Here is a 70,918-nt window from a genome sequence, read left to right on the forward strand (position 1 = left end):
AGGTCAATTGCATTTCTTCTAGTTGGTTGTGGAGACTCCTGGTTGTTGCAGTAGTTTAATTTGGCCCACTGCCTATCTGAGATTGGCTAAGTGGCTGCTCCCGTTCTGGTCCGGTTTAGTCTGCCAGGCCTGGTGGAGGAGGGCAGTTCAAAGCAACGGCCTCTTGTAAGCTTTGTTTGGACATCTCTGCTTGGCTGTCCCTCGGGAACATCGAACACAACTACCCCTCAGATTCCTTATTTCACAGAAGACCTTTCACCTTTGACCTCTACTGGAAGCTGAGGGCTCAACCCCAGCGAGCTTGCCCCCCACAGCGGTGCACTCTCTAATCTTGTACCAATGCCTTTCATCCTAGCTCCTTAGTGTCTTAGAATTTCTTAGCATCCTCAGTTGAGGTGGAACCACATCCTGCCTGCAGGAAGCAGCCTCTTGCTCCACCTTACCTTTTCCTATGTCTTTCTCCAATCACAGCTGAATGATCTTTCTAATGCACAAATATGATCCCCTAAACATTTTCCTTGTATCCTACCACTCCTGGATAAAGTTCAAATTCCTGGCCCTTATCAGAGTTAGAGACCCTTAGCATGGACTTATTAGATTTCCAGCCTCGTCTCTGGTCACCCGCTCACCTTTATCTTCTTTTCTCCACCTGTATCCAACCTTTCTAATTGCTGCCCTTCCTGCCTGTAACTCTTCTGTTTCTGACCTGAGGTCTCCTCTCAGATCCCCACCTCATGGCTCACCTGGTACATCTCTTCAGAACTGTACTCGATTTCAACTTCACTGATTGGTGGTTATGTGTTAAGTGACTCAGTGGTGTCTTCCTTGGTCTTTACTCCATGGGAGGAGGCCTTCATTACTCTCAATAAATACTCAAGAAGACACAGAGGCACAGAGACCCATGTATCAGCCAGAGCCATTGCTTTATATATGACTTTGCTTCTTTTCTTCTTTCTTTCTTTTTCTTTCTTTCTGTCTTTCTCTCTCTCTTTCTCCCTTCCTCTTTCTTTTTCTCACTCTCATTTCTTTTCTTTTCTACTTTCTTTCTTCCTCTTTCTTTCTCTTATTTCATCTTTCTTTTCTTCTTTCTTCCTTTCTTCCTCTTTCTTTCTCTCATTTCTTCTTTTTTCTTTTCTTCTTCCTTCCTCTTTCTTTCTCTCATTTCTTCTTTCTTTCTTTCTCTCTCATTTCTTTTTTCTTTTCTCCTCCTCCTCCTCCTCCTCCTTCTTCTTTTATTATTATTTTTTTTTTTTGAGACAGTGTGTCTCAGTGTAATCACTAGAACAGGCTGGTCTTGAACTCACAGATATTTGCCTGCCACTGCCTCCCAAGTGCTTGGACTAAAGGTGTACACCTGAGTTTGATTGTTTTTATCCTGCCTTATAACTACCTTCCATGCTTGTTTTCCTTCTTTCCTTTTCTTGGGGGGAATTAAGGGGGATAGTAAAAAATCTATAGCACGGCTCAGCAGGTAAAAATGCTTTCCACCAAGCCTGATAACCTGGGACTCACGTGGTAGAAGGAGAGAGAACTGGCTTCTGTAAGTTGGCCTCTGACCTCCACATGCATACCATGACTTGTATATGTCCTCAGCCTCCCAGCCCCCAAATAAGTAAATTGACAGCAACATCAACAACAATCAGTGTGATTATTTAAATTGCAGTAAACATAATCACATTACTTGGCAACTGTCACCATCTGGACTCTTCACACTCCTCTGGGCCATGTCACCCTCCCAAATGGAAGCTCTGTAAGCATTAAACACCCACTGTGCACTTCCCTCTCCCCGAAGCTTCTGGTGGCCCCAGTCTACTCAGTGAATTTGGTTATTTTTTGATCTGCCTTTCTCACAGACAGAATCAAATAGAGAGAGTCTGTCCTTCTGTGATTGGCTTGCAAGAATTAGTGTGTGTGTGTGTGTGTGTGTGTGTGTGTGTGTGCAAGTGTGTGAGTGTGTGTGTAAGCTAGAGGTCAACATTGGGTGTTTCCCTCAGACACTCTCCACCCTTGTTTTTTTTAGATAGAGATTCTCCATAAACCCGGAACTCACAGCTGAGTTATTCCAGCTGGCCAGTGAACCTGGGCTCTGACTGCGTCTGCCCAGAGCTGCAATCAGAGGCACACGCTGGGGGTCCTCAGATTGTATACAGGGTCTGAGGACTGGAGCTCAGTCTTCATGTGGGCATGACAGGCTCTTGCCACCTGAACCACCCCTCCAGACCGCTGATCCCTCCAGACCGCTGTGTGACTCTTTATGTTGTTGTTGTTTTTTGTTTTTTTGAGGAACTGCCAAACTGCTTTCCATAGTGATAAACTAATTTTACATTCCTATCTGACATGGACAAGAATTCCAATTTCTTCACCTTTTTGTTAATGGTAATTTTTTTGTTTTTAAAATAACAGCCATCTAAATGGGAATGGTCTTTATTTGAGGCTCTGGTTTGCATATCTCTGATGATTTCCTATGCTTGTGAGCTAGTTTGTATATTATTTGGAGAGGAGAACTGTCTATTTTAGTCCTGGGACCATTTACAAGTCACTTTTGTTGTGCATTATAAGAGGATTATTTTTGGTATATTTTGGATTATTTGTGGTTTATAATTTATTTAGTATGGCTTGTACATATTTCTCATGGTCTTTTAATAAAGCAAAGTCTGTTCTTTTGAACAGGGTCTCACTGTGCAGACTTTGTCGGCCTGGACTAACCCACTATACAGATCAGGCTGGCCTCAGACCCACAGAGGTCTTCCTGCCTCTGTCCCTGGATTACAGGTTTGTGCTGCTGTGCCCAGTTTAAGACAGTCTTTTTTTTAGGTCCATGGGGTCCCTTGTGGGCTGTTCCTCTTTTGTCCTCTGTCCTAGCCACTGCTCTTCTCTGCCTTAGCTTCAGTGGCCTCTGTACTCTTTAAACACTCTGAGCATCCTCCAATCTTCTGTGTTCATGGGTTCTTCTTCCCAGAATACTTCCTCCTCATCTTCTTCAGACCTTTCTCAAGTCTTACTACATTCAACGGGTCTTCCAGGATTACTCCAGGTTCCTTAGCTTTCTGCTATGTTTCTTGTACCAAGGACACTGCCTGACCTGCCATAGTGGCCAAAGAGTGATCATTGAGTGAATGGGACAGGGACAGGCTTGCAGTTCACAGCTGGGTTGACCTGACAGCAAACTCCATGGCTCCAATTAACTACACTGGGCGCTTCCTCTCCTGGGAAAGCTTCGTCTCTGAGGCTTAGGGGTGTCTCTTCTGCAGTTTTGTCACAACTCATTAGTCTCGTTGTGTTATAATCACCTATTTATCTGACTGTGTTTTCCAACAGGTATCAACTGGAAGGCAAGTCCAACTTTGTGTATAATGCCTAGTGCGCACTGCCTGGCAACAGAGAATAGTGGGAACCTGAAAGAACAAATCTCTCTTAGCCTAGTCTATATAAAATGGAGAGAATCTGCTCATCTCACAGTTTAGAACACAAGATACAGGGTTTGTAAAATGCTTCCCACTAGGTGCCGGTGCATAGTAGGTACTTTCTAACTGGCAGTTTTCATTTGGGAGTGATATTTTTTATCAGCTTTTTATTAAGTGTAAGACAATGAATCTAAAACATTTGCTCAATGCTGAAAACAAAAAAAACAGTGAATAAATAAGATTGGCCATCAACATTTTATTATGGGAAATATTTTCAAACCTGCATTAAAACAAAAAGAATTTTGCAGTGAACATTTTGCTATGCTTTCTTTACTATAAATTTATTTACCCGTCCGTCTCATTTTTTTTAATGCATTTTAAAACTAACTGGGAAATAAACATGCTTTTCCCCTAGACAATGGAGAATTAACAGAAACTTGGTATTTGTTTATAATCCTATTTTTTAAAACATAGCCTTACCATGTAGCCCTGGCTGGCCTGAAACTTACTATGTAGACCAGACAGACCTTTCAACTTGCAGAGACCGTCCTGCCTCTGCCTCCTGAGTACTGGAAGTAAAGGTGTGTGCCCTCATACTCAGCCATGATCTGTTTCTGAATGTTAGAGCAAAAACTTACAGCCAACCAAAATGTATAGTTTTTAAAGAAAGAGTTCTGACCAGTGTCTAATGCTATAAACTACTCTGGTTTTGATAAGAAGTGCCCCCTTCCCCAGAGGCATATGTGTTGAAGGCATGGTCCTCTTCTGGCAGTACTGCAGGAGATGATAGGTTCATGAAGCCTCTGGTCTACTCGGTGCAGACCAGACTCAGTGGTTAATCCAAGTATGCATTCATAACTGGGCACTACTGTTAGGAAATGACAGAGAGCAGAAAGTGGCATTTAGTTAGAGGAAAAAGGGTGTGCTCTGGGAGGGCAGACAGCTTCCTCAGTTATGAGCTGAGCAGCTTTCCAGGCCTGTTCTCCATTCATAATGTATCTGCCTGATAACTATCCTAGATGCAAAGAACCTATGTGACTATGGGCCACTTCAAAAGTAGTTATCTGTCTGTCTGTCTGTCTGCCTGTCTTTCCCTGTGGAGTTAGAGGACAGCTTTTGGGAGTCAGCTCTTGCCGTCTACCTGTCTTTTGAGGTAAGATCTGTCCTGTTTCTGCTGCTATAAAGCACACTCCAGACTACATGGCCCGTGAGCGTCTGACCCTGTCTTTGCCTTTGACGTCACTGCTGGTCAGCTGGGATTACAGATTTGCAGCGTGGCATTCTGCTTTTTATGTGGTTCTGGGGCTTGAACTTAGGTCTACAGGCTTGTATGGCAAGTGTTTTTACTATCCTGATGTTTTCTAAAAGTTCTAAAAGTTTCTAAAAGTTTCAGTTACTAGTTTAGTAACTGAAACACTTATCAACATCAAGAAGACTAATATTGCTCTAGAAAGTTCTCATGCCATCCCAGCCTCTCCAATCAGTGTGTGCCTTGCATTCCTCTAAGAACAAACATTTAACACATGATTTTTTTCCCACCATAAAGGCTCTCTTTTTTCTTTTAAGTATTTGATTTAACCTTGAACTTGCTATGTACCCCAGGTTGGCCTTGAACTTTCTACACTCCAAGCAGGCCTCCAACTTGTGATTCTCCTGCCTCTGTTTTCCACAATGCTGTAATTACAAGCCTGTATCACCAACTCTGACTTTCACCAAAGGTCTAGGAGTTCCTCAGCATCTTTCCTAAGCAAAACCACAAATGGCTAGAGTTTTCTGTACATTTTCTGTGTCCACTGAGCATAGAACATATATCACTTTATTCTTTGACCTGCCTACTTGGTCACATATTATCTTTTTCCATTTTATGCCTGAGGCAAATGAGGATCAGGGAAATAAGTAACTGCTTGAAGTCATACAGCGAACAAATGACTGATCTTCTATCTGAACCGATATAGGTCAGACTCCAGTTTTCATGCTCATGTCTCCTACAGTTCAGCGTGTGTGTGGTGTGATGTGTGTGTGTGTGAGAGAGAGGTGGGGGCAGAGAGAAATATATATATATATATATATATATATATATATATAAATATAAATATATAAATATATATATATATAAATATATAAATATAAATATATATATATATATATATATATATATATATATATATATATATATATATATATAGAGAGAGAGAGAGAGAGAGAGAGAGAGAGAGAGAAGTAGCTCTTGCTTTCTTTGGAAAATGAGTATATTTCCCAAGAATAAAAGCTGGTCACAGTAACCAATTTTAAGATTCCATGCTATCTTCAAAGGTGACCTGTCTCTCCACACTGTTCATCCACCTAGGATCTTTCAGGAGTAAGTGAAAGGTTAAATCTCCAAGTCTCTTCCTTGAGCTGAATAATCAGGAAACGGTGTCTCTACTCTGTAATTAAAAGAGGAGCCCGAGGCTTTACCGGAGAGACTGTAAACCATGTGCTACAAGAACGTAGACAGAGTTCCCTCCTGCCTTCCATGAACATGAAGCCCAGCTGCAGACTCAGACTTCATTTGGATTTTGTCTAGCATACCCAAGGCAAGGAAGAGGACAAAAGGGAACACACCTATTCTTTGGAGGCACAGAGGCCACCTCTCGGCTAGAATTCTGCCATCTCCAGCTCTCTTCCTTATCTTGTACATGCTCTCTAAAACAGAGGAGTTTTGAAAAGGGTGCTGCAGTTATCAGCTGTTGGTCAGGGAAGCCTGGGAGTCCCTCAGTCTTTTGAAAGTAGGTATTTTCATTTTGTTTTCTGGGCCAGAGTTCATGACAAAGCGGAGAGACCAAATGTTGGCTGGCATCTCGGTTTCCTTTTCCTCACCCACCTCAGCCCATTCTTCTTCCTTTCTCACTCCCTCTGAGCTGAGATTAGAAACAGGGTATCAAGCATTGAGACATGCACTCTACCACTGAGCTGTAGCCTAAGCCCGAGTTTTATCTTATTTTAAAAGATTTTAAAAATTTTTGTAAAATTATGACATACAGGTCTACATATGTCTGTGTGTGGCTCTGTGCATGTGAGTGCAGAGCCTGGAGAAGCTAGAAGAAGATGCTGGATTCTCTGCAGCTGGAATGGCAGTGAGTTGTGAGCTATTCAATGAGGGTGCTAGGAACTGAACTCTGGTCCTCTGTATGAGCAGCAAGTGCTCCTAACCACTAAGCCATCTCTCCAGCACCTGGTATTCTTATTTTTAAGGTTCTGAGAAATAGCAAAGTGAGTCCACCCTACTTCTTCACACACACACACACACACACACACACACACACACACACACACACACTACTGGTTTAGTGTGAAGGATTCTATAAAGGTTGCAGATCAAGAGATGCATATGGCAAGGTGAATAGAAGGTCCAGGGAACTTCCATATCCTGTCTGGCTGTGCTACTAAGTAGCGTGTTAGCCACTTTCAGTTGGGACCATTGTGGGGACCAAGTCCACACCCCTTAAATGGCCAGTGAGGGTGCTGCCCAAGCGTGTCTAGCTCTTCATCTGGTCTGGGGCTCCTCCCAGTATTCGAGGCTTGAGAGGTGGTAGCCCCTGGTGCCTGAGTTGCTGCAACCCATCCATCTGTCCCTATAGGAAAGCCCTGTTTCTTCTTCTTCCTTCCAGGATTCCTCCCTCTCTTTTAAGGACCAAATTCAAAAGTCACAAATGTAATTGCTTACCCAGACACTTCTCTGAATACATTTTTTCCTCTTAGGAAGACTCTGACAGAATGTTTTGAGTAAACAAACACTTCATTTGAACAACCCTAAAAACTAAATTACACGTTTTTTTCCTTGCTGACTTCATCTAATAGCAGGTGTTTTTGTTTGGGCTTTTTCTTTTCTTTTTGCTTATGATGCTGGGAAATTAAGTTTTTCCAGTAGTCGGTGCAGCATCATTAGGCCTTCTGAACCTCCAGTGAGCTTACTGCCTGCCAAGGTCTAAATATCCTGCAGCGACTATGAAGGCAGTTGGAACAGATGTTCCAGCTTCCTCTAAGACTGAGGTGATGTTATGAACTTTAATGACAATCAGAACTCTTCTCTGGAAAGTTTAAGGAAAAATCAGGGTCTTTGAACACTTCCTTTTAATTGTCAGAACTTTTTCCCTCCTTCCTTCCTTCCTTCTTTCCTTCCTTCCTCTTTGTTTCATTTGCTTAGACACAAACTATACTCCGTAGGCTGTCTTCAGTTGTTTTCTGGTTTTGATTGAAGTCCCCCACACTGGCATCTTTGGAATACCTAGGGGCAATGGTCTTTTTATTTGTCATTTTCTCTTAACAGGTTCAACCTCTAGCCTCCGTCCTCACCCAGGGTGGGAACCTTGAGAAACTTGGAGCCTCTTTGGTTAACTGGAAGGAACTGGGTGTTGCCGAGCACAAAGCCAAAAAACTTTGACCTGGGCTGAGGAATAGGATCCGGGCAGCTGTGCCCCTCAGCACAGGGCAGGCTGCCAGCTCTCAGGGCATCTGGTGACTGCAGAGGAATTCCTCTGCTTGGAATACAGGCTTTCTATTCTGTTCAGTGCCTCCTGCCCTGATTCCTCACCTGCTGTGTTTCAAAGTGTTCTTCAGTTAACTCCACCTCTCACTGAATATTACAGTTTGCTGTCAACTTAGCCCCTCCCCCCCTTTATGGAACTGCATTTCTCTGCAAAGTTGAAAGCCAACCAGGATGAAATTTTCTTTAACATTTTCCCCCTTGGGTTCCTGGAGCCAAACCCCTTTCTAACCTACATACAGGGAAGGCTACATCTGCCCACCATGTAAATGTCACTCAGCAATCCAGAATTTTCCGTTTGGGCTGCTCAGAATGACCTAGACTCTAGGTCCCAGAGGCTGGTGAAGGAGCCAGGTACTCACCACAGTAACTCTGGTGCCAGCATGCAGCCGACCTCCCTCTGGGGCAGCCCCTGCACTCCCCAGCTTAATGAGTAGGTTTGGAAAGTGTCTGCCTGGGTTTGTGCCTCCTCTCCTCCATGCACTTTTCTTCTTCCCTCATGTCAATAATTTACCCCTCTTTGGGTGGAATGCTTTTATTTTATCGCCCACTCGTTAGGACCCTGGGCCTCCGGTATGTGCTTTGTCCTTGAAATGCTAGACCCCCAGCCTGATGTTTCTTTATTTTTCTACTCAACCTGGCCCTTGCTTCCCTTTCTAGCACCAGTTTATACCGAGGTTCAGATCCAAGACTATGGTATGGATTACTGAAGAGTTTCTAGATAGCTAATCCAGGGATAAGGGCAATTCAGTTGTGTTCAGGGACCCATTCCCCACCTGGCTCACTTCTTTAAAGCTTTAAATTATATTTTAACCAGTCTCTGTCTCTCTCTTCCTCTTTTTCTCCCCCGAACCCCCGGCTCTGTCTCTTTCTGTCTCTGTCTGTCTCTGTCTCTCCTCCTTCCCTCCCTCTCTGCCTCCTTCTGTTGTGTGTATGCTGTGGGCATGCGCACTGCGGGCATGTGCACCATAGCTCTTGTGTGGAGGTCAAAGGACAGCTTTCAGGGTTTGATTCTCTCCTTCCAGAGACAGGACTCAGGTGGCCCCCGGCTTGTTGGCTTGGTGCCAATACTTTTGGCGCAGTGTCCGTCCACTTTTTAACTGCACCGGGTCTTGGTCGCTATCAGCTAAACCTCTGTTTGTCAGTTTGCTGTTGTGTCTCTTACCAGATGAAACCCTTTATCTCTACGTTTTAGACCTCTCAGATAGGTGGCTGTGTCAAAATGGCCGTTGAAATCTGGGGCACAGGAAAGGTTTTCTTTCCTTGAGAATCCACTGTCCGATCACCCATTATCAGATTTTGTTTTGTGGGCAGAGAACTCATGCAAGTCAGGAAGAGTCCCATAAGGGCTGTGGGTGTAGCTCAGTGCCAGAACACTTGCTTAGTAAGTACAAGGTCATGGGTTCATGAGTATTGCCAAAGTTGGGCAATAATACCTCGACTTCAACGTCCAACCTGGGCTTCATAGTGAGACTGTCTCAAACAATAAAATAGAGCACAAAAGATTATGGGCAGTTGCTTCCATCCTAAGATGTTACTCTCCACATTCTTAAAGTGGTACCCCTTTCCGGAGGATTGTGGAGGGAAGACGATGCCCAGAAAAGTTCTTTTGTAAACTGCCCTGAGCTGGGAGAGAGGATCAGGGGAGCTGTCCTGAGCTGGGAAAGGATCCAACGCGAAACTTGGTTTCTTTCTGCTGAATCTCAGGAGAGCCTGCCCGCACCAGGGGTGGGACTCGGTTCCCAGAGGGTCTTAAGGAACTTCCAGAAGTAATGGGTGCAGAGTCAGGCCCTAGGCTAATGCGGTCCCAAGGGCAGGAATCACGGCATGCTACTTTCAACATTCACTTCCTAGGCAAGGCTGTTTTAAAAGGGTGTGTGTGGGCCAAGCCCAGAGCTGCCTGGGACATTTCAAGCTGACACTACTTCCTTTGGCCGCTTCTGAGGCCATCCAGAGGCCAGGGCTCGGTTGGATGAACGGAAAAGTAAAAAAGAGGACGGCAGAGTCTGAGAGACCTTTGCGCAGAGGGCTGGAGTGGAGGAAGGCGGGAGGAGAGTCGGGAGGAGGGCGCTGGGTGCGGAGGCCCCACCTTTCATTCCAGAGCTGTACCGGCCTGGCCTGGGATGAGTCACGACTGGCTGGCTCTGCTGTGCACCTTCCCATAGGTGAGAGACTCGGACCTCTCTGGGGAAAAACTGCGGCGCCTGCTCGTCCTAGCCTTGGCCTTGGCTGGGTGCTGGAGTCCTGGGTCTGCCGGGTCTGGCCTCTGGGGCCACGGCTGGCTTTCCCTGATGTATGGCAAGAGCCCCGCTCGAGTGCTTCTACTTCTCCTGAGTTTACAGCTCACAGGTAAGAACTGGCGGGCTTCTAGGATTTTCTACTCTGTAAAGACAGAGCTTGTGGCTTGAAGCCGGCTCAAGGGCTCAGTTGGGAGATCGAACCCCAGTTGCAGTTCGTTCTAGTTGAGAGTTCTCCGAAACTTCGATTCGGTGGGTTGCTTTGGAGCAGTACTTTGGGCAAACAGGTTTAGGTGTGTTTGGCCGCTGGTGATTCAGGCACAGAGAGGGCTTTCTGATCTCAGGTTACACACCATCTTTGTGTGGCTGTTCTCAACCTCCGGCCGCTGGCTAGATTTGGCCCTTGGATTTCCGTGGGAGGATTTTTGCCTGCTACTCCCCGCAGCACCAGAGCAAAGCTAGATTATCAGAGCAGGAGTCCCGCTGTGGTTTTGAAGCTGTCCCAGTGCAGGCACCAGAATTGTAAATAAGCCACGTGGTGTTTTCTAGGGGTGCAGGCAAGCGCAATTGCTGGGGTGGACTGACCTGCAAGCTAGCAGTCCCAAGTCTACATTACTTGCTTGGAGGTTTTTTGTTTTGTTTTGTTTTTTTGTTTGTTTTTATTGTTGTTGTTGTTGTTTTTAAACACATACTGTGTTGATTGGTCGTAATACACCGTGTCTAGATCAACGTTTAGATTTTTGTTTCTGCTTTCCGTCTTCTTTGCTGATGTTTGTAGTTTCTGGTTATAGTTCTGAAATTGGTACAGGAAGGCTGTGGAGAAAGTGAGAGCACCAGGTAGTTTTACTTCTAATTGGCCCTCGGGATGGGAGGGTCAAAGTTGTGCTGCAGGTAGGAGTATGCAGACTCCTGATAAAGTGAATTTGAAGGCTGGCTTATTTGGAAAGTGTCAGCAGTTTTTTTTTCTCCCCCCTCAATGATACACCACTGTTAACCTCTTCCTTCCCTTCATTGCAGCCTTTTGTCCTACAGCAGCTGTGGAAATTTACACCTCCGGAGCCCTGGAGGCAGTCAACGGGACAGATATTCGGTTAAAATGCACTTTCTCCAGCTTTGCCCCTGTGGGAGATGCTCTAACTGTGACGTGGAATTTCAGACCTCGAGATGGGGGTCGGGAGCAGTTTGTAAGTAGATTCTTGTCACCTTCTAGAGGACTCTTGACTAGGACGCTTTGTAGCAGTCTCCCCCCCAACCCCCCCTCCCACCCCCATGCTTGCCACATGCAGGGGGTTAAGTTGGGGACTAGTTCTTGGGACAGAGAATAATAGACCTGAGAAAAAGGAAGCCGGATCATGTTCCAAGAGGGCTGGACCACTGAGTAGAGTGACATGCTTCTCTTTTACCCCTCCTCCCCCTCAGCCTCCTGGCCCTCACAGAGAAGGAATGATCACCCCTTCTCCTTTACAGGTATTCTACTACCACATGGATCCCTTCAGACCCATGAGTGGACGGTTCAAAGACCGGGTGGTCTGGGATGGAAACCCCGAGCGGTATGATGTCTCCATCTTGCTCTGGAAGCTGCAGTTTGATGACAATGGAACATACACCTGCCAGGTGAAGAATCCACCTGATGTTGATGGGCTGGTTGGGACGATCCGGCTCAGCGTTGTGCACACTGGTAGGTTTTGGGAACTGAAAGCTGACCACACCCCCCCCTCCCTGCCAAAGACCATCTTTTATGAAGCTGGAGGGGAGAGGAGAGAGTTTAGGTCTTCAGAGCTGGGAACTTCAGAGACTGATGAATCCTGGGGTACAAAAAAAAAAAAAAAAAAAAAAAAAAAAAAAAGACTTTCTTTGGTTATGGAAAGAAACAAAATAATACAAAGAGATCTGAGGAATCTGGGACAAGAGTGGCCTTAAGGTTACAGATAGTTGTGATCAACCATGTGGGTCCTGGGAATCGACCCGAGGTCCTCTGAAAAAGCATCCAGAGCTGTTAACGGCTGAATCATCTCTCTGGCTTCATCTTATGTATTCTGTTCGCATCTCATGGGTCTGCTATATATTTAGTGTCTCCCATTTTACTAATGAGGAAACTGAGGCCCACCACGTGTAAGGCACTTCCCCAGTTCATGTAAATGAAGTCACATGAGACTCCCATCCAGCCATCTCAGACTCTCACACTGTTCTCCAAGTAGTATAGTGAGTGGTTTGCTGTATTACAAGGACACCTGATGCCAGCTGACGAAGAACTGGGACTACAACACTTCTGAGTTGGAGAACTGCAGTTGAGCCCTGGCTATTTGTGTATCAATTATACATAAAATTTGCTTTTGTCATCTGTACAGTGAGAATAATATAACAAGGATTTCTGTGAAGACAAATGATGCAATGAATTTGTGAAAGTCTTCCAAATTCTGAGTTGTGCTAAAAATTATAGTAGTAACATGTACACCTATTATAGGCAGGCACAGTTTTATTTTTTATAAGCACTCAAGAAATGGATAGTGTTATGTCTTAACATAAGAAACTGAGATTCAATAAATAAATTAAACAAATAAATAACCCAGGTCACATAGCTAATAAGATAGAGCTAGCTCTCTCTGGTGTGTGTGTGTGTGTGTGTGTATGTACTCCAGGCTGGTCTCAAACTTGATATCCTCCTGCCTCAGCTTCTTAAGAGCTGAGGTAGTATGCATCCCTAAGATACCACATATCTTGGTCTGTTATGTGGTGTGATTGTCTCCTATCACCCCTTCCTAGTTCAGTTAAAACCATTTTTCTAGGCTGTCCTCCCAAAAGAGAGCTACATGGTGTACACAAGTCCTCTGAGTACTGAAAAAAGTAATATATCTTTAGGACTCAGGGTTTTTGTTTTTGTTTTTTCTGATAGCTAGGCAAAAAAACCCCTCAAAACCCCAAACAAAAACAAACAAACACAATAGCACACACACACACACACACACACACACACACACACACACACACACACAATGTAGCAGTCATTTAACATATTAGTTTTTGAGAGCCGACAGGAAGCTGTGGCCCTGTTGATGTATTTTAAGAAATGGAGGCCCACCTAAAGAGACTGCCCATTCTCCATTATGTGTTTTGGTGTTGTGCCTGCGTGTATATCTGGAGCCTGGTGCATGCGGAGGCCAGAGGGTAGCACTGGATCCCAGGAGCTTCATCCTTTTGGATAGATTCCAGGTTGGAAAGTCCTGGGATAAATATCCTGTTGATGTCTCTTCTGGATGTTAGGGCTTATTGCTTTATTTCCTGCCTTCCTTTTCATTCCCATTGTAACGACAGGAACACAGTAAAGGCTTTGAAACCTGGGCGAATAGCTGACTGAATGAGGGGGTGAGTGGGGTTATCCAGGAATGAGTTGGGCATAGGTCTGACTAGATTAGCAAAAACTTGAATTACTGGACAGTTCAAGTGACTCAACGGTTCTCAGTACTTGGTGTCATCATCATCACATGGAAAACATGTCCAAACATGGATTGCTGGATTTATCCCCAGTGCTTCTAGTCCAGCCCGTTTGGGGTGGGGCCTGAGAAGTTCACTTCAAAGCTTCCCAGAGGAGCTGTCATTGCTTCTAGACTCTAGAGAAGCCCTGATGGAGTCTGTGTAGGTTTCCCATTGCAGCCAGAGGCTATATGGCCTTCATAAAAGTAAGAGAGAGAGGAAGATTCTGGTTAGCAATGAGATGCATTGTCACTGTCTTTAGATTTCCCCTAATTAACTGCCACCTTGTCTTTCTTTCAGTGCCCTTCTCTGAGATCTACTTCCTGGCCGTGGCCATTGGCTCTGCTTGTGCACTGATGATCATCATAGTTATTGTGGTGGTCCTCTTCCAGCACTTCCGGAAAAAGCGATGGGCCGAAAGGGCTGATAAAGCTGAGGGGACAAAATCGTAAGGCTGAGAGAGCGCTGGTGGGAACCCCTGCTCACACTCTTAGGGTGGGTGGTGCTGGGGGCCAGATTACTGTTGAGCAGTTGATTTTCTTTTTGACCAAATGTATGAGAGGTTTCCGGTTCATAGGACAGGTAAGTTAGGGCATGGATAGTGACTTTACAAAAGGCTTCTTAACGGGGCTGGAGAAATGGCTCAGTGGTTAAAAGCACAGCATGTTCTCACAGAGGATCCGCCTTCACCTGCATCTGGTGGTTCACAACCGCCTGTGATTCCAGCTCTAGGGGGATGTAACACTTCTGGCCTCTGTGACCTTACGTGCACAAACTTCGGACAGACACATACACACATTTGAAAATAAACTAACAACAGCAATGTAATTCAAAAGATTTCGTAATTTTACAAAAGGTCTCACCATAGAATTTCATTAGTGGGATTTGGGCGCTATTTATAAAATGTGCATATATGAAGCTTAAAAAGTATCCTCTGTCAAGTGAAACACACGTGTAAAGAGTCATAGGGTGAGGTGCTCAGCTGTCCCTGTGACTCACACACTGGAAAGTTTGCTCTGCTAACAGTAAGTGCTCAGCAAACATTTTAAAATTGAGATAAAATTTATAAGCTACGAAATTTACTCATTTGGGCCAAAGAGATGGCTTAGCATTTAAGAGCACTGGCAGCTTTTGTAGAGAACCTGGGTTTGGTTCCCAGCATCCATATGGTGACTCATGACTGCTCTTTACCTAATTTAAGACATGACTGTCCCAGTGACCCTGGTGCTCACTGATTGGCTAGACTGGCTGCCTACCAAGCTTCTGGGATCCTTCTGTTTCTGCCTCTCATCACTAGGACTAAAGGGGTTCACTACTACCACTCTTGGACTGTTTGCATGGTGCCAGGAGATCTGAACTTAGAGCTTTGCACAAGCAAACAATTTACACACTGAACTCTCTCATCCTCCGTCATCTGTTTTTATGTCTGTATGATATTCCAGTATATGGACACACCGTATACTGTTTGTCTGTTCAGAAGATGGAGACAGTTTTTTTTTCCTTTTGGCTATTATACCTAATATCAATAACCACAAACATATGTTTTTGTATACCCATACTTTCAACTCTCCCAAAAATGAAAGAAGAAACATTGTCAAGTCATTGGTAACTGTTGGCTTTTTGGAGGAATTGACAAAGTGTTTTTTATGGGCATGGTACAAACTTTTAATTCCAGCACTTGGGAGGCAGAGGCAGGTGGATCTCTGTGATCCTTGTGACTCACGCCAGCAAGGTTTATACATAGAAATCCTGTCTTGAAAACAAACAAACAACGCAGCAAACTCTACGTTCTCACTTTTGATTATTGCCCTCTAGTGGGCATGAGAAGGTATGTCCGTGAGATTTTTGATTTACATCTGTGTGATGACTAATAGGCTTCATCCTCATCCCAGGTGATTAGCCACGGTTTATAGAGCTTCTCTGGAGATGTATCTATTCAGATAGTCCGCCCACCCTGCAACTGAAGTCGATGTCTTCTTGTTAAGCTGTAACGGTTAGATGTCTGGCCCCTTTCAGCTACATTACCTGCAATTGTGTGCACTTCCTGGGTTCTCTTTGCCCTTTCTTGAACATTATCCCTTAAGACACAGGAGTTTTCCATCTTGATGAAGTCCAGCTCTTCTAAGTGTTTTGTGGTTTTAGTTACATTCATTACATTCTTACAGTCATGTCTTTGGTGTATTTTCGGGTAGGTTTTATCTATAAATAATAGTCTCAAGTCATTCTTTTGCATGTAGATTTATAAGTACCCCCCAGCCACTCATTTATTTTAATTAAAAAATACTTACTGAAATAAATGTAATTGACTGTGACCCACCGACAGCATCCTGATTTGAAGAGTACAGTTGATAGGATTTCTAGGTCAACCAAAAACAAAACAAAACAAAACAAAACAAAACAAAAACAAAAAAAAACAAAAACAAAAAACCTTTTCTATTTATTTATTTATTTATTTATTTATTTATTTATTTATTTATTTATTTATTTATTGCAGAGGGGTAGACATTAGAAGTCAGACACCATGGTAAAGCATACCTGTGCACTTTAAATGCCCATAGTACTATATTAGACCCCAGGGGAGTTATCTTGCATTCTGAAGTGTCTGACTCTGGACTCGTAGATCACGTGGGGGGCATCGGCATTATCTTTTACATGACATTGACAGTTTAGTTCTCTGTAACTTGAATGGATGCCCAGGTGTATGTAATTCTGTACCAAAGCATGAGCCAGGGCACCGTACCTCTTGCTGCTATGGGACCTACCACTTTTGCTTCCTCTCTGATCACCTAACATATGACTTCTGCTCCTTTGTTACAGAAAAGAAGAGGAGAAACTCAATCAAGGGACCAAGGTGTCTGTTTATGTGGAAGATACAGACTAACAGTAGGAGGTAAGGGTCACATGTGGGTGACTTCTTTCTTCAGTTTGCACAGCTGTTAGCCCATCTTCAACAGAGATCTCTCGGGTCACTGTACAATAGCCGAGGAGCCTTCCTACTCAGAAGCAGAGATTCTTGGCCAGGCAGATTAGTCTCCTATTAGCCCCCTTTCAGAGTATTTGTATATATGATTAAGGAGCCAGACTACTTCCTTTAAGGCTGAAAAGATTCTACTCTTTGATTCCAAGGGCTCACTACCAATAATGAACTTCCAGTATGTGAATAAATTATGTGTATGTATGTGTGTGTGTGTGTGTGTGTGTGTGTGTGTGTGTGTATGATAGGACAGTCTCTCACTGGCATGGACTTGCTTTTTAAGCTAGGCTGTGTAACCATCGAAGCTCCTCCTGCACTCTGCCTCCCCAGTGCCTGGATTCTAAGCATGTGTTTCCATGCCCAGTTGTTTACATGGTTCTGACATTTGAACTCAGACATTTATTCTTACCTGACAAACACTCTACCAACTGAGCTATTTTATCTTCCCAGTTCAAAAAATCATTTTAGATGAAAAGATTAATCTCTGATGGTTTGGTTTTATTATGAGTCATTTATGGCATGACGGTAAGTGGATTAAGGATCAGAGACGTGGCTCACTGGTTCAGAGCACTTCCTGATCTCACAGGGGCCCTGAGTTCAGTTCTTAGCACTCATGTAGTGGCTTGCAACCATCCATACCAGGTCCAGGAGATCCAACAACCTCTTCTGAGCTCTTTGGGCACAGCATACCCGTGGTGCACATACAAATGGGCAGGCAAAACACTCATAAAGTAAAATAAATCAGGAAAAAGAATAAGGGAGAAAAATTAACCAACTACTATCTAGTATAGTTTGTGGTTTATGACAGAAGATACAAATTTAAACAAATTACAAAAAAAAAAAATTGGAGTTTGGGCTGGACATTGCTGCATGCTTTTAATCTCAGCACTTGCAAGGCAGAGGCTCGTTCTTGGAGTTCGAGGCCAGCATAGTCTACAAAGCAAGTTCCAGGACAGGGACAGCCAGGCTACACAGAGAAACCTTGTGTCAAAAAATAAAACAACCCCCCCCCAAAACAACCAACCAAATTATATATATATATATATAATATAAATTTTTGTAATTTGTTTAAATTTGTATTCCCTGTCAGAAACCACAGACTATATTCTGTCTCAAAAAAAAAAAAAAAAAAAAAAAAAAAAAAAAAAAAAAAAACAAAACAAAACAAAACAAAATTCCATTAGGAGTGGATGATGGATGTTGTGTGTACATGCTGGGCACAGCCAGGTATTCTTCTTGGACTCTTCTCAAGGATATTGACCTTTCAAACTCTTGAATTCCAGAAGCTGAGGATTTTCGAGGGCAGCATCAGCACCCCTTGACATCAATGGAAACGTTTCCAGCAATGGCCTGTCCTACAGGATCTACAACATAAACCTGCCTAGATGCGCAACACCCCTGGCTGGCAGCTTAGGGTTCTGCTTGAGTCACCAGACTCAGACTTACCTTCATTACTAGGATTCTGTCTAATTCCAGAGTGCAACTGTGTGTTAGCCTTTGTAAACAGAGAGGTTACCTATTTGTCCTTCCACATTCTTATGATGTTTGACTCCTAGACTCCTGTGAATACTGGCATCAGAGGGATAAGAAGCCAGCTAGCTTGTCTGCTAGGACATACCTTCTCACATTTTAGTTTCTTTAGAACAGCACACAGGTATGCTAAGGGGTCTGGAGAGATGGCTCAATTATCTTCTTGCAGAAGATCCGAGTTCAGTGCCCAGAACCCATTTGGTGGCTCACAACTCTCGGTATCCAGTTCTAGAGGATGTGACACTCTCTTCTGGTGTCTGTAGGCATTGCGCGTACTAGGTATATGCAGGTACACCCCACTCCCCCATAAAACGAGAATAAATCATAAAAAGACTAGCTAAATCTTCCAGCCATTTTTTTTTTTTTTATTAAAACCAAACCCCAAATTTACACTGGAAGTTTGATTTTCATGGCTGTCTTTAAATGGAAATATCCTGTTTTACTGATTTTTTTTTCTCCCCGCCCCCCACCACCGATTTTTTTCAGTATTCTAGATATATTGTTTTGTCAATTATTCCAAGGTTTATAGGTGACAGCCCAAGTCTAAGCACAGTAACTGCAAAAGGTCACAAGAGCACCAAGACACCAGCAAGTGCTACCCAGGATGAATCACTCAGCACCACTTTTGTATTTATTTATTTATTTTTAGACAGGTTCTCACTATGAAGTGCTGGCTGGTCTAGAGCTAACCATGCAGAGTTGGCCTCAAAACTTGAGACCCCCTGCCTTAGCTCTTACGTGCTTTGATTAAGGGTGTAACCACCACATCTAGCCCAACTGTAGGTCTGTAATGAGCACAGACAGATTGCTTGCTATGTGCTCCCTTTCAACTCCACCTCAGAAGACTGTTCATTTGCAGACTGGAACCATTAAGCAGTTTATCAGAAGACTTTGTGATATACTACAACTTAAAAAAAAAAAATAGACTTGTGAAGAAAGCCAACCCAAAGCAAATGAACATTTTTTTACAGTCTTATGTGTGAGAACAGGAAGAGATTATTTAAAGTTCTTTTAATTTAATTCACCTTATCTTAAGGAGAATTTGCCATGGACGAAAGAAATACCAAACTACTTAATGGAATGAACCATTTTTTTCCCTTTATTGAGTATAAAGCAAACCTTTCAAGTGGCCTATGCAAAGAGGAGGGATGGCCTTATTCTTTGTGTCTAGTTATAGTCTGTGTACACCAGCACTGTTTGGAGAGCAGAGAACATCTAAAAGTTCAGGTCCTGGGGTGAATCTTTGTGATGTGACGGCTTAGTCTTCACTGACTGGGCTGCACAGATTATTTCTTAACTGGAATTTCCAAAAGCTTGTATTTCTACATATTGGATCTTGATATTTTACCCAGTCTTTAAAAACAAACTGGCATAATTTACATATAAATTTTTCATCTTAAAGTTCATTCTATGCCTTCTGTTCTGCTTTTTATAATGCCTAAAAAAGGGTTTGTTTTTATTTCTCTCCCTCCTCCTTCTCATCTGACTATATTGTTCTGGATGTCCTGGAACTCATTTTGTAGACCAGCTGGCCTTGAACTCAGAGATCCCATTGCCTATGCCTCACTAGTGCTAGGAATAAGGGCATGCTCTACCATACCCTCACCTACAGTTTTGATACCTAGTTTTGAAGGTACAAGTTATATCTGTATTTTCTCTTGTGAATATAGCAACTGGATATTTCTTCACGTTCATGTTTCATACTTGTAACGAAGTAGTTAAAAGAACCCACAGGGAATGTCTCCAGGGAACTTGCAGCTTGTGTCTTGTTTGATACTCACGGGGTATCACATTCTTGTTTAGTGTCTTCTTCCTAGAGTACCTTTGTACTGTAACTTATTTTTTATTATGCCTGAACCACTGTGTAAATAAATCCTTAGTAATAAAGAATTATGAATTTTATTATTTGCTTACACACAAATCTGCAAAATTCACAATAGCAGTTAATGGAAAACAAGGGAAGATGTTTATCTTTGCTCAAATTTTCATAGTAGACACAGTAGTCAGACGCACAGAACAGTCATTAATTGATTAAATTAATTTCTAGTGGCTTTATAGTATTTCTATAGACTTTACACATTATTTTGGAGCATTGGGAAATGAGCAAAATGATAGCACACATTTGAAAGACAAATTTCTTGAACCTAACCTGAGTATTATTACTGAAGTCCAGGTTGTTCTTAGCCCTTCTGCCTCAGTCTTGCAGATCTTGGACCTACAGGCTTTTGCCATCTTGCCTGGCTTAGTTTGGGTACATTGGAAACAAGGATATTTGTTTTGTCTACTCTTATTCTTTTTATAGAGAAAACTACTGGCTTTCAAGTCTAGTAAAGTATGCCAGTTGAAAATGTCAGCCATGAAATATTTCCAAAAGCTGAGGCTCTTTATTCCCCCTTCTACTTTAACTAACCATGGCGGGAGAATTGGGTGACTACATCAGGGTCCTTTTCCACCTTTTTTCCCCCCAGAGCATGTTAAACTATCACATTTCACATCATGTACCGTGATAGATAATGATATCCTTACTTTTACAATGAATAAATACAGAAACCCAAGTTCCCCTTCACCTTGAATACACGCTGTAATGATTTCATCGTCACTGTCACTGCAGTTATTTAATAAGCATCCAATTCCGGATGATGTAATGGCTATATTAAAAGGAACACAAATGACAAGGCTTTATGTTCGTATTTACCACTGAACCCAATAAAGATATATTTATTCAGATTCTATATGGCCCCCTAAGTTTCCCTGAACTTCAAATGTACGAGAAGCTATTGTAAGGGTTCAACTTGGTTACTCTAGAGATAACTTCTGGGTTACAGTCGGAGAATCGAGCCTGGTTCCGCGGAATTCCATAAAAATAAAACCTTTTCCGAAGCCTGTAGCCAATTCGAAGCAGGGGAGCGCAATCAAATCCTTCTCGAAAGTCAATGAACCGCTGATCAGGGGAACATGGTACGATTCTAGTAACAATCCATGTCCCTGATTGAGGTTGAGTCCCGGATGGCTATTTCAAAGGTGACTCCCGCAATGACGTCACTTCCGCTACCACCTGCGTGGTCCCCGGGAGCCGTAAAGAGGGTGTGTAAGTGTCGGAAGAGCTGTCGGGATGCAGCTGGCAAGAGGAGCAGTAGGAGGCCGTGGCTGCGCTCTCTTTCCACTGCTGAGCATCCTAGTCGTCCAGGGTGAGTACGCCAGCTGGCTGGGCTCCACTTCCGGCCGGAGGAGGGGGAGGTCAGGAAAGATGGTCGCTTTTCCGGTTCCGGGTTGGGGGCTCTTAGGAAACCCCCCGTTCGGCTTCTGCGAAAGACGGAAGGAAGGGAAGGAGGGGGTGTGGGGTGATGCTCTTTCCCGGCTAGCACCTCCCACTGCGGAGAGTTGGTTCCCCTCTGTTCTCAGAGCCCGACCACCTTGTGTGACTTGACACTATGATGATGCCTCGATGAAACCACAGCGATAGGCTTTGCAGAGCTCACCGTTCTTGTGAGATTTTCAGTGGTTGTCCGCCAGGGTTCTGTATTGCTGTTTCCAGGTCGGAAATGGACAATTCTGGTTGTTCCAGTTATTTTGAGAGACACAATCAGGGCTGGAAAAGAAAGAAAGAAAGAAAGAAACAAAGTAAGAAAAAAGAAAAAGGAAGGAAGAAGAAAAAAAGAAAAAAGAAAAGGAAAACCATGACTTGGTGATTTTATTTCAGGGGCTTTGAAATAAAACATTTTAGACAAGGGTTATAGAGTGTTTTTTCTTATAGCAGGCATATTGTTGAAGAAAAGGCACCTTAGCACTTTATAAACATTCTGAAGTATCAGAAAAGTCACCACCAGAATTTTGAAACTTTACTCTTTTAACTATTGTCAGTATAGTGTTGATATAATGACACTATTGGAAGGTTTGGATAATTTTACTTTCATGATATTCCAATTTCTAAATTTCAATCCAAACTAATTAGTTTTACTTTGAGGTACAAATATTGTCTGATATGTGTGTGTGTGTGTGTGTGTGTGTGTGTGTGTGTGTGTGTGTCTTTCAAAGAAATAGAATACTAGTATAGCTAGTATTAGAATGGATTGTTGTAACATTTCTGAGGAAAGAATGGATGTTTCTGAAAGGGGTCTTTAATATTGAGTAACTATGAACACATTAAGTGGCTGAGTTTCATCAGGTAAGGTGAGGTTTTTATTTATCTGGTGACTAATCTGCATGTTGCCAGCACACTCCCTGATCCCACCCAGCTGCCTGTGTCATCATACGTGTCCAATTTTCCCTCTGAGTCCTCTTTACAGCAGAGCCAGGCCTACTGCCACTTCATATAAATTCACGGTACACAGCAGAAGTGTGTGTGAGAGAGAAAGTGAGAGAGGGATCCAAATATTGTCCCAATGAGAAATTCTAGAAATTGTGTCTTTTTGTAGCATCATTTCGAACGTAAGAGCAGCTGTCAAATCTAGTAAAACAGATGGTTCAAACAAATTAATTTTGGGGGACTGCTGAGGTGGACCAGTAAGTAAAGGTGCCTGCTCTGCGAGCCTGTAGACCTGGCTCCATCTCTGGAATTTACGTACATGTAGAAGGAGAGAACCAATTCAACAAAGTTGCCTCTGATCTCTACAAGTGTGCACACATTCTATTAGTAGTTTTAAAATTATTGATCACTGTGTATTCATCCATTCAAGATATAAATAGATTTACATTCCTCACCCACTCCTCTAGGTTTTCTTGAAGAGATTTTAACTTTTTCTTTAAAACAAACAAATAAACTAGCCAGGGTCTGGAAAGTTGGTTCAGTTCACTTGTTGCTCTTCTATAGGACTCTGGTTTGAGTCTCAGAATTCACATCATGGCTTACTATGATTTGTAACTCCAGTCCCAGGGAACCAAATATCCTCTTTGGCCTTCAGGGACACCAAGACACGAAGGCGAAACACCCAGACATGTAAAATAAAAAATAAAGGTATGTAGTTCACATGCTTATTCATTCATTAAATATACAGTTCAGTAATTTTTGGTATGCATGCTTGTGTAATCATCATTACAAACACCTTTGGAACATTTTTATCACCCAAAAGAGAAATCCCATATTCATTCCAACCTTCCCACAGGCCCTGGAAACCACTAGACTTTCCCTTTAAGCCTTTGTCTATTCTGGGCACTTAATACAAAGTGAACCAGGTGTGCCCCTTTGTGAGTAGCTTTTTTCACTTGGCATGTTTGAGGTGCTTCGTTTGGCTGTTTGTTTTGTTTCTTTTGAATTGTAGGTGATAAGCTCTGCTTTCCCACTAGTTTACTTGCCACCCCTCTTCAGAGACTGAAAACTCTTACATTGTTATCTTGTTTGAATTGGCCTTAAGTTTTAAGTCTGATTCTGCTTATTTCAGTTGGCTAAGTCTATAGAAATAATAGGCTGGAGGTCTGGGGATGTAGCTCAGGGAGTAATGGGGCATGCTTGTAATCCTAGCACTGGGGATGTGGAGGAGGGAGGACCAGAAGTTCAGGGTCATCCTCAGCTACATAATGAATATGAATCAAACCCGAGAAACAGGAGATCCTGTCTGAAAAACCAAGAGATGGAGGAAAGGGAGGAGGGGAAGTGATAATGACAGAGCCAAGTATCATGCTTGCATATCGTCTTTATATACATTGTAGATGGGGAGATTTGCATTTTGGAAAATGAGTTGTTTAAAGTTAGGGCCTTTGATTTTTGTCTTGTTTAATTTCTTTCAGCTCTAAAATTATTTTTATTAGAATGTGATTTTTATTCTTCATTAACTGGTTTTGTTAATTTTCATGATAGTTTTATAGTTGACTGTTTTCACTTGGCCAGAATAAATATCAAGCCAGAGCATGGTGGTCCCATCATTTGAAATGCTGAGGCAGGAGGATGGAGGCTGGACTAGCCTTGGCTACATAACATGAGCCTGTCTCAAGAAACAAAATATAATAATAAAACAAATATTAAATGTATGAAAGGATATTGTGCTAAAATGGAGGAAAATTTGAATGGATTTAATATAGGATTAGAGAGATTTTTAAGAAGGGATTTGAGAGAAAGAAATCTGGAGAGGGAAGAGAAGGGGTGGAGATAGGAAGAGAGAGGGAGAAGAGACAGACTCTGTGAAGAGCTGGCTGGAGAAACTACAGAGGTTCTGATTTCTTTTTAAAGATTTACTTATTTATTATACATAAGTACACTATAGCTATCTTCAGACACACTAGAAGAGGGCATCGGATCCCATTACAGATGGCTGTGAGCCACCATGTGGTTGCTGGGAACTGAACTCGGGACCTCTGGAAGAACAGACAGTGGTCTTAACCACTGAGCCATCTCTCCAGCCTGAGGTTCTGATTTCTAATTCTATCCCAGAGCCTGTCTTAGCTCTAAAGCAGGTATTGGCAGCTGTTTCTGGTAACGAAATGAGCATAAGTGTTTAGGGTGCTCTGGCACCTGGTCTCTGCCAGGTGTTCCAAAGAAGCCATAAACAAAGCAGTGTGGGCCATTCCAATACAATTCCTTTTATATAAAGAGACTGAAGTGTTTTAGCTATTTCCTGCAGGATCACGGGAGAGACCGATTGGTTTAGACAATTGGGTTACCTGCAAATCGGAGAGCAGGGTGATGGCTAATTATTATGAGTTTGCTCCTTTCTCATGAAAGGCATTTGCTTCTACTTGAGTCATGCATGGGTCGTAGGCTGTTCTTGACATTATCCCTTAGGTATCAAAGACATGTTAACTTACCAAGAGCCAGACTCATGCCTGGTTTCCCCTCTTTCAGTGAGTGGCTTTTCTAAGTAGAAACTGAGAGTCATTCTTGACACCTTCCTCCCTCCAGCATTAATTTCTTGTGGGAACTGTCCGTGCATTTGTGTGATATGTTTTTCCTCCTTCAGTATACCACCCCAGTCTAGAGGTGACTATTCAGAATTGATCTTTTCCTGAATGGGTAGAGACAGAAGCATTGAGGGAGGCACTGAAAATTCCATAAAGAAGGTGATAGGGAGTAATAGTGTAGTTCTTACACTAGTAACCATGGCGACCCTCCCAGTTTCTCTGTGCCTGCCTGCCTCCCTCCCTCTGGAGTTTTGCTCTGGTGATGCTTGCATTTCACGGAGGAAATGGAATTTATAACTCAGGTGTGGTCATGGCACATGGGTTTGGGTAGAACTGTATTATGGGAATTTCAGAGGAAGAGCAGAGACCTTCAGGGAATTTGGGGAAGCCATCACAAAGCCGGTGGTATGTGAGGGGTGGTGATGGTGTTTGAATGTTGGGGTGTAGTGGGTAGCAACTCCAGCAGAATAGTAGGAATGGGGAGATCTAAGATCTAAGATTCTAAGAGAAGCTTAGAGGCATGAAAGAAGACAGTATCTTTGGAAAATGACTAAACAGTTTAGGCACAGTGCAAGGGGTAAGATGTAGTTGGCAGGTGGTTGAGAAAGACTGTTCCTGTTTAGATTTTAATCCACAGCCCAATGGGGGAGTTAGCAAGTTTTTTAGCATGTGTATTGTCCATTTTAATAATAATAGTTAATATTTATTAAAAATTTTTATCTTAAGAACTCTACTAAGCATTCTATGTGTATTTATTTATTTGTTTGCTTATGTATTGTGGTGCTAGGGAGAGAACACAGGGCCTTACACATTCCACCACGGAGCTGTGTCCAGGCTCATGTATGTTTTAAGTATATTGGATGCTCACAGTGATCCTGGGAGGGTTAATCTTTCCATTCGCCAGATACAGCAATTGAAGCAGGTTAGGGAACTGTGACCCAGCCTTTATCAGAAGTCACACTTGCTAGCTCTTGGTGCTGTTCTGGCTAGGTTCAAATCTACTCCTTTAAGCTCTCTGTTGTATTTATATTTTAGGCTAAAACTATAGGATGAGGGGCATGTATAGTTCATAGGTTCATTCTACCATTCAGGTTTTAGACCCAACTCTCTAGGATAGAATATGGTTTTTCTTCTTGTTGATGGGTCAGGAGTTGGAGCTTGAGAACGGGGTTTCTTCTGACATAGAAATAAGCATTTAGAGGCATATTATACGAAGGGGAAAATTTAGAATGGGAGTCAGAAAGGGTGCTGTGTGAGGAACTAGATGGCTGTCATTTTTGAGATGGGCCGGAGTCTTATTAAAGGCCTTATTAGTGAGCTCGGTCTTGGTCTCCTCCTTTCAGGAGGAATGTGACCAGACTAGATTGTCCAGAGAGGAGTGAGAAAATGATTCAAAGCTGCCAGAGGTTCAGGCACTAGGACAATGACTCAGAAACGCCAGCAGTAGGAAAGGTCAAAACCCTGTAGGAGAAACAGGAGGCGATCTCAGCAGGCGTGGGGCGTTGCTGGAGGTAGGTGGACTTTCTGGGTGCTGTATCTGTTTTAACTCATTTATCCCTCACTGACTTGGAGGTAAGCTCCATTTCTGCCAGGAGGCGTGAACTAAAGGAGTAGGTGACTTGTTGGGTTGCTCAGAGCCAGCCATTGGTCTGGGGTTTGAACGTGGAGCTTCTGATTTTTGTTCAGTCCTTACACTGTCCTGTCTGTGATAGAAGTACCACTGGATGGAATTGCTCTTTTCTGAAATCATGCTGAGGTCCTCGCCCTTGGCTTCCAGAAGAACCTTGGCTTAGTGAGTCAGAGAAGGAAGCAGGAAAAAGAAAGGATAGTGTTTTAAATTCCTAAAACATGGCTCTGTAGTGGGTAGTATATTTTTATCCACCAATTCCCCAACATCACAGGAGATCTGTTGGAAGAAAGTGCCAGGTCTGTCTGTCTGTCTGTCTGTCTGTCTGTCTTGTGAAGAGATGGAATGTCAAAGTTGGAATGAATGGTTTTGGAAAGATCACACTCTGTAGGCTTTTAAAATAATATCTACTTTTCCAGTGTAGAACGCATCCGATTATATTTTTTTCCTCTCCATAACTTACTTTTTTAAAAAGTGTTAAGTATAGAACCTAGGGCCTTCCAAGTTAAGGTGCTCTGCCATTGAACTACACCTCCTGCCAGCCCTTCATAACTTACTTTTAATAGATGTGTGATTCATTAACTAGCTTTCGGAGAGGGAGCATAGCTGGGTGTGGTACAGGCCGGTAATCTCAGGACTTAGAAGGCTGAGTCAGGAGGACTGGGTGACATAGCAAGGCTTTGTCTCAAGAAGGAGGAGGAGGAGGAGAGAAGGGAGAAGAGGAGGAGAAGGAGGAAGGAGAGGAGGAAGAGAAGGAAGAAGAGGAGGAGAAAGAGGAGGAAGAGGAAGAGGTGTTAGAGAGAAGAATCAACAGTTTGGAGCACTTACCATTTCTCTGAAGGATAGGAGTTCGGTTCCCAGTACCCACATCTCACAACTCACAAGCACTTGTAATTAGCTCCAGGGGATAATGCATCTTGCTTCCATTCCAGCACTCGTGTGGATATACCCATGTGAGGATAGGCACACATACGCATGCTTAAAAATGATAAAAATACATTCTTTTTTTAAAAAGAAGAGGAGGAGGAGGAGGAGGAGGGAGAAGAGGATGAGTAGGAAAGACTAGCTAGAATCTTTTTGGGCAGTTTTAACAATCACTTTCCCATTTGTATTTTCTATCCTTACTTTGCTACTGGTTGAGACACTAGTGGCTTTATGCTGGGACCATACTGTGTTTGGTTGAGACTCTTAGACTTCATAGAAGCTGCTGTATTCCTAGAGCATGTGTGGTGGGGTATTGAGGAGGGCACAGGATGGGGAGGGGGTAGGTTACCTTTTAGTTACTATGGGCAACCCTTCTTTGTATTTAACTACAAGCCCATGATTGGGAAAAGGCTAGCACAGTTAGGTTTTTAACTTTCGCCCAACTGTTTACTATGATTTAAGGTTACAAAGTGTTTAAGATGTTATTCAAGATTATTAGATCTTAGCTCCTTCTTTCTTGTGAGTTTGGCTGAAAATACATTGATGGCTCTGGCCTTTTTGGGAGGTCACTAAAAATGATGCAAAGCACCTATCATGTTCACCCACTTTTGCGTAATCCAACCAAGTGAATGCATTGTATGTGTTTGGGCTTGCTCTCATTAGGTGCGCGTATCGCCCTCTCCTTGGAGATACGTGCAGATGCTCATGTCCGAGGATATGTTGGAGAGAAGATCAAGTTGAAATGCACCTTCAAGTCATCTTCAGAAGTTACTGACAAGCTGACCATAGACTGGACATACCGCCCCCCCAGCAGTAGTCGCACGGAATCTGTAAGTGTGGACTTTCCAGAAAGTTCCTTTGAGTGCCTGGCATGGTGACACGTGCCTGTAATTTCAGCACTGGTGAGGCAGGAAAATGGGGAAATCAAAGCCATCCCTCAGCAACATAGCAGGCTTGAAGCCAGCTTGATCTACATTTAAAGAAAGAAAGGGAATAAAGGCACCTGCTGCGCATGTCTGATGACCTGAGTTTGATTCCTGAGACCCATGGAGGAAGTCAAAAATTGTCTTCTGACCTCCACATAGACCCCATATACTAGTGCTCCTACACACTCACCCCTCCAGAAACACATTCACAGGCACACACACACACACACACACACACACACACGGGTGTGCACACACTTACCTGAAATACAGTTAAACTTATAAAAAAGAAATAAAAGAAACTTTTAGATTGTTGGAGTGAGCCACGCTTGTTCCTCATATGATATTTGATTAATTGCATAGAACCTTTCACTCTGACATGTAGGACTCTTATGCATTACCTTCAAGGAAAAAAATGGTCAGAAACCAAGAGGAAATGTGGTTTAGTTTTGTTGCCTGGTCGTTTCCTTCTGTGTGGTGTTACAGCTTCGCCTTGTACTAAAAAGGACATCTCCAAGGTGTGGGCTGGAGAAATTCCCCTCTCACACCACAGACATCCTTTCTCTGAGAGCTGCTCCTGCTGTCTCAGTGGGTGTGTCTGTCTGAGAATCCATACTACAGATTTATCTTGGCTTTTCCTCTGGTCATGTAAACGTCTGCAGTGATTCATGTAGCTGCCACTGAAGGAAGTGGTGGCACCTAGTGACAGATGTCATTGGTGACAGATGGCTTTGCAACATTAGAAGCAATATACTTTAATCACACATATAAAACATATTTATGGTTCAAATTCTATTCTGGGTGTTTAATTAGAGATTACAATGCTGTAAAAACCCTTTCTCTTTATAGTTCCTTCGGTCGCCCTGGCTTAGGATGGATGCTATTTAAGAATGTATTTGAACTGGGGCTGAAGAAATGGCTCAGCAGTTAGGAGCGCTGACTGCTTTTCCAGAGAACCTGGGTTCAATTCTCAGCATCCACACAATGGCTCACAATATTCTATAACTCCAGTTCCAAGGAGATCAGACACCCTGTTCTGACCTCCAAAGGTATACCATGCACTATACACAGACAGACATTATAGGCAAAACACTCACACATATAAAACAAAATAGTTTTTAAAAAATTGAATCTTCCTTCCTTTCTTCCTTTCAGTATCTATTTACTTATTTGTATATGCATGCCACTTCAAGTGCACAGATTCGAGAGGACATCTTGCAGAATTCACCATCTCTTCTCCACCACACAGATCCTGGTGATGAACTCAGGACATCAGGCTTGGTGGCAAGGTGCCTTAACTCACTGGGCCAATGTCACTGTCCCTAGACTGGATTTTAGAAAGTGTTCTTTTTTTCTGTTTCCCCTCTTTGGAAGAAAAAAATTACCTTTCATCTTAGTGATTGTGTTTTGAATTGTATACTCGGAGCCAGGCGGGTAACCATAGCAAAGGAAATAGGACTGCAGTCAAGGCTCCTGTTGCTTTGATTTAAAATAGTTTGCTTTATTCTGAGTTGTCAGGAAGCTATGGCTGACCTTATTTGGCTCTGCTTCCTTGTCCAAAAGTAGGGCAGAGAGAGCAACAGGAGCTTCTTGGGTCAGAAACCTTATATGTAGGCAGTACTTCTGCCGGAGTGCTGTTCTGTGAGGCTGGTTGGGAGGCTGCGAGCTCATCTGAATTAGAATTAGGGGCACTTAAGAGTCTTGTAACTCAAGGGTGTGGTGGTGTGGTTTTTCAGGCTTGTCAAGGAGTAAGACTCGAGGCTCACTAATTTAACATGTAATTCATAAGTTACACCAACCTGGAAGGTCAGCAAGGAATTTTTAAGCTTTTTTTTTTTTATCTTGTTGGTCAATGAGAGGTCTTTGTTTTTTAGACACAAGATTTTTCTCTGTGCCTTAGTCTGTTCTTGAGCTTAGTGTTTAATCTAGGGTGGGCTCACATTTACAGCACCCCCGCTACCTCAGCCTCCTAAGTACCTAAGAGCTGAGGCACTCAGCATCATGTTGGTTTGTTAAGTCTCCTCTCTCTCCTCCTTTGGAGCACTTGTCACATATTCATTAGTTCTTGCTATCTTATCAAATGTAAGCTCCAGGAGAAGAGCTTTCTTTTCTGGTAATCTATGTGGTGATATATCATTACAGTTTCGTTTTCATTTCCTTTATAATGAGAGACACTGAGTTTTCCACACATCCATTGATGTATGGCACCACTAAACTTCCCATGGCGCATTAGACAGTCTCACAGGCTTAACTGTTAACAGTACAGAAATAGGGAAACAGTGCCCTAAGGTTACACCCAATGTCTGTTTATCATAGTTTGCAAATGACTTTTACGTGTTTACTCACTTGGCCCTTACACTACCACACCAAACCATGTGAGGCAGCTGTAACTATTCTGAATGTATAGGAAGAAAAACATATAAACCTGAAGCAAGTTACCAAAAGGCACACAGTTAGCAAGTGACAAAAAGGGAGATTCCCCCCCCCCCACCCAAATCACTGGCAGATGTAACACAATCCAACCTCTCCCAGGTGTAACACAATCCAACCTCTCTCGAGTTATCTCTGGAGACAGTTAACCTAAGCCTCATGCCAAACACCTGATAAGTATGCAATGAATATCTGCTGTATTAAGACAATCCTGCTTTGAACTTGGTGATTGGACACTTGGTCCCAAAAGCACATATTTACACTGAAGGTGTAACAGACACGTATGACAAACAACATGACTCTTATGCAAGACTTATGCTTTCCTCTTTCTTTGTTTACTTGGTTCCTTCCTGCTTAGGACACCAGGCATCTACAACCACTGAATTGCCCAATTTTGAACAGTTATTCCTCAGAGAAGATGCTGTATCACTCACTGGTTAATTTCATCAAAAACTCACCCCACAAATACCTAGCACACAGTGGCCATGACACATTGGGTGGCTCACAGTGGCCTGTAACTCCAGCTCCAGGGGATCTGATTACCTCTCTGGCCTCTGTGGGCACCTATACTCATGTGTGCACACCCATACACACATAATAAAAAAATAATAAACTATAAAAAGACAAATTATAATAAGTACTGGCACAGGTTGGAGAAAAGGGAAATTTACTAATGTAAACAATGCAGCTATGTTAGCAAATGACATGGCAGTTCCTCAAAACCAAACATCACTGGGAGAGGGGGTTTACTGATAGAGCTTAGCGTACACGAGGCCCAGGGCTTAGCTCTCGGCATCAGGCAGGAAAGTCACATTGTGCTCCATAGAGACACAGTAGAAATAAAATGAAAACTCACTGGGGGAAAGAGAATCTGTCCATATTGTGAAATGTTTTGTGGAGAGTAAAGATGTCCCTGCCCGAGAGTTATTATTAGGAAGAATTTAAAAGAAAGTTAGTTAGTTTCTAGTTGTCTGTTGTCTGTCTGTCTGTCTGCCTACCTGCCTCTCTCTCCCTCTCTCTTTCTCCTCCCCCCCCCGTATATGTGTGTGTGTGTGTGTGTTGGATAGTGTTGGGTAGTATTAAGGTGAGTGTGTATGTGTGTGTGTGTTGGATAGTGTTGGGTAGTATTAAGGTGAGTGTGTGTGTGTGTGTGTGTGTGTGTGTGTGTGTGTGTGTGTAGGTGCCCTTAGAGGCCAGAAGTGTGGAATCTCCTAGAGCTGAAGCTGCAGGTGACTGAATTCCTGATGTAGGTGCTGGGAACCAACCCGAGGTCCTCTGGAAGGGAAGTGCTATCTTCACTGAGCCATCTCTCCAGCTACAGAACAGACTTAAGGGTTGAGATCCCAGATTTGCCTGTCAATCCTTTTTTGGATCAGTTTGATTAACCTGCCTTTCTAAGGTAGAAGTGAGAAAAGCATTAAAATCAAATGACAACGAGACTATTAGGGGAAGAGAAGCCCTTTTATGCAGTTCTTTTTATTGTTGGATCTTCTTGGCTCTTTATTTCATTGCATTTCCCAAGTTAACCCTGTCTCTCACCGTGTTGCTTTCTTAGATCTTTCATTATCAGTCTTTCCAGTACCCGACCACAGCAGGCACATTCCGAGACCGGATCTCCTGGGCCGGAAATGTCTACAAAGGGGACGCATCTATCAGCATCAGCAACCCCACTCTGAAGGACAACGGGACGTTCAGCTGTGCCGTGAAGAACCCTCCAGACGTGTACCACAATATCCCCCTAACAGAGCTCACGGTCACAGAAAGGGGTAAGCTACTTATCACCAGTCTCCTCCCATGCTGTGACTCCGCTGGCCCTTTCTGGAACTTGCTGGTTGACGGAGAGGACTGCTGTGTCAAAGTTGTCTTCGTATGCCTATTAAGATTAATTTTTAAAACATTAAAAAAATTTTATTTTGTATGGGTGTTGCTATGTGAGCATTCATGCTACAATGTGTATGTGTGTGTGTGTGTGTGTGTGTGTGTGTGTGTGTGTATGTGTATGTCTGTGTGTAGGTCAGAAGATAGCTTGTAGGAGTTGGTGGGAAAAGCCTTGAGCTATCTCACCAGCCATTAGGTTGTACTTTTTGAAAACTGAATATTCCCTTTCATTGTTGTCATAGCTTCTGCATTGCCTTTTTCAATTGTCTTCAAGTAGTCCAGTGTCTTGTGGAATGTTGGGCAATCCTCCACATTAATGAAGGGTGATGATGTGTTTAATGTCATAAGTTATGTGGGTGTTCCAGAGCAGGGTGTTCCCTCCACAGATGGGCAGCTCTACATTTCTTTTACTTACAAAGAACAACAGTTTCCTTCTGTGGAGATAAAGCTGTGAATGGCTTTTTTCAGTGTATCTCATTGGTTATTTGAGTTTGAAACTGAATTTGAACCAAAGACACAGAGATACATTTTGAGTCTTTGTAATTTCCCTGCCATTTCTTGGGGCTTCCCTCCCTCCTCTACTTCCCCTTGCTGCCTTCTCTGCCCTCTTTCTCGCCTTCCCCTCTCTCCCTTCCTCCTTACCGTTTTCTTTGTCATCATGGTCATCTGCTTTGACAGTAACCTATATCACATTTACATAATCATACTGCTGGCAGGAATAGATTTCATTTTTCTAGAAGGCAGCTTAGTAATAGAAGTTATAGTTCTTAAAATTATATTTCTTTTGCTCTTACAATTCTATCTTAAAATTTTTATCTTAAGAAGACAAAGCTAAGCACCAGGATGACCATCCTAATCTAACTTGTAGAGTCAAAGTTGAGTGTTCAAAGTTAGAGAATTGATTTGCAAATTGATACAGTATAGCAGAGTAGTATATACTGTATTTGTGAAGCTATTTATTTATTTATTCATTCATTCATTGGTCAGTGTCTCACTACGAAGCTCTGGCTGTCCTAGAACTTACTTTGTAGATCACTAGGCTGGCCTTCGACAGATGGAGATCCACCTGCCTCTGCCTCCTAGTCTGGGATTAACAGTGTTCGCTTGGTAGAGGAACCTTTATAATCAGGACCTTTTTAATCACAAAAACCCATTTATCATATGTTAAGCTAAAATCATGTGAATAATAGGACTCCTGCTTTTACAAACATGCATCCTGCCCCCATGTGTACTTTCAGACTCTTGGAAAAAGAACAGATTGGTAGCAATGTGATACTTGTAGGCAATGGAATTATGTGTGCATGTTCGTGTTTCTTATATTTTATATTTTTGACGATGCATTCGTTCCTTCTGTAATTGGAAGCGCCTGAAGCCCCAGCCCTCCCTTGTGTTTTCGGCAGGGTTCGGCACCATGCTGTCCTCTGTGGCCCTTCTCTCCATCCTAGTCTTCATCCCCTCGGCCGTGGTGGTTGTTCTGCTGCTGGTGCGAATGGGGAGGAAGGCAACAGGGGTGAAGAAGAGGAGCAGGTCTGGCTATAAGAAGTCATCCATTGAAGTTTCCGATGAGTAAGTCCCACCAGCGTCCCCAGCATCAAGTCGGTTCCTTTTCACAGCCCATTCTGTGGATATGGTCATCCCATATCCACACACATATTCTCCCCTGCTGAGATCTCCTCCCAAATGTAGTCATTCCATGAGGGGTGTCAGAGAAAGATTATAGTGACATTTGTGGGTGTTGTCATGAAAAGCAGGATGGACAGAACACTTAGGCCACACATGGCTTCACACCGTGCAGTGCTGGGGCTCTGCGTGTGTATTCGAGCACATATTTTGTTCTCTCAAAACTAAAATAAAACTTCAAGTCATATTTTTCTCTTTCACTTTTTTTTTTTCTGGCACTGAGCTAATGTCTCCTAACAGAATATTCATAAGCAATGAAGGAAGCTTTGAGGATACCCTGAAGGGCCAAGGAAATTTAGATAAGTATGTGTTGTTCTTGGTCAGCAGATGCTCTGAGAGGGTTAAATAAATGTGGTTATTGTTTTAGTCAGTGTTCTACAGCTGTGAAGAGACACTATGACCAAGGAACTCTAATAAGAGGATTATTTAATTAGGAACTGGATTACAATTTCAGGGGCTTAGTCCACTGTCATTGTGGTTGGGAATATGGCAGTAGGCATGAGGGAGTTGAGAGCTACTTCCTAATCTTTAGGGGGGGCAGCATGGGCTTTTGAAGTGTTAAAGCCCACCCCACTGACATACTTTCTCCAAGGAGGCCATATTTCCTAATCCTTTTAGTCAAAGAGTTATTCCCTGGTGGCAAAGCATTTAAATTTCTGAGCCTATAGAGGCCATTTTTATTCAACCACCACAGTTACCAAAAGCATTTCTCAATCACCATTTCGCCAATGAGCAGGCACCATCCAGGAGTTTCCCAGGAAGAGATTTTCTTTTTTGTTTGTTTGTTCGTCTTTGAGACAGAGTTTCTTCTCTGTGTAGTCTTGGCTGTCCTGGAACTCGCTCTGTAGACTAGGCTGGCTTTGAACTCAGCTGCCTGCCTTTTCCTCCCAAGTGCTGTGATTAAAGGTGTGCACCACACTTCTTTTTTTTTAAGGGATTTATTTATTTATTATGTATACAGTGTTCTGCCTGCATGTATGCCTGCAGTCCAGAAGAGGAGACCAGACTACATTACAGATGGTTGTGAGTCACCATGTGGTTGCTAGGAATTGAACTCAGGACCTCTGAGAAAACATCCTATGCTCTTAACCTCTGATCCATCTCTCCAGCCCAAGATTTACTTTTTAAAAAGAACTAAAGCCCTGTAGCTGACTCAATGATGCACACCTTTAGTCCCAGCATTCAGGAGGCAGAGGCAGGTGGATTGGTGTGAGTTCAAGATCAGCCTGATTTACATGATGAGTTCCAGGCAAGCCAGGGATACATAGTGAAAGCCTGAATCAGCAAAAGAACAAAACAGTCAGAATACTTATATGACTTTTCCTTTGTCTGTGAAAGGCCTTTGACCATTAGGTAAGGGAGTTTTACCGTGGGAGGTTCCAAAGTTTTCTTTCTGTCTCTACACTCTGAGGTCTGATCCCAAGTCATATTTCCATCATGTGCTCTCATTCTCTCTGTAGTCCAACTATAGTCAGCTTGTGTTTTTTTCTCCTTGGTATACTATAGTCATTCATGTGTGTGTGTGTGCATGCATCTCTGTCTATTTACCTACCCATCCATTTGTACGCCCATTTTTTTCTCCCCCACCCCAACATTCCTAGAATCACCGACTTCCCTCTCTTCTCGTCTGGAAGCTTTCTTACCCTCTAGGACTGAGCTGAAATGTTCAACTCATTGAGTCCTGAGCAGAGGACTGGTCCCTCCCTGAGCTTTGCTGCATGGCAGTTCCACCCCAACCTTGGAACACTATCGTATTGTACTGTAGTACATTAGCTCTTACAGCTCTCGCCGCATGGGATTGGGAGCATCATCCCCAGACCAGGTTCTGTTACCCCTCTTCCCACCGAGCATGGCGCCTCCATTGTGGCTGCTGTTCAGTACTTTTCTGCATGACAGTGACCAGCTGCTATTTAACTAGCCCTTGCTGGGTGCCCTGATCCGTGTTTCATGCCCATTTATGTATGACATGTTCCTAAGGGCTCCGTTTAAGGGTTGGCGGTAACACCAGACTCATGTGATTCCAATACTTGGAGCTTGGAGTGGTCCCCTGTGATAGCAGTGACAGTTGAGTTTGCTTTGTGTTCTTTCCACAGCACTGACCAGGAGGACAGCAATGACTGTGTGGCAAGGCTTTGTGTCCGCTGTGCGGAGTGTCTGGTAAGTGTCCTGTTTCTTCTGTTTGGTATTTCGGTCCCAGGGGTCAAACTTATGTCATAAGGACTGGAAACAAGCTCCTTTACCCACTGAGCCATCTCACTGGCCCATGATTTTATTTTTTATCTCATGGGTATAGAACTGTCTTCTTAAGTTATGAAGGGGGCCATGTAAGCTGCTGATTGACAAAAAACTTATTTTTTTTTTTTGGATATTTCTGGACTCAGATAACCAGATATTTCTGGACTCAGAAATGTGAATTTAAGTTCTCTGATGAGCCCTGGTAATTTAAAAAAATAATTTATTCATTCATTTTATGTACATTGGTGATTTTACTGCTTGTATGTTTGTGTGAGGGTGTCAGACCCCTGGAACAGGAGTTATAGACTGCAGAAAGTTGTGAGCTGCCATGTAGGTGCTGGGAATTGAACCCAACTCCTGTTAACTACTAAGCCCTGGGAGTCAAACCCAGGTCCTCTGGAAGGGCAAAGAATGCTCTTAATTATGGAGCCCTCTCTCCAGCCCCAGAGCAAGATTTAAGAATAAAATCAGGAGTTGAGTTTGAACGTACTAGGTTTGAAATATGCAGTGGGCAATTATGTTTTCTGAATAGAGGTCTAGTCTGCAGATTTAACATAGGAGCCATTAGGATATTCAGGAAATAGATGGAAGCCTATATATGTAGGAGAGGTCAAAGGACCAAGCTTGGACATCTCCAAGGTTTCTAGATTAGAGAGACAAAGAGGAATTAGCAAGAGGATAAAAACTTTGAAGTTGGAGGAGAATCAGGAAAGTCTGTTATCTTGGGGGATGAGGAAGAAATTCTTCAACGATTTGGAAGTTCACCGTCGATGGTTTGGTGACATGGAAGCTACTGTCCACCACTGGTTCCACTGGTATATCCAGGGTGAAAAGGACTGGGGAAGGGACAAGAACCATCACAAAGGTATGGTGGTGGAAGTGGGTACAGACAGCTCTTCTAAGACCTGAGGCAGAGGAGTGGGCTGTGGGTAGAGAGGAGTGCTGTCTTCAGAGTTATTTCCTGGGATGAGTAAGCTATGGCACATTTCTGTGCTGTTGTGGATGAGCCAATGGAGAAGGAAAAATTGATGTTGCAGGAGAGAGAGAAGGTAGGATTACCAGGATGACACTGGAAGGCGTCACAGGAGGACATAGTAGCTGTAGATAAAGGAATAAGAACAATAGAGAAAAGCTGGGCATGGTAGGGCACACCTTTAGACCCAGCTACACAAAGAAATCTTTACTCAAAAAACAGACAGACGGACAAACAAACACACAGGACAGTAGAGGGGCCGAACAGATGGGGCCATATGCATGTGGGTGAATCTCATGGTGGAGTCAAGGATGTTCTTCGACGACTGCCTTCCTTCTCAATGGCAGGAGAAAGCAGGGCCATGATCTAAAAATGATGGGAGGAGGAAGGATCAGAGGACAGTGGAAAGCATTTAGGTATGAAACAGTAGGCAAGCATCTTTTCTTGCATGCCAAGGTTCTCAAAGAGCCACTGGGGCTTCAAAGCAGAAATCAGCTCAGTAGACACATTGCATTGAGGTCCTGTGATGGTCCATGGGACATAGGTGTGCTATCTGGGATATCCCACCATGGTTACCCCAAGCCCAGTTCCATATGGTGACCTATACACATGGTCTTTGTGTAGATCTGACTGTGACATTGTAAAGCATACACATCTGCTATTCTTTCCCTTGTAGGATTCAGACTATGAAGAGGCATACTGACGAAGTGTGTGCGATGCATGAAGTGTTACCTAACAACAGGAAATCTCCCACTGGCCAGGAGTGCCTCTGGTGGAGACAAGCAGGGACAGAAGATTCTGAAGGTCATCAGTGAAGACCTTAAGGACCATTTATTTATTGAAGAAATGTTTATTTTGTATTTATAAACTGTTCAGAAACTGCCAGAAGAGACTCATGACTTCCCTTCTTAACACACTCCAATTGAACAAAGAAATTCTTGAACAGAAACACTGTGCTTGGTTTACCTACACTCTTGAATGTAGTTCCTGGTTTCTTCCAGTTGCCTGAAGGAGACCAAATGTCTGTTACTCTGCTGATGCCAAAATTGTACTTTTTAATAGTGTGAAGCTTGTAGCTTCCTGATGACGTGCCAACGAACGACACTCCCATTTGGGATGGATAGCCCTTGTTTCTTCTCCATGGATGTTCTCCGGATGCACTACTTGGTTTAACAGTTATCAGCTGTTTTTAGGTGACATGGAGTATTTGACCCCGATTCTTTGGCTCAGTAGGTTTACAAGTTGTAGGCTTGCTTTGACTGGGTCTTTTGTATTAAAGTATTGTCAATTTACAGTTAAGGGAACCGTTTTTAATGTAGAAGGATCTTTCTCCTTTGTCTTGCTAGTTATACTTTGGGCCAAAGAATCTTTGTTATTTTGTGTTCCTGCAGCTGAGTAATTGTGGCTTCCTTCTTGGGGTTTTGTTTTTTTTTTTTTAAGTCAGAGGCAAGAAATGCCTCTTAAGAAGGTTTTTAGTGGTGACTTAGGAAATATTTTTTGTAGTCCTTTGCTTTGAGTTTTTTCATTTTTCTTGTGTTATTTAGAACTTTGTCTGGTTCTAAATTGCATCAGAAGTGGGTATTGTATCTGCAAACTGGTTGTTCAGTCCTGGAGATGAGGAAGTGAGGTTGTGCAGGACATCAGCCCTTTCTTCACTTGGTGCCTTGTAACCCACACCTCTAGGCTCCTGTAGCAACTTATTTGTTATTTTAATTTATACTGGGTTTTCTGTAAACCACTAAGATGTGCCTGACTTCTCTGAAGTTGCATGTGTGCAAACAGCCTTCTCCAGAGAGAGTCACTAATGACCCCTCCCCCAGCCCTGGTTGGTTCAACATGGAGGTCTTCATGGTTCTTCCCAGTGTAGCTTGGGAGACTTCCATATTACAGTGTTATATACTATGTATCTTATAAAAGTCATTCTATTTATCATGAAGATCTTGCGTTTGAAACTGGGATCATTAACTCTGCTTAAAAGACATGTTAATCTAGCCTGCTAATTGATGATATTTACCTCTGGTCATGGAAGCCCTTAGAAGACGCAGGGTGGGGGTGGGGGCTGGCATTTTACATTTCTGGTCATTAGATTCCATGGTTCTTTGGACTACTTGTTAAAGATGTAGTTGTCTGTGGCCAACCCAGTGAGATTCTTTCTGATGGTTCAATGGAGAAAAGAAAACATTCAGGCACCAAGATGAACAATTTGGGCACTTGCAGATCTGAAGAGAGTGATCTAGTTGGGAGGGGGCATGCCATGGGCCTCACTGTTTTGACAGAGGCATTACAAGAACTCATTTAAGTCATCATTCTGTGAACATGAGGGAACAATTTTGCTGCCTTAGGATTTTCTTGCACGTGTATTGTGAGGTTTTATCTCGCTCAGACATGGGTGAGGTCAGTCACCCTATGACTGATGGACACTGGGTATACTGTTGTGCAGCCTGCTTTGAAATGGCTCTTTCTCTTGTAAATGACAGAACAATCAAGTCCTTCATTGTAAGGGAGTAAGTTAGTGGTTTTATTTGCTCCGTGGGTTTGTGGTCATATCCCAAGCTTAGGCTGCCCTGAGTTTTCTTTGCTGGGGTTTGGGCTATAGCTTCTTGACCCTAAGGAAAACAAGGTTGTCTGTGGAGCCTTCCTACTTCAACAGTGAGCGTGCGATAGAGGGTTTGTCTGACTTACTGTTTTAATATCTTCTGGGGTGACATTCTCATACTTTATTTTCCTTCTTTTGCTTCTCTGTGGGCTCAAGCCACCTGACATTATCTGGAAAGCCTTGTCTGGAAAGATGGTTTAAGTCTTTCACTAGGGTTATATCACCGTCTGAGTTTTATGCAGTGGGCTCTTAAAACTATTACAAAATGTGAATTTATAAAGTACTTTGTTTTCCCTCTGTGGCCTGTTACTTCAGGCCACTCGAGGCCGTCTTAGCAGTCTGCAGCTCCTGAGTCAGCACTGGAACTTCAGAAGGAAAAGTTGCTTAACCCTTCCACCAACTCCTTCCGTGCATGCACACATGCGTGCGTGCATGTGTACAGTTTACAACACAAGAAAACCAGGAGGCCAGATCCTGATCCAGAAAGTTCTGTTGTGTTGCTGGGCCCTCATTCTGAAGAAGGACTCCAAGAAGATCCATGGACTGGACCAAAGCTCTTATTTAATTGTACAGCTCAAAGCTTTGTTGCCAGAAGTGCCCACACCGGTGTTGGCCTCCTCGCCTCTGTCTCTCACTGACTTTTAAAATCAAGTTAAGATTTTTATTTGCAGGAGGGTATGAGCTGTAAGGCTACAGACATTGTGACTCATGGAATTTTTACTCCGCTGTAGTTAATAAACTTCTTTGCACCTTGTGGCTACCCTTTTAGTGTCAATCTATATTAAAGTGAGAAGTGCCTTGTGAAGTGGGGGGTTGTGGTTTTCAGTGTTGAGAAAACCGTCTGAGCTCTATACCAGCAGGATCCTGCATAGATCCAGTGGTGTGCTGGAACCAGCTCACAGAGCAGAGGCTGATGATTGCATGTCTAGAAATGTTGTGAACCCAAGTGGCAAACTGGTGGCATGAAACCCACCGCACTGGGAATATTTGCTGGGAATATGTGCAGTGTAGTCCATGGGGTGAGAAGGCATTCAACAGTTTTCAGGACAGGACAGATTTCAAAAGATGAGCATACCCAGGCTTTGTTCTACTGGGTCAATCCAGTAGAGAGCAAGAGGTGAATGTGTATGTATAAGAACTTTTAATTTGAAGTGGTAATTCAAACAGAGGTATCTGGCAGTCAGGATATCCCGAGTTCCCCAAACTCAAAGGGTTTGCTAGGAGAACACCTTGCTCCCTGTATGATGGTGACCCTCACAGTCTGAGGAAACCTATACAGCAACAAGGTGAGCTGGAGCACTAGGCAGGAGAAGCTCTGGAAGTTGATTGATTAGCTAGGCTATATCCATATGGCCAGAGAAGGAAACAAAGAAATCTGCTCTATTTTTATTTTTCTTAAATTAATTGTGCTTTATTTACATAAAGCTTATCTCTCAGCAAATGCCTCCTGTGTTGTCCAGGCTGGCTCCTCCTGCCCAAGCCTTCTGGGTGCTGAGATGTTGGGCATACACCCCCAGACGTGGCACATTTGAGATTCTACTTGCAGAGTTTGTAATACAGAAGGGGAGGTGAGTTCTGCAGGGATCTGGAATGTGAGGCTCACTTCAGTGAGCTGCAAGTCTTCCCTTCTAGGATAAAATATATACATCCTGCAAAGGGAACAGCTGTGTCAACCCCTCCATGGCTCCAGGACATCACAGAGAATGTAAGAGCCAGAAGATAAGCATGCCATGCTTCTGAATATGACATGACCATGGTAATGTCCACACAGCAGCTATGGCTACCTGAAAAAGACCTATATATGCACACATGCAGGCACACAGGGACACACACACAGCACACATGAACAATGCACATAGGCACACACTGGCATACACTCATACAAAATATACAGGTGCGCATACATAGATGCACACACACATACCACATACACAGGCACACAGACAGACAGGCACAGATACACACACACACACACACACACACACACACATATATACATACACACAGGTATTATCCCATGTACACACATCCATGTAGATGCATATCATACAAGAACATGAACATATGCATACAAGCATCCCTCCACATACACACATCACACATACATGTGCGCACACAGGCCATGTGTTTACACACCTCACACAGTACACGTGTACACATGCATGCATACACATATTCAGGTACATATGCATGTGCACACATGCACACTCCCTATGCACACATGTGCACCACACACACACACACACACACACACACACAAGAATAGGACTAGTTGGGAAGAGGATCAACTGGAGTGAGCTGGGAATAAAGAGGGTGATGAGGGTGAAATTGGCCATCACAATATATTGAATACCATTTGTAAAATTTTTAATTAAATTTTTAATTAAAAATTATAAAAATATAAATGGAAATTGAGCAGTGAGCCAGATGACTGAATGGAGAACCTTGATTGGGAGGTTCCTGTTTCTGTTTCCGCAGCCACCCCACCGCAGAAGGCATGCACATCTGTTTTTCTCTGAGCCTGATCTACTGGGCTCACAGAAGTCTCTCAGTCAGTGTAGGTGATACCGTGTCGGGGGATCGTGGTGCAGCGTTTTTCCTGGGCACAGTCATCTTGGGTAAGCAGTGATTTTGTGTGCTGTGAGCCATTGTTTGAGCTGTTCTGAGAAGATGGGTAGTTTTCATTCAGAGGAAGGGTGGTTAGGTTAAATGGCCCTGATGTAGGCTGAGGAGGCTCTGCATGGAATTCCCGGTCTCTGCAGGAGGGCTGCCATGAGGCAGACAAGTGGGCGCAGCTTTAGTTTCTGTCCTGTACTTCGTGTCAAGGTTCTCAGAGGACGAGAAGTAAGCCTTGCTTGTGATAAACACAGACGAGGTTGCTCAGAAGCTTTAGCTTTCCCGTCTCTGATGGCTTGAGGCAGGACGGTGACTGTTTTTGAGCTCATGGCAGGACTCCTACCTCACTGTTTTCGCCATGTTCTGGATGAGTCACCAAGGCAGCACTTCAAGTTCCCAAGAGAGTATTTACTGTCTTTACTCATCCCACCCTGACATTGTCCAACCTCCAGGCCAGATGGTGACTAGGTACATGCTGGTCTGCAGGGAAGGGGGGATGGTTTCCAAGGTCCCATCTGAGTAGTGTGTAACCTAGGCTGTGCTTCAGAAGCCACAAAGCACCCTTCTGCCCAATCTGTATTACATGGTCTCAGAAGGAAAGTCAAGAGCACATTTCAGAGGTTTGTACCTCAGAGTGGTCTTCGGGGCTTGTATACTTACAAATTTCTGAGAGCTCAAAGGTACACAGGATGTGCAGGGAAGTTGAGGGGACTTAGCATGCCACACAGCTGTCTGTTTTTGTAGTCTTTGTTCTTACCAGGGGCAAACTGGCTAGGAGACAGCACCCTGCTCTTCTATTGTCTTATCTGAGGGCCATTTTCGCATTCTGTGTGTTATTCTCATTGTTACAAATCTCTTTTCTGAAGCTTTTCTCCCCGGGCCATAATTATACCCAGGAGAAAAGTTCCCATTCATTGGTAATTGTAGGAAAGAGTTCCTGGTGACTGCACATATTCTAGAACTGATAGGAGATATTTGCCAGGAGTTACTGTGAAGGAGCCTTGAGCTTGGGTCGGATGCTCAGTCAGCTAGGGAAATGACTCGAAGTGTGGCATCACCTGAAGGTTGTCTGCTGGGCCAAGTCAGTATCCAGAAAGGGAGCAGGGTAGAGAGGAGAGGTTATCAGACCCATCATCAAGGCAAGTCTGTTGGAATTTTAAAAGCCAAGATTTCATTTGTTTGTGTTTAGAATTCAGAATATTGGGGATCAATATATGTTTCAAGATTTGAGTGTGTGTGTGTGTGTGTGTGTGTGTTGATTTACTAAGTAACATTTTAGTTGACAATGCACAGACAGAAGTTCTATAAGATTATATAACCTAGCAGCATTGTAGCCATCTTAGTTTGTGTAGGTGCACTCTGGGACGGCCACAGAATGGAGTTTCCTGATGACATATTCATCCTCACTAAGTGATGTGTGATTGCGTGTGTGTGCAATTTCTGAATATTTGCTACCTACCCAGGAAATTGAAATGTAACTAGAGGTTTCTTAATAAATTTCCAATGTGTCATAATGAGCTTATTTGAGAAGCTGTAAAGGAGGATTTCCTGACCCCCTGACTCCAACACCATGCAAGCACCAGAGCTGTAGTGATACATGGACACCTTCTTAGCCACTTGGAACTTATCATCTTGGAGAGTGAGGGGAAGAGCAAATGTTTAACCAGATGAGCACCCCAACAAATAGATGATTACACGCTGTGGCAGATCCCAGAAAGATAAATAGCACCATGAAGGTGTGTGGCTAAGTGGTCTGTCCTAGGATGGCTGGCTGGGAAGAGTTGTCCCTGAAATGATGTGTAATTTGATAGCTGAAAGAGGAACCAATAAGAGTTCAGGGCATGAAGGTATTCGAAGAGGTTTGGAAGAACATTCAGTCAGGGGGAGCATATTAATCTTGCTTCTCCAAATGAAGCCTGGGGAGTCTACACACTAAAGCATCAGCTTTGATGGATGTGGAGGGACGTGTGATGTGATGACAACAGGCTGGGCTTGAAAGAGCCAGATTTCCAGCTCTCCTGGGCTTCAACTTAGACTGTGCCAATCCGCCATGTGTTCTTAGGCAAATCGCACCACCCACCTGTACCTCAGTTTCCCCATCTCCGAAAAGTCCCACAGTTGTGGTGAAGATTGAGTGAGCTAGTGTGTGGACTGCTCAGACAGTCCTTGGCACTACAGCTCTCTCTGTATTTCATATCGACTCTTGTTAGCGGATTAGTGTAGTTGCCTATCAACTAGAGAGGAAAAAATAAAGTCTGAGCCTATACTGTTAAAGTTGAGTTCCAGGAGGTTGAGCCTGGAAAATAACTTGTTTAAAAATAAAAATAAAAAAAGGACAACCTTCAAATTCATGCTCTTTCTGCCAAAAATCATTGCTTTTCTCTCCTGTTCACACAGAACTTTATCAGTGCATTTGAGTATTTAGGGCTGAAAGTGTATGCCTTTTTATTTACCACACTTTACATTTCTTAGAACTGGTTTGAAGAAAAGAAGGCTGGGTGTGGTCGAGTGAGTGAGTCCTTTACAAGCTTCTGGGTTTTTTTTTTTTTTTTTTTTTTTTTTTTTTTTGGTGTGTGTGTGTGTGTGTGTGTGTGTAGAACAGTGTCAAGGGGTTGTGGGATGCCTTGAAGCTGATTTCGAGGTAATGGTCACATTGTTGGTGACAAACATTTATCTGGCATGCTCCCAGCAATTTGTAGATCCCTTAGCACAGTGGTGGAGCACAAATACAAACAAGACACCCACGGTCCTGTCCTTGAGAGCGTACAGACTTTAACTGACGTTGGGTTGGTGTCAGACATGCAAATTAGCCATTGCTCTTCTGAGCATGTGGTGCTCTCTTGAGGGATTCCTTTGAGGGCTGGGAGCTGTTTGCCGAGCAGAGGGCTCAGTCGATCCCTGGGAAGGTGATGGGTATCTTGGATGTCTGAATAGGGTATACGAGAGTTAAGACATGCCACAAGGGAAGCCTGTGATGGCCACCAGCTGTATCTGTGTGTGTGGGGGGGTGGTCGGCACGGAACACATCTGTGTTTTCGGTAAAGGGACTTATATTTGACTCCTGGCATAGCTGGAGCAATGCAATTAATGTCTACTCAGTGGTAGTCAGAGCTTCTAGTTCATTCTGATAGTTTGCTGGCAGCTCTAATGTCACAGGCTGCTCTCTGTCTGGCTCTTGGGTTCTAGAAAAATGGGATCTTGTCTAGTGATTCTTCCTGTTTTCTCAAAGCACTGTTATCTATATGACCAAATCTGATCCTTAAACCTTGTTATCCTGTGCTGTAGGCAAGGACGATAAGGAAGAGTGAGTCAGGGACCGCCTGGGAAGGAGTCTCCTTGGGCAGGTTTCATTTTCCAAGTGAATTTTTTGGATTGGAATACAGGTAAGGCATCTTTTTGACAGCCAATTGAAATACGTGCTTTTCTGTTTTATTTTTAGAATCATGTGTATATGTATAGGCTTATGTGGGGTGTATGCACACTAATACGGGTGCCTGTGGAGGTCAGCAGTGTCAGATGTCACTGGACGAGACTTATAAGTTGTCGTGAGCCGGTAGGCATGAGGCTGAGAGGCAAACTCAGTCTCTGCAAGAACATATATGCACCTAACCACAGAGCCAGGGAACATGCCAACCCCAGGCAACTGCTCTTTGGGAAGGAAAAGGCCAGTGCTAGATAGATGTCCTAGCAGAGCCAGCTGGCACCCCCTGCTATTTATACAACAAGGGACCATTCTTAGCAGTTCTGAGCAGAATACTACTGGCCAGGTGGTTAGGATTTGGGGGTCAGAGCTGAGATGGTTATGGCTGTAGGTCTGACCCCCCCCCCCAAGATGTATTGAGTTGTAACCTCTTAGTGTTAAGGTTCTTCAGTTTGGCTAAGAACATTTTGGGGGAACTTTGTATAGAACAGTGAGTCATTTTCAAAGAACTGGTAGATGTCATGAAATTAATAGCACAGACATTAGAGCAAAGACATTAGAAACAGCTTTTTACATGTACAGCGCAATTCTTGGTTCTACCCACACCGTCCTGCCCTACAAAGGTTGGGGAGGGGGAGTCTTTTTATGTGGTATCTTTGTATTTTGAATTTGATAACTAATACTCTTAAGGCTTAAACTTTCCGCTCTGTGAACTGAGGCTATGACTCCATTAGTGGATCGATTGCTTAGCATGTGTCATGCCCTAGGTTTAAACTCTCCCACCACAGTGAGAACCAACCATTGATCACTAGCCAACTTCCATCCTTTGCCTATTTCTTCTCCCACATGGACCGAACAGTCTTTGCATGTCTCAAGCTGTGATTCCAATTCAGCTGGAGGGACAGGTAGAAAGTTGAGGCTACGGATCCCATAGTGTTTGTTGTATGTCTGAAGCATCCAGGAACATCTAGGGTTGATGCATTTGCCTTTTTTTTTTTTTTTGGTTTGGAAAAGCAACTTTCATCTGACTATCCCCTCCGGCCAACCTGAAGCTGACCCCACATGTCTCTGCGAGCATCGCGTGGTTTTGTTTTGCCATAGCATCTTCTCAGCATCTGTCTTGTTTATGCATAATCTTGCTTTTCTCTCCCCCACCCTTCCCCATAGGTAACCCATAACTGTGTGGGGGCTTCACCTCTCACCGACAGTCTGTGCCAGTGCTCCAGACAGAACCTGGCCCACATTGGCACTCACCGTTAGCTTGTTCAGTTAACAGTGCTCTCTGGATATAATGTTCTGATTATTCCTTTTTTAATTTTAGGAGTGAAAACTTGAAAGCGTCATGCTTTGCCTCCTGAAACTGATTGTGATTCCAGTGATCCTGGGTAAGTGCAAGCAAGAGACGAACAGAGATGTTTGGATTTTCCTTTGTCTCATATCTGCATTTTTGACGTTTATCGATTTATTTTGTGTTGTGGGGAGGAGCATGTGGATGTCAGGGATGTGCGGGAGCTGGTCCTTTCCTTCTCCCGTGTGCTTTCCTGGAATTGAGCTCATATCTTCAGGCTTGGTGACAAGCACCTTCTCCCACTGAGCCAACTCTCTAGCCCCGGTCTCAGACAGTTTAAAAGATTAATCTTGTGTATGCTTAATTCCCTTTGACTTGTGACGAACGGAGACCCCCGAGCTGGAACGTCTTGGTTCTGGTGAAGCCACTGTTTTGGAAGCAGGTGGTTGAGTCTTCTTGCCTTTGTCTGTTTTTGTTGGGCACAGAATGTCGTTGGCTCCTTTCTGGGTGTTCTAGAGTTTCCCTATGACATCCCTACACTGGACACTGGTACCTGTCAATTACGGCTGGTTTCGGATGTGGAAGGGAAATTACTAAAGAGGAGTGGAGGGGCCTTTTATTCGTGTGGTTTCTAAACACAGGGAGCTCTTCCCCAATTTGCAGTTGTTTTCCTTGCCTGGATCGCTCTGTTTCACCCAATTTTTGCCCCCCCCCCCCCCCGCCCCTAGCACCTCACTCCAAAAAGCTTGCTCAAGCCTTCCAGATTCTTTAAACTTCCCGAGTTCTACTTCCTCCTGGGAACCTGCTTTGGCTCAGTAGACTGAGTGTGAATTTCCTGCCCAGTCCTGGCCCAGTTGTTCAAGGCAGTTTCTGTGGCTCACTTCCACCTCTTTCTTTTCTCTTTCTCTTTTCGGCCTGTTTCTTGTTTCTTATTCCACAGAAATGGAACCATGGGAAGAAGAAATTAGTTTAGCGCTTTGTTTTCTTTTTTATAAATTTAGTTTGTAGCCAGGGTCTTTCTGTGTGGAGGACGATGAGGGTGGGATCAGCCCTAGGTGTGGCTGAGGAGGTATTTATTGTAGCTATGAGGGAGAGCACTGACAGAGGCCAGGAAGTGTCCAAACTGAACATGGCCAGCAGATTAGACCAGGCCATGAGAAAGGAGAGAAGGGCAAGAGAGAGAGACGGAGAGACAAAAAGAGCAGAGCTGAGAGGCTGAGAAATAGAAGAGAGGTTAAAGAACGTGTGTGGCCAAAATGGCTGGGCTATATAGGAATCAGAAGCTGGTGGAAGGGAAGGGAAGCTTAGATACTGGAGAGGTTTAGGGTAGGGTATATGAGGAACGCTAAGAGGAGCCAGGACTCTGTAACACGTTTCCCATGCTGAGAGCAGGTGTGTGTATGTGTGTGTGTCTGTATGTGTGTGTGTATGTGTCTGTGTGTGTATGTCTGTGTGTCTGTGTGTGTGAGAGTGTGTGTCTCTGTGTGTGTGAGTGTGTGTGTCTCTGTGTGTGAGTGTGTGTGTGTCTATGTATGTCTCTGTGTGTGTCTCTGTGTGTGAGTGTGTGTGTCTGTGTGTGCACAGCATGAGTTTTGGTATGTTAAATAAGCACCACAGTTAACTATTGTCCAGGATTTCTTTGGGATCTGATACTGCCTAGACCAGGCTGGTTTTGAATTCAGCATCTTCTTTTCTCTGCCTCCAGTGTTGGAATCACAGACATGCATCATCATGTCCAACTCTTAATTATCATTTATTATTTTACTTATTTATGTGGGGGCACAAGTATAGAGGTCAGAGAACAACTTGCAGGAACTGGTTCTTGGACCATGTGGGTCTTGGGGATTGTACTGAGGTCACAAGGCTTGGCGGCATCTTGCTGGCTTTCTTTGTTAGACAGTGAACCTTGTCTCAGCAAGATAAACAAAAGAGCTACCTTTGCTCAATTTCAGGTGACATCAAACACACACATACAGACACACACAGAGAGACCCCCCCCCCCATTCTTCCTCATAGGAAAATTCCAAATAGCTTCTGGAGCTCATTTGAGTTGTTTCAAAAACGCCATCCAAAGGGTGAGTTGGTATGTTCTCTTCCATCCTCCCTACTGTGTGAGCCTGCTGTTGGGCAGGAAGCTCTCTCTCTTCTCTCAGGAGAGAGAGATGAAAAGACTTGGCACCTTTCCTGCTCATTCCCATATGTGTTCATTTGGCTCTCTAATACGAACTGGGCAGCATCTAAATTTGTCTGTCAGGTTTTGTTCTTTTTGCAAGAGGATATCTTGTGAAAACCAAAATGTTCTTGCTGTGGTTTTCTCTCTTAGCGACCTCTTGAAATTCTGTGAGTGACAGGAAGAAGATGGGGGTGAGGGAATCCATGCCTGGGGATGCCTCTTAAAAGCCAGAGTTGATGGCCAGGCCGGGAGAACACAAACATGAAGGAGATTCAAAGAGAGAGTTATGCTCTGGCTCTGGCCCACTTAACTGTAGAAAGACTCAGCCAGTAAATGCAGAGAGATGCTTTGTGAACGGATTAAATAAAGGGAACCGAGGAAGAAAACAAAGCCACCAGTAAGCGGGTCATCCAGATAGGGAACCAGTGAGCTCATGAGCGAGCAAGAGCTCACTTCCTGTTTAATTTAACCTTAAGAACACTGTGCGCAGAGCTAGGAGAAGTGAGTCAGGGGATGTGGACTTCAGGATCTCCTTTCATAAAAAAAAAAAGGGAGGGAGAAGGAATTCTAGAAAAGGGGAAGTGAGGTCAAGGGGACCAATAGGCTCATCTTGCAGTTTGAAGGGTGCAGAATCCCTCAGACTTGAAGTGAGGTAGATAAACAGAGAACAGCTCTCCTTTGTTGTGCTGGTTTCACTGAGGGGGCTCCAAGTGCTTAGACTGGATCATGTATCTAGAGATAGACACTGAGTTTTGTTGTTGAAGCTGCTTGTCTAAATAACACGTCTGCTTGCCTTTAGCCCCTATAGGTTATCCACAGGGCCTGCCAGACTTGACTGTTTCCACCCCTAAGCTCAGAGTGCACGTGGGTGAATCGGTCTTAATGGGATGCGTGGTCCAGCGCACAGAAGAGAAACATGTGGACAAAGTAGATTGGATATTCTCGAAAGAGAAACATGCTGAGGTAAGGAAGAGGCATCCTGGTCGCACAGACAAGCCTCTGGCTGGCGGTGTCAGGATGGGAAGGGTGTGGGAGAATCAGTCTTTTGAGTCTTCGAGGTAGTATTGCAAGAGCTTTGGAAGGTGCCATCACTGAGCCTCCTGTTAGCTTGGCCACTTGAATGTGAGCCATCAGCAGGGTAAATTATCTAGTCTCCCTTGTGTTTAACACCATCCCCTGCTGTGAAGAAGAAGGTGGCCATGATGGTACCAGTGCTTAATGATCCAGAGCCAATGGGAGCTCTCTCAGTTGCTTTCATTGTCTCCTTCGCTATAGGACGGTAGAGGTGGGTGTGAGAGGCCGTTCCTGTAGACAGAAGAGCTCTGAGCTAGGTATATGCAGGAGGGCGCAGGTATCTCTCCCCATGTCGGGATAGATTCTTTGAGCATTCTTCTATTCTGGGGGACTATACTTTGCTTCTTTGCACCCACTTGAAGTTGGGATCTAATACCCAGGCAGGGGATATACTTTCATGAGCTCTCTGACTGGGAAACTGTCTTCGGCCTCTGTCACAAGATCTGTGGAGATGTGTGGCTGTCAGGACTGCCTGTGAAACATGCCCCAAAGAGTTTGCCGCTGGCGATGTAAGATCAATGTTTGCAAGTCAGCGACGGCTTTTGTAGCTCAGAGAATAGTCTCTGCCGACCCCGCCAAACTCCTTCACTCAGAATTACACTTCTATTTGCTATGAGAGAAGACGCAGATCTATGGTGGGAGGAGAATTAAGGATGCTCTAGGGCTCCACCTCCCAGCCTGCAACCAACCTCCTGATGACTCCTTCTTTTGTGGTATTGCTGGCTGGAGAGGATAGAGTTGAGGGGAGTGGCAGCCATCCTGCTGGGAACACCAGCCACAATACCAGAGGAATTAGGTCATTCATTTGAGTGGTATTTCATCTGCTTTGTAATAAGACAGGAAATGGTTATAAAAAAAAGTTGCAATACCCAGATTGCAGAAGGTGTTGCATCTTTTTAAAAAAAATGTTGTAAGAAACGAAAATGCAGATAACCATGTTCCATTTGTCTGTATAGAAAGTTAGTCATGGAGCCTTGTACAAGCTAGACAGGTACCTGTTACGTGATCATTATTACGGGCTAAGTACTTGGGGTCATTTTAATGGTGGTAACTTTGATGTGTCCACATAATGGTCTTTTCGATCCAGACTCCTTGTTCCTCTGTTGATTTTCTTCCCATGATTCTCTCTGTTACTCTCAGAGTGAATACGTGCTCTTCTACTATTCCAACCATAGCGTGCCTAAAGGGCGCTTCCGGAACCGCTCACATTTGGTGGGGGATGTCTTACGTAACGACGGTTCTCTCCTGCTCCAAGATGTTCAAAAGGCTGACCAGGGAATCTATACCTGTGAAATCCGCCTCAAAAATGAAAGCGTTGTGTTGAAAAAGCCTGTGTTACTGCATGTGCTACCAGAGGAGCCTAAAGGTATGGGGACCCTTCCCTCAAAGAGGGGCCAGAGGGGACAGAGTGCTTGTGAAAGAGAGATGGAGACTGGCCAACTGTCTCCTTTAGGCTAACTACCCACCGTAGGGCGAGTCTTCAGTAAGTGCTAACTATTAGTTTGAACATACTCCTTCTTCACAGAGCCCCTGGGAAGCTTGTATTGTCCTTTCAAACTGTCTGAAAATGACAGTTTGGGCTCAGGTGACTGGAATTGTGGTGGGATGAACAGTAGAAAGTTTTTTCTTCACTTTGACCAAGAATCTCAGCCAAGACTGTAACCCAAAGAGGCATTATACCCAAAAGAAATCTTAAGAATAAGTCTCACAGGCAACCACTGGTTGCTGTTAAATTGGTCTCCAAAGATGGGAGGGCCAACCAGCTGCTGGAAGGAAAGTTCCCCAGAGACAGAGGGCACTAATTTTTTAATTGTAAAGACTGTTTCTTACTTAGAGATGGTGACTCTCTCTCTTCCTCCTTCCCTCCCTCCCTCCTTCTTCTTCCTCCTCTTTTTACATGTATTTTATTCATATGAGTGCTTTGTCTGTGCAGTACATGCATGCTTGGTGCCTGAGGAAGCAGTTCTTCTCCGTGTGGGTGCTGGGAATCGAACCCCAGTCCTTCAAGGACAACAAGTGCTCTTAACCACTGAGCCGACTTTCCAACCCTGAGACAGTGACACTCTTAGACTTCTCGGTTTACTTAGACTGAAGATGGCAGCAAGCACATGAAACTGCACATTCCAGAGAGGTTCTGGACTCTTGTTGTGGGAGAAATTTCCACTCATCTCTTTTTTTTCTTTTTTTTTTAATTTATAAAGTACCTACATTTAATGCAAAATTGAGATCCCTTTTAAAAATATCATTTTACACAATCCTACAACTGAGTATTTTCATATCTTATCTGAAATATATTTGAATGTACATACACTAGTCACATAAATTTGATAACAATATAAATGCATGATTTCTCATTTCATTATATGCCTTTATAAAGATTTTTTTTTCACTTTAAAATGTGTAGAAGGGGAAACACAGCTATATTCAAGTTGCACCTTACTGTTTTAAATGTTATAATTCCACAGGTACACTGTATCACAATGGTTTATAGCAGCAAGTCTACATGTAGATATTCATTATTGATGTTCTGATAAAATAGTGGATCAGATTTCATTTCTCACACTACAAAACAGGAAAACCAAAGAAGCTATATAAACTAACCTTTTGAGCTATGGATAAATATGTCAGAAATACATACATATATATTCAGTATGTATTGTATCCAATACATATGCAGTTTATTGAAAATAGTATGTATGGAACTAAATTAGGAGCTTCCTTTTTTGGTAATACTAATCCTTCCTCTCCTAGATGTCATTTGTTGCCTATAGTCCTTTGCCTAGGGATAGGATCCTTTGAGTGTTTCATGTCTATTGTTATCATTGTTCAGGTCTTGTTTAGGCAGCCGTGTTGCAGAGGAATCATGGGTGTAGCTTCTCTGTCGTGTGTAGGAGACATAGCCGACTGTCTGGTCCTTGAGCTGTTCCAATCTTTATGTCCCATCTTCCATAGCATCCCTTGAGCCTTGGGGCTAGACTTGTGTTATAGATGCATGCATTGAGGCTCAGTACATCACAATCAGTGTGCTGTCTGCATTTCGGTCAGTTGTTTTCTGTAATGTCCTCCATCTGCATTACTCAAGAGGCAATGTGGTCACCTAGCTATGATTGTGGAAGAGGCAGATGTCTCTGGGAAATCCATTTTGAAGAAGGGAAGAGATGGGAATGAATGTTGAGGAGGAAATTGGTGTAGAGCAGAGTTCCTCTGCTACACTGAACAAACATGCACCATCTCTAAACTCCCTGGGGCTTCCAGTCTCTTGAGGGTTAGGGGCATCTTCTCTGACTGAACCCAAACCTGGCAGTCCTTTGCTGTATATATGTCCTTCTAAAGGGTCTTCCTTCTCCACAGCTTCTTCCAGCTTTTCCCTAATTCAACCGTAGGGGTCAGCAGCTTCTGTTGATTGGTTGGGTGCAAATATCTGCATCTGACTCAGCTGCTTTTTGGGTCTTTAGGAGGGCAGTCATGATAGGTCCCTTTTTGTGAGTAACCTCAGTAATAATGTCAGGCCTTGGGTCCTCCCCTTGAGCTGGATCCCACTTTGGGCCTGTCCCTGGGCCTTCTTCTCAGGCTCATCTCCATTTCCACCCCTGCAGTTTATGCAAGTCCTTTTGGGTCTAAGTTACTTCACTCAGGATGATATGTTTTAGTTCTATACATTTGCCTGCAAAACTCAGGATGTCCTTGTTCTTAATAACTGAGTAGTATTCCATTTTGTAAATGAGCCACATTTTTTTGTATCCATTCTTCTGTCTTGGGACATCTGGGTTGTTTCCAGCTTCTGGCTCTAACATCACAGGATATACATTATCATTCCAAAATGTCATATTGAGGAAATACTGGACCAAATTAAGACCAAAATCCAGCTGGGCAAACTCAAAACTCTCATGTTCATATCAATTCCTTTCATCTTTGTTCATTGCAACAAACGTATTTCTCTTGAGATGTTTCACTCCCTGTTAGCAGCTTCCTTCAGCAGGTAACCCACAGCTTTGTCAGCTCTAACACCCTGGGGTCTTCAAGGCAACTTCAACTGCACAACTTCTTGATCCAGTGTCTGGAATCCAGATATGATTTTCTGGGCTTGGGTTGCTTCTCCGACTCTGCCCTCTGTAGCACTCTAGGCTCTGGTCAATCTGCTCCACTGCTGTTGCTGTTCATGGTATTGGCTTCTTTAATTCACTGGGGTCCTCCACTGCAACTATTCTTTACCAAGAGCTTCTCATGAGCTTCTTTCATGGGGTCAAGCCTCAACTTCTTTGCCTGATACCTTCAGTCCCGGGCTCTCAACTGCAACTGAGGCTGCACCTTCACCAGTGGCCTTCTGTGACCTCGCAGAGTACCATGACCCCTTCACACCTTTAAAAGAAGTACCACCTGGGTCATTCTTACACATTACCAAGTCCAGCTGAGGCACGAGGTACAACTGTGTCTGTCTCTGGGACATAGCTGCTTTCTGCTCTTAGGAAACAGAAGCTTTTACCACAGTGATGCTGGTCTCCTGTTAATCACCTGTAATTTCTTAGCTCCAGCAAACCAGCATGAATTGTCCCAGTAGTCTCCTTCTCCTCTTGACTCTAAAGCCAGAGCCACATGGCTGAAGCTGCTGAGTTCTGCTGATTGCTGGGGCTAGAAATGCCCTCCTCCACCCATCATTACATTATTGCCAGTTTTCCATTTTCTGTGAATTCATTCTCTGCCTAAGCTTGACTATCCTTTCATCTCTTTTCTAATAGACTAATGATATCCAATTTAATCACACCCAGGGCATCTTAATGTGTTTGCTGTAGCCATATAAACATTTCCAAATAAAATGTGTAAATGAAAAATTATTAGAAACCCACAAAACTATCTATCTCATTCTTAGCCAAGTGTGGTAGACCGTGCCTATGATCCCAGCACTTGAGAGATTGAAGCGTTTCTGGAGTTCAAGACCATTCTCAGCCGCATTGGAAACTTGAGACTAGCTTGTCTCACAACACAAAAGGAAAACAATACACTGCTTTCTTTAGGAGTGAAGGATAGTGCGAACTAACACAGAAATTCACAGCTAGAAAATGTTCAGAGAGTGAGAGACTCTGGAGCACTGGGTGTCATCATCCAAACGCTCCTCTCAAGGCTCAAGAAACTCCGGAGAAGACTGATTTGTAAGAGCCACTAAGCAAACAGTGCCTTCTAGACACAACAGAGACTGTGGCAGCATATGTGGGACCTACCTGTACAGGTTCAAGGCAGAAAGGGTCCTAGCACTCAGAGGGAAAAGTGGCCATGGGTTCCCACTCCTAAACAAGTTCCTGTTTCAACTGATACCCACTGGCAAAGGAAAAGTCAGTTTTCTTCAGTGGAGTCTTATTGGATATATCAGCCACTCCTCAGGGCAGACCCCATGCCTATTAGATAAACACAAATGCAAACACACACACGCACACACACACACACACACACACACACAATGCTATTTTTGTAGACTTTTTGTTTGATTTTTTTGTTTTATTCATCTTTGCTTGTTGATTTTGACTTTCAGTTTTGTGTTTTATGGGGTTCGTTTTCTGTGTGTTATGTTTATTATTTTTGTTGCCTTTTCCTTCTTTCTCTCTCTCTCTCTCTCTCTCTCTCTCTCTCTCTCTCTCTCTCTCTCTCTCTCTTCTTTTGGGTGGGGGAAAGGAACATGGACTGAGGTGTGTACAAATGTGAGGAGGAGAGGAACTGAGAGAGAGGGAAATTAATGAATTTTTTTTTCCAATTTGAAAAAAAAAAGTGTGGGCTAGGGCTAAGGATGGTTCAGTGGTTGAGAGCACCAACTGTTCTTGCAAAGGACTGGAGTTTGCTTCCCTGATTACAGTGGCTTATAATTCTAGCTCCAAGGGGATCCAACTCCTCTGGTCACTTTTAAACACCTATACACATATGCCAACACTATCTCCATGACATAGACTCATATCTGAAAAAGTAAAAACGAACCTTTAATAAGCATGGTGTAGAGGAAGGGTGGATGGCCTCAGGGCTGCTGGCCGGAAAGTAGAGTGCTATAATCTAGGGTTCCTACTGTCCCTTCCTGGTTTCTGTCCTTAGCTATGAAATTCCTAACAAACCCTCTAGCACCTTGTCTTTCTCTCATGGTGCTAGCCGCACTCCTGGAGCTGTGTCTTCCTTGTTCATCCATCTCTGGCAAGCCTTTGGCACAGCACTTGGTAGAGTGTAGGCAATCAATACACATTAGGGTAATGGGTGAAAATCTCAAACTAATGCCCCTCGTGGGAATCCAGTTTGTGAGAATGGACCATAGGAGATGGCCTGCGGCCCCTCCCATCATTTTCCTACATTCTTTTTTCTTAAAGCTGTAGTCCTTCAGGGAAAGGGAGGAAGCTGGAGGTTAGCTTTTCCTCAAGATTCTCCTGTGTGTCCTTTTCCTACCTCTGTTCTCCGATGCTGCACCTACACCCTCCTCCATGACATGGCTGCCCTTTCCAGTTTGGTGGATAGAAAGAAGAACTAATAGGGGCCAGTGTCCAGAGCTGAAGAAGCCAGGAAAACCGGCTGAGATTACATTGGGGTGGTCAGGTATTTCCTTAATCACTGATGAGGAAACCCATATTTCTTCCCCCATCAGTCAAAACAGGAACACATAGATCTAAGCCCTAATGGTTTTGCCTTATTGCCTGGTGAACAGTGAGTGGTCCACTTTTTTATAAGGGTGTCTCTGTCCACGTGGAAACTCCATGTGTATAGTCATCTGTATGATTTTCCCTTGCAAAGTGTGCTCTCCGGTTTACAATCCTCCTACTCCTCCGACACCTTTCCATAGTTCCTAGATATTTTAGGAGAAAAGGGCAATAGTTTCCAGTTCTTTTGCTCTAGCCCCAGGCCGCCACCTCCTCCTCCTCACGTGATGTGAAAGAGTACAGTGCATCGGAAAACTTGTGGTTTCTTTTCTCTAGGATTCTCTAGTATCGAGCATGTCCTTAACATATATGAAACTGGATGGGCTCAAGGGACTGAACACGCATGTTATACAGCGACTAATTGCTATGCAGCCTGTAGGTGTCTGGCACATGCTCAGTGTGTTGGAAAGACTCAGAATGTTCAGTTATTGTTATTGCTTTAAAGTTATTGTTATTGATTTAAAGTACAAGTGTTCAGTTCTTAATGTGCTCATATAATTGAGAGGGAGTTCCTTCTCTGCTGATGCTTTTTGGAGTGGCCTTTCACTTCCTGCAGGAGAATTCCCTCCACTGAGTTCAAGTTCATACTATTTTCTTTTGCTTGCTTCCCACTGTGCAGCTCTCTCACTGGGCAGGAAGTTCAAGGTCCCCCAGGGAGGCAACTTGGATGAGAAGTCTGCTTCTGCATTACATTTGTTCGCTTGGAACCTTGGTTCAGCATTCTTTGGAAAGAACTCTGCCTACTTAAGACTCAGGCTCCTGCCTCCTTGTGTGCTGTCCTACCTTTGCCTTCTTAGTTCACCTCATGGTTGCTTTCTGTAAGACAGTGTGGAAAAGTTAGCGACGTTCTGCTTGCTTTCCTTTCAGGGACCTATCAGAATGACTTGTTCAGAGAGAATAAGGCAGGGTCAGCTGCTTGTACAACCCAGTGAAAGTGGGGACTGGGGTCAGATGGGGAGGGAAGCTCTGGAGAGGGCCAATGAAACAGAGAGAAGTCAAGGGGGAGAGCCGGCTACTTCCTTGGCCTAATTTGCAAGGAAGTCTCATGATCTGTCTTGAAGCCAGAATTAAATTTCAAGCCAGTCCCAAAATAACTTGTAATATGAGTACAAGAGGTTGAAGAAAGTTGTTCATGATTCATCTCCCCCGCTCCCCCAGTTAGAAGAAAGAGCAAGTTAAATATGAGAGTGAGTTTTCGGACTTGCCACTTCCTGTTTGTGCTACGCCAGTGTGGGTCTCTATGCCCATGAGCAGAAAGCTGGGCCTTTTTCTGTGCTTACTGTGGACTTCAGATATAAGAGGAACTCTGGGAAGGGGGAAAGATAGAGGCGTTAAAGTAGTGTAAAAGCAACAGGAACCTCGGATGTGGTGGCTGTGAAGCATGCGAACAATTCTCTTATGCTGGGACACCATGCTCCTTTGAGAGAAGAAAAAGACTCTTGGATATTTGATTCACATGTTTGGTGACCGTGACATTTTGCTGTTGAGAATCCTTAGCTACACTTTAGTGTGTGTGTCTGTGTGTCTGTGTCTGCTGCATTTACACAAGGCACGGTTGTATTTGCCCTCTCCCATCTCTTTCCACCATTTTGCTTTGAGATAGAATCTCTCACTAAACTGGAAGCACCGCCATTTTTGCTAGCATGGCTGACTAGTGAGCTCTCCAGTCCATCTGTCTCGGTTCCTGAATGCTGGGTCCCAGTGTGATGAGCCACCATGCCTGACTAGGGATTGGAACTCAGGTCCTTTGGCTTGCAGAATAAGCATTCTTACCCACTGAGTCATCTCACCAGCCCCCAGACTTTATTGTCCAGAAAGTCTATTTGATTATTCTCTAAGTCTGACTCAGTTTACATTTCTGTTCCCAGAGCTCAGAGTCCGTGTAGGCGATCCAATTCAGATGGGATGTTTTTTCCAGAGCACAGAAGAGAAACGGGTAACCAAAGTAAACTGGATGTTTTCTCCAGCAAAGCATGCCAAGGTAAGGAGAAGGAAAGCCTCACTGTACTAGAAGCCCCTGGCTGGAAGCAGAGCAGGGAGGGGAGGATCAGCTTTCAGGTCCTTTGATGGGGTGGCACAAGCCTGGGCTTTGGAGTTTGTTAGATCCGTTTTCCTGCTTTAGCTCTTTGGCTAGGCAACGTTGACTTCTTGGTGGGAAATATGATTTTATTGAAGAGAAAGAGGAGTGAGGGAAGGGTATAAGGAATAGGAGGGGGGAGGAAGGATAGGGAAAAGAGGACAAAAATGAAGAGAGGAGGAGGAAATGTGGGAGAGACAGGGGAAGGAGGAGGGGGGAGAGGAGAGAGACAGTTGCTTAACTTTTAACATTTCCAAGGCGTGATGTTCAGCTGGACACGGTAAGCACTTTGTACATGGCGTAGCCGATGCATGAGATACCCTTTACCTCCTCTTTGTGCAGTCCTTGTCGAAGGGGGGGGGGGGCGACTGTTGTGGCCTATTCAGGAAAGCAATGGGCTAGGCATCAGAGTACAGTCACATTCTTATCCTAATGAATGTGTGCTATTTGTAAGCTTTGCCTGGTGCTCCATTACTCATTTTGTGGGATGGAGAAAATTTTCTTTACCTTTGTGAACTTTCCAGGGCTTGGAATTGGTAGCTCCCTGGGAGCCAGAGTGAGAGAGAATTCACCGGAACTGTAAAGCAATAGCAAGTTAGTTCACAGATCTCAACCATGTATTTAGGGCTCAGAATGTACAAGAAGGCTGGGGAGATGGCCCAACAGGTTATGGTATTCACTGCCAAGCCTGATGACCTGAGTCCAGTCCCTGAGTCCCATATGGTAGAAGGAGAGAACAGAGTCTACAGGTTGTCCTCTGACTTTTTACATTCACACCATGCAACTGCCCCTCAGTAGATAAATGTAATAAACATGTGTTATGAGTGATATCCTAGTTGACATATTGATGATAAAAGTCAAAGTGCAAAATTTATAAATTAAAATGTATTCCAAGTAAACTCACTAACAGTCATTTGCACGGACCTGACTCTTGTATGCTATCTGAGGGGACCAGAAAGGGCAGCATTGTGGCAGAGGGTGGGGAAGGATAGATAGGTAGCAGCCCCAAGTTCACTCCTAAACGCTTGTACTGCATTTATGTCTTTATTTATTTACACACTCACACATACACATACACACATATACGTGTGTGTGTGTGTGTGTGTGTGTGTGTACGTGCACCACATGCATGTGCATGCCTAGTGTCCATGGAGGTAGAGAGAGTGTGTGTCACATTTCCTGAAACTGGAGCACAAATGGTCATGAGCCACCATGTGACTGTTGGGAGCTGACCCTGGGTCCTCTGTAAGAAGTACTGGTAACTGCTGAGCTGACCTGGACCAGCAGGGAGTCCTTTCTTGGCAGGGTCCTAAGTGGGAGTTGACCTTGAGATGAGAAGGTAAAGAAAAAGGAAATCTTTTTTCCTGCCACCAGGAAGTCTTGCCCAAGCTAATACCTCACGTAAGCAAGTTTTAAAAGAAGTTGTACACCAAGCTGGGTGGTGGCGGCACACACCTTTAATCCCCACTGCTTGGGAGGCATGGCCAGGCAGATCTCTGAGTTTGAGGATAGTCTGGCTTATAGAGCTAGTTCTAGGAGAGCCATAGTTACACAGAGAAACCCTGTCTCAAAAGCCCAAACAAACAAACACCAGAATAACAAAACCAAAACAGAGCAGCACTGTACACTGTACTTTTTAGGGGAGAAATGGGACAGTCAGCAGAAACAATGGGGTGCAGTCAGCAGGAAGCTAATCAGGCAATGTTGCACAAGGGGAACACAGGCAATGTCTCAAGAGCATTGCAGTCTGGACACACGGCACCCTTGAGTCTAATAACCATAGCCCCTTAGGGTGGGAAGAATTGTGTTCTCGTGATCTGAAGCCACAGTTCCTCCGGTACCTTAGCCCCAGGCCATTGAAGGCTCTGGCAAGCATGTTCTTGGTTTTATAGGAGCCATGTTCCTTCTCCACACATCAGGGCCTTGGGAAAGCCTTGGATTGCCCAGATCTCTGCACTGAATCCATCTCTCCAGCCCCTGCTGTCACCCACCAAATGATTCACAACAGAAAGAGGACTTGGGGTCAAGTCTCTCCATTTGTGTTTGTCTCTAATGCATTACCTTTCTCTAATGCATTCATTACCTTTGCCCAAAGACTTCTCTTTCCTTTTCCCTTTTTTAATAAAAACAAAAACAAAAACAACAAAAACTAGGGTGAGAGAGGTGGTAGCTCATGGGTGGAAAGGACACTTGCCTTGTGTGCTCAAGGCCCCGGTTTCAGTCCTACCACTATATATGCCACAACCATCATCACTAAATACCCACACGCTTTTGTAAAACATCTCAACCCCCATTCTTGTAAAGACCCTGTTTTGATGGGACAGTAACGGTAGAGATGGAGGGTTATTCACAGCAAAACAAAGATGAGGTAGGTGTCAAAAACAATAAATAATACAGAGCTCTGGAGAACCATTAAGCTACTATGTAGATAGTCAGGGAAGCCTCACGAAGGTGGCATTTACATAGTGATCTGAAGTGCGGAGATTGGATGGATCTAGTTATAGGAGTAGCAAGAACAGTAGCCTGGAGACCAGCTTTCAGGAAGTAGGCCTGTGTGACTAAATCTAGTGATGGAATTGAAGAGAGTCGTGAGAGAGGAAAAGGATTGGGAGGGGGTCTAGGAGAAACGAGGGGCCGGGGAAGGTTTAGAGTAGAGGCACAGTGTGCTGCATCTTAGGCTTGTCATCTGCTGCGGACACTGTGGGGAAGGGCAAGCGTGGGGGGGGGTGTGAGAACGCTGTTGCTGGAGAGATGTTCCTGGTAGAGATGAGGTGGATCTGTCAGGGCAGCAGCAGGGAGCTGAGACGGGGCACTGGGCTGGGAGTGTAATTTGAAGGCAGAGGGCACAGGATTATCTGGGGAGTTACATGCAAGTTGCTCAAGAAAGCAGAGTTAAAGATGACACCAAGACCTTTAGCCTGAGCATCTGGAAGAAGACATTGTCATTGACCAAATTGGGATGGACTGGAAGGAACCGGTTTGGAGGAAACAGTCAATTTTAGACATGCTTTAGCTGCCCGCTGGAAATCCAACTGAACACGCTACATAATAAGGAATACTTTTGTCTTTCTCTTTTTGGAAGAGTAAAGAGCAGATTAACTTTATATTCTCATTCTCTCTGTCTCTCTGTCTCTGACTGTCTCTTTCTCTTCCTCTGTCACTCTCTGGTTTTTAGCTTTGGTGTAGGGACTTGAACTCAGGATTTCACGTATACCTGGCAAGCACTCTGCATCAGAATCACAACCCTAGCCCTCTTTTCACTCCTTAGTCTGAGACAGTCTACTTAAGTTACTTGAGCTTGCCAACCTCCTGCCTCAGCCTCCTGAGTCGCTAGGATTACAGGCCAGAGGCACTGACCCCTTTAAAACCCACCTCTTCTGACGAAACACTTGTTTATGGTTTGGTCTTGTGATCACCAGCACACACGTTGTACACGTGCATATGAACATGGGTAGTGAGAATATATATATTTTTGTATTATATGGATACATCGCCTGTCAATTAAAAGGCCAATGGCCTATGGCTTAGGCAGGAAATGGGAGGTGGGACATCTAGAGAGAGAATCTAGAGGATTCTGGGATGGAGCTAGGTGGGGGAGTCACTGGGAAGATGTGATAAAACGGACACATGGCACCTGAGCACGGGTAACCAGCCACGTGGCAGAATGTGGGCTGGAATGAATGGGATAGTTTAAGTTATATCTACTCAGACAAGAGCCTAGCTATATGGCCAAGGTATTTGTAAATATATTTTGAGTCTGAGTCTTATTTCTGGGAGCCTGGGGTTGGGAGGAAGAACCAGGCCCAAACTTCAACAAACACGACTTCTGTGTTATCTAACACCCTTCCTGCCCTTGCATGGCAGAGCCTTGTGAGCTACGAGATCTCCCCCACAGTCCTCCCCTGGCCTCACGCTTTTGCCCCTTCCTTGTAGGAGGAGATTGTCTTGTCCTATGACTTCAACATGCATAGTGAAAACTTCCAGAGCCAGGGTCGCTTCCGCAACCGCGTAGACCTGACCGGGGACGTCTCCCGCAATGACGGCTCTATCATGCTTCAGACAGTGAAGGAGTCTGACCAAGGAGTCTACACTTGCAGTATCTACCTGGGGAAGCTGGAGTCCAGGAAAACCATTGTGCTGCACGTGATCCAGGAAGAATCTCAAAGTAACTAATATTTGGGTGAAGAGGGCTAAGGGGCCACGCACGACAGCAGGGCTGTATCTGGAGTGAGTTAGGGAGGCCCTAGGCATGCGCAGTGGAAGGAGTCACTGCTTCCAGGGGCTAGCCTTGGGCTTGTACAACCCTGAGAGCTGGCCTCCATCAACCTGGCTCACCAGATGCCTGGGCTCTCCTTGCTCTGTTTCTGCGTGCTGTTAGGCCTGGAAAGGAGGCCTAACATACAATGAGCAAATGTACAATGAATGAGCACCAAGTCTTTGCCAAACCCCGCTCTCGGCCAGTGCAGTCCACTGAGATCTCAAGTCATGTTTGCTTGGCTTTGAGGGAGTTGCACATTTATGCGGAGGGAGACTAATCCTAAGCTGTGAGAGACAGCAAGCGACAGAGAGTTCTGGACATAGGAATGTTCCAGAAGAAGAAACAGAGGGGTTTCTGATGAAAGGGTTTACGTTCTGGCAAACACTGTGCGCCGAGGAGAAGGAAGATGAAATTTTACCGACGGAGGCAGGTTGTGTGAGGCTAAAGCTAAATCTTAATTTGGTTAGCAGTCAGGATGTGGGCTGCAGACTTTCCCCCTCACCCGGGGCCTGAAGGAGCTGGCTGTGGTCGGCTCAGGTTGGGGGGAGATGACTAGAAGGGAGGTGCTTGAGGGCTTTAGGCCGGAGACACCTTCTTATCAGTGCCAAATGGTCCCAGCCGAAGCCGGAAGCAGGCGAGATGGGTTTCTTCAAGATATTTCTTCATTCCTACGTGTGTTCTGTTCCCACAAGCCTTTCTTCCACTCCACAGAGAAAGCACACCAAGGTGGGGCGTGGGGGCTCACTTCCTTCTGAGGCCGCCCCACCCACCTCTACACCCCTTTCTTGTCTCCACACACCGTCCTGAGGCAGATGAATTCCCTTCCTGCCCTCGGTGGAGCTAACCTGTGCTCAGGTGTCATCCACCCATCATCCACCTGTCCGCTGGGGATCCCTCAGGCCTGGCTCTTTAACCCTGCACTTTCTCCCTTTCTTGTTCAGTCTTGCTCAGTTCAGTTCCTTCTTCTGCCAGGGCCCCAAGTTAGCTCTCCCCCCACAGTTCTGTTTTCACTCAGATGGCCAGGCCCACACTAGTTTCTATCACCACTGGCATGCAGACCCCCCTGTCCCCAGCCTACTCTGCCATAGTGATATTAGACACTGGGCTTAACCTACATTCTGTACTGGAAGCAATCAGACGGGCATCAGTGTTTATAAACGGCTGTATGGGTCTCTTGATATCTGAAGACATTTGGTTCCAGGACACTCTCCTCCACTGAAAATGCCAACATCTGTGGATGCTGAAGCTCCTTATAGAAAAATGCCATATTAAAAAAATGGTGATTGTTTATAACAGATACAAAACCTCCTGTAACTAAAGATCACCTCTAGATGGCTGCTAATGTCTTCATTCCTATCTGTGTTCTGCTCTTACAAGCCTGCCTTCCACTCCACAGAGAAAGCATGCCAAGGTGGGGTGTGGGGGCTCATCTCCTTCTGAGGCTGCCATCAGACATGTGTACACCCCATTCTTGTCTCCACACACCATCCTGGGGCAGATGACAGACAGTTCTTCCCCGTGATTATTTTCAGTCCACAGTTGGTTGAATCCAAGGATGAGGGCTGGGTTTGGGGATGGTAGGGCTTGTATGCACGTACATATTTCATCTCTGCCAATTTTCACAGATCCTTCAAATATGCATTTCTCTCCCTCTTCCCCTCTCCCCAGCATTGGCTAATGCCACCATCATGGGTGTGGTTATTTAACTGAATGCCAAGGAATGGCCCTTGATCTGTTCCTTTTCTAATCTAACAGGAGTAAGTATGTCCTGTCATTTCTGATGGTGATTTTGAGGTCACCTTCCTTCCAGGCCATCACCAACCTTAGTCCTGGCTGTCTTCTCCTCTATTAAACTAGCCTTCAACCAGTTCCTGCTGTCATTCTTAGTCAGGGCCACCTGTCTAAGTCACAAGGCAGAGCATTGCATTCCACCACTTAGAGACACAACTCAAATTGACTTCTCTGTGACCTGTAGAAGAAAAACAAACAAACAACAAAACAAAACAAAAACCCTCTATGCTGAGGCGATGAAGCTCCTTCCTGACTTGGACCCCATTGCTTCTCCATTCTTCCCACATCCTCAGCTTTAGCCTTTGAAGGCACCTGTTGATCTGCTTCCATTCCCAGAAAGCACTCTGTCAGGCAACCAAGTGCTGGGCGTGATGTCCTCTCATCCTTTCCCCATATTATCAACAGCCCAACAAACCGAATGTCCCTTTTTAAATTCACATTAAAATTGAGCACTTGCTGGCAAATGTCTTCTTCCTGTGCTCTGCACAGAACCAAGCACCCCTTTTTTTCTGTACACTTTGTTTCCATTACAGACGTCTGTTGTCTTGCATGTAGAAAATCTTGTGGATTTCTGGTTTTGTTTTTGTCTCCCTCCTTGAAGGCAGGAACTGGGCATCAGTTGTCTTTGCAGGCATCCTCTGTGCCTAGGGAACTCTGGTGCCAAAGAGATGCTGATAGATGTCTTTAGAATAAACAAATGAGCCGAGTGAAGGGGGCAATACTGTAGAATACTCAGAAGCTTTATTTAGCACCGTGACTATACAGCTGGGTATGATAGCATATGCTCTTTCCAAAACAATTATTTGCCCATAAAAATATCAGTGGCCTTGAAAATGCTTGTCATCTTTAGTCATTTGGTAAACCAAATTTTAACAGAGTTAATGATACAAAGGGCACTCTAGCATAGCTGCTTCTCCTGCCAACTTTAACCCACACGTTAGGGCTAAGCAAAGGGGGTTGGGCTGGTTCTTATTCTAATGGGGATGGTCTCCCAGTTTCCTAACACAGGACGCAGCCTGGCTTTCTCCCTCTGCTTCCTGACCTGGCTGCTGCTGTTTGGCATAAGGCAGTGGGGCTCTCAGCTCCTTTCTAGGAGACTGAGACCCTCCCAATGCTCTCTCCCTTTCCCAAGGGTCAATTTCAACAACTCCTCCGACTGATGGGAAACAGCCGGGGATCCTGGATGGGAATCAGCTGGTGATCATTGTGGGGCTCGTCTGTGCCACTCTCTTGCTGCTCCCAGTTTTGATATTAATTGTGAAGAAAATCAAGTGGAATAAGAGGTACGTGACCATCCCCCGCCACTTCAGTTAGGAGGCTGGGTGTGTACACTGACTCTAAACGGAAGTGGTAGGGTAGCCGGATCACCCTAGCTGAGCCTGATCTTGTATAATCCAAAGTGGGAGAGAGTGCCAGCGCCCTGTGATGTTGCCCGGGTTGTTATATTTGATGCCATTGTAGGTGACTCTGCGCCCTTTGTGCCACCCTTCAGACAGGCTTGGGCATTACCATACCATGCTCATTTTCCTTGCTGTTATGCAGTTTATCAGCTTCCTCACAAATGGAGATTTAAGTGGAACACAATTCACATATAGACCTCCTGCACAAAGTGTGGCAGTACCTGGGGACTGCATAGGAGAAGTTATTAATTGGGGAGAAGAATGAGATAGGAAGGAAATCCCTATGTGTCCCAGGCTGGCTTCGAACTTGTGATCCTCTCATCTCACTCTCTCACTTGCTGGAGTTGAAGGTGTGTTCTATCATGGCCAGCTTGAAATGTGTTATTTAATTGAATTTCATCACTAGTTCTCCCAGGCTCTTAGAAGTGTCCAAGTGCCAGGGCACAGATGGTAGGATTTTACTGATTATTGGCAGCTCTTCAGTTTACGGGCTATTAATGAAATATGTTGACAGCTTATGCTAATGTCCCAGTTGAAATCACAGCAGTTGGAAAGACCCCATGAAGACCAAGGATTATTGTCTTTTCTTTTTCCTCCTGTGCTGGGGATTGAACCCTGTGTCTTGCACATTCTAGACAAGCTTTCTTCTACCAAGTCACAGAACCTCTAGCCTCATAGCACTGAGACCTGAGTGACTTTTTCCAGGGGAGTGTACATTCTAAAGAAAGCAATTGTGCCTGCTAAGGTCCACTCCCTACTCCCAGAGCTGTCTGATTTACCTTTAAACTTGCTTAGCCCCTATAGGGGTCATCTCTCTAGACATGATGCATTTGAACAGAAGACCAAGAGCCAGACTGTGTAGTTTCCGCTCACAATTTATGTCCGCACTGTGGTCCTCAGTGTTAAGGAAAGCCAACCTTCTAAAGAAAAACCTCTATCCTGAGATTCCCACATAAATACAGTCGTTGTAGCTTTGCTACTAATAAGAACCTGGAGATGCTGTGAATAGAGCAGCTTTCAGGAAGGCGATGGTGGGAGTGGGTATTCTATTCAATCTACCATTGCATTACAAGCCAGCGTGTAATGGCATGGGACGGTAGTCAAGAAGGTTGTAAGGGGAAATGTGCAGTATGATCTCAACTACAGGAAGGAAGCAATGCAATGCTCATGTCAGAAACCTGTGGGCCAGGCATGTTTTGTCTGAGACTTCGCTTAGACTGTCATTGACGGAGGTTCTGAAGGATAGTTCTGAGGAGTTATTAGATGATAAAGATAATATCCTGTCCAGTATGGGGACCATGGAAATCTGTATAGTATTGATTTATTTGACAGTGAGAATATACAACTTTATAATCATGGTTCATTTTTATGCTTGTACTTTTTTTTTTTTTAAGTTCTGCCTTAGATCAAAACAGAAAAAAAGGGTACATTTAATGACAAGCACATGAGGTAACTGGCCAAGAGATCAAAGACGTAGGGCCTGATCATGGAAGGTCAGAGCATTCAGCCTGGTGGGGAGGTGGGGCGGGGGAGGAGTAGCTGGGACTTCAGATGCCATTGTGCCCAGTCATGTTCTAACTCCTGCTCTGGGACAGAAGTCGTTAGTGTGAAAACAGAAAGGTGAAGTCACACTTCAGCCAAACCTTCCCCAGAACGGTTCCCACTTCCCACCAAAAGAGCTGCTTTTGTGTATTTAGTTTCTCCTAAGAAGCTCTCCGTAAAGAGATGCAGGGGTCCTATGTGATGGAGGCATCCCACTGGATGTGAAAGTCCCATTCAATGTAGCGTTCCTTCTAGGGGCACTCGGCATATGGTGGGAGGTTTGGAAGTTAACTCCGTGTGCCTTTCATTCCTTACAGTTCAGTAAGCTCTGTGAAGAGCCTGGAGAGCAAAGAGAAGACTAAACCTGAGGTGAGAGAAGAACCTGCCTTCTGAGGGGGTCACCGACACACACTTTAGCAGGAAACACTGGGGAGGTGTAGGATGGAGGCTGTCACTTGGGAACTGTGTCTCACCCATTAGCTTCAGCTCTCAGCTCATAGACCAGGGCTCTGTGCACAGCGATGACTCCGGAAGCCTTTACCACCGCCTCTGAGGAATGGCCTGGGCCAGATTAGCTCTGGGCAACAGATCCTGGAGTAGTATCGGAAAGGGCTCCAAATTTGGGATCAGAAGGCTCCGCTACCTTCAGGAGCTAAGGACTTACTGATTAAGAGCAGGTGTTCCGGAACCTTTAGAGGAGATCAAGATGGACTTCCCCTCCATAGGACTTTGAAGTGGAGTTTCCAATAGGAGCTGAGAAATGAGTTAATTTCCCTGAGCTCCAATATTCTTTCACTTCTTTCCCCCCTCTTTCTCTCCTTCCCCCTCTCCCCTTTGAACTTTTAGACACACTTCTCTTTGATCTGTTGGCTTCCTAAGTTTTGGGTTGCTTTTGTCCCAAGAGTAGGATTTTTGTTCAACCTGGTTCAGTCCTTAGAAGCCTGAGAATGTGTCTTTTTTTCCCTAAGAGTGACAGGATGGCGGATCACAGTCCTCAGCCCTCACAGCTGTGAGGCTCAAGGAGGGCTGTCCTTGCCATATCAGCTCTCTGAGAGAAGAGAGATGATAACAGCTAGCTGATAATTAATATCAACTTGCTGTGACTAATCAGAAGGAAGTGGACATAGTCTACAAGCTATTCCAATGGATGAGGGTGGTACCCCTACTGCCAAACCAATACTTAGAGATGCAAAGATGTTTGGTTTTGGAAGTTGGTGTCCTTTCCTGGTAAATTAGCTTAAGATGTCTGAAGCCTGAATTATTATCATTGATAATTCAGTAGCTCTCCTGGTTTGGTTTGTTGTTGTTTTTTTTGTTTTGCTTTGTTTTTGCTTTGGTAGCAGAGGCCCGGTGAACAGGAGTAACTGCTCCCCTTCTTGGATGACACTCAAGAACTTTTGTATTCTCTCCACCCCAGAAACATATCTACTCCTCCATAGCTACGTGGGAGACAGTAGAGAAAGGACCAAGTGGAGAGTCAGAGGCCACCTACATGACCATGGTGAGAATGATGCTGGGTCCTACTGGGCCAGGTTTCTGGAAAGGGAGGAGGTGTTGGGGAGGATACACCAGGCTCTGGGGGGCAGGAGTGGTGAGGTCACCTGAAGAGGTTGTTTGTAGAGGACTGGGTTTTGTCCCAAGCAGTAGGAAACAGGGAGAGTAAACCCTGTTTAGGATTAAAGTCGCCAATAGAGAGCACCAGCACAGTAGGTAAGAGCCTTCCCCGAGCATGGCTCTGGGTAAACCAGATGTAGAAAAGTATGTTAGGTCATTGGACAAGACTGGCAGGAGAGTAAAAGGTAAAAGTGGGGGGCTAGGGATGTAGTCAGGTTATAGAATGCTTGTCTGCCATGGGGGAAGCCCTGGGCTTGACGCCTGGCACTGTGTAAATTGGTTGTGGGTAGTACATACCTTTAATCTCAGCACTAAGGAGGTAGAGGCAGGGGGATAAGTTCAGGGTCTTTCTCAGCTGCATACCCAGCTTAAGTCAACCTGGCCTACAGGAGACCCTATCTTAAAACAAGCCGTGTGGAGGACTGGGGAAGTGGCTTGGTAAAGTGCCCGCTGTTCAAGTGTGAGCAGCTTAGTCTGAATCTTCAGAGCTCACAAGAAGCTGCCAGCACATCCATCTGCAATCCCAGCTTGCTTATGGCAAGATGAGAGTTGGACACAGCCCAATATAGGTGACAAACAAGAAAGAGACCCTGTCTCAAACAAGGTGGAAGGGAAAGACTGATACCCAAGGTTCTCTCCTAATCTCTGAATGCACACCACTATATGATGTGCTTGTACTCATACACAAAAATGCACATGCACACATACATACATGCACATACACAAATGTATATGCACACATACATGCATACACACAAATG

The 70,918-nt window shown here is 44.2% G+C and overlaps 3 protein-coding genes across 3 annotated transcripts in view; all 3 read left to right on the forward strand.

Moving 5' to 3' along the window:
• Positions 1 to 10,098: 10,098 nt before the first annotated feature.
• MPZL2 (myelin protein zero like 2) lies at positions 10,099 to 18,433 on the forward strand. Its single transcript, XM_080929934.1, has 6 exons — positions 10,099 to 10,278; positions 11,184 to 11,350; positions 11,634 to 11,844; positions 13,938 to 14,085; positions 16,455 to 16,527; positions 17,895 to 18,433. Exons 1-5 carry the CDS (start codon positions 10,221 to 10,223, stop codon positions 16,516 to 16,518), a joined length of 648 nt encoding a protein of 215 aa, XP_080786060.1. The 5' UTR covers positions 10,099 to 10,220; the 3' UTR covers positions 16,519 to 16,527; positions 17,895 to 18,433.
• A 2,783-nt stretch (positions 18,434 to 21,216) lies between these two features.
• Positions 21,217 to 40,997, forward strand: MPZL3 (myelin protein zero like 3). Its single transcript, XM_080930239.1, has 6 exons — positions 21,217 to 21,329; positions 28,187 to 28,353; positions 32,435 to 32,645; positions 34,158 to 34,323; positions 36,531 to 36,594; positions 38,322 to 40,997. Exons 1-6 carry the CDS (start codon positions 21,254 to 21,256, stop codon positions 38,346 to 38,348), a joined length of 711 nt encoding a protein of 236 aa, XP_080786365.1. The 5' UTR covers positions 21,217 to 21,253; the 3' UTR covers positions 38,349 to 40,997.
• A 9,581-nt stretch (positions 40,998 to 50,578) lies between these two features.
• JAML (junction adhesion molecule like) overlaps positions 50,579 to 70,918 on the forward strand; it is a 24,233-nt gene continuing 3,893 nt past the window's right edge. Inside the window, exons 1-7 of the mRNA XM_080930758.1 lie at positions 50,579 to 50,702; positions 51,954 to 52,179; positions 59,344 to 59,456; positions 63,486 to 63,717; positions 66,734 to 66,884; positions 68,861 to 68,912; positions 69,961 to 70,044. Of these exons, the coding sequence (XP_080786884.1) occupies positions 50,622 to 50,702; positions 51,954 to 52,179; positions 59,344 to 59,456; positions 63,486 to 63,717; positions 66,734 to 66,884; positions 68,861 to 68,912; positions 69,961 to 70,044 (939 nt within the window). The 5' untranslated portion in view covers positions 50,579 to 50,621. The remainder of the gene's footprint in view (positions 50,703 to 51,953; positions 52,180 to 59,343; positions 59,457 to 63,485; positions 63,718 to 66,733; positions 66,885 to 68,860; positions 68,913 to 69,960; positions 70,045 to 70,918) is intronic.

This window comes from Micromys minutus, assembly GCF_963924665.1.
Source record: "Micromys minutus genome assembly, chromosome: 16".
NCBI classification, from domain to species: domain Eukaryota; kingdom Metazoa; phylum Chordata; class Mammalia; order Rodentia; family Muridae; genus Micromys; species Micromys minutus.

Bases quoted from the DNA above. Each gene is read 5' to 3' on its own strand.
- MPZL2 (XM_080929934.1), top strand. From the start codon at position 10,221: ATGTATGGCAAGAGCCCCGCTCGAGTGCTTCTACTTCTCCTGAGTTTA. The intron at 10,279-11,183 runs GTAAGAACTGGC...CCTTCATTGCAG, and splicing joins CCTGAGTTTACAGCTCACAG to CCTTTTGTCCTACAGCAGCT. The intron at 11,845-13,937 runs GTAGGTTTTGGG...TCTTTCTTTCAG, and splicing joins GCTCAGCGTTGTGCACACTG to TGCCCTTCTCTGAGATCTAC.
- MPZL3 (XM_080930239.1), top strand. From the start codon at position 21,254: ATGCAGCTGGCAAGAGGAGCAGTAGGAGGCCGTGGCTGCGCTCTCTTT. The intron at 21,330-28,186 runs GTGAGTACGCCA...TGCTCTCATTAG, and splicing joins GAGCATCCTAGTCGTCCAGG to GTGCGCGTATCGCCCTCTCC. The intron at 28,354-32,434 runs GTAAGTGTGGAC...TTGCTTTCTTAG, and splicing joins GCAGTAGTCGCACGGAATCT to ATCTTTCATTATCAGTCTTT.